The sequence below is a fragment of the Xenopus tropicalis genome, chromosome 2, assembly GCF_000004195.4.
Source record: "Xenopus tropicalis strain Nigerian chromosome 2, UCB_Xtro_10.0, whole genome shotgun sequence".
NCBI classification, from domain to species: Eukaryota; Metazoa; Chordata; class Amphibia; order Anura; family Pipidae; genus Xenopus; species Xenopus tropicalis.
In genome coordinates, this window is record NC_030678.2 from 70,659,242 (window position 1) to 70,730,809 (window position 71,568).

The window sequence follows — 71,568 nt, forward strand, 5'->3', positions numbered from 1 at the left end:
ATAGGAATTTTATAAGAAAAAGTTATTAAAATGTTTTTTAAAAATATCAGTATACTAAAAGTATACATGCACATAAAATAGGTATACCCAGACATTGACTTGATTGGGGTTTTTAAATAGCTGACAAATGGGAGAAAATGTACACAAATATGTTAAGGAGCTAATTTATGCACTTTGCTTAACTTGCTTACTTGAGTGAACCTTATAGTTATGTAGTCCCTGCAAATGTAGGGAATCCTCACCAAGTTAATAATAAAAAGCAAACGGTGATGCTAAGCTGAAATCAAGGCTTGTGCTAAACATATTTTTGTTAAATACCAGAATAAAGTAAGCAGAGCTAAACAGACTCAACTTTTTGTCTCTTACAGGCTGCAGCACATAAGGGCCTAGTGCCCTGTTTAACTTCTCTGCTCTCCTCCTTTGCGCAAGCCAAATGTCTTACCTTGAGCTCAAGTGCCAAGAAAATATGGCATGAAGCTTTTTTCAGAACACATCAGAAGCTCTCTGTATAAACAAACTTTTCCCCAGGTGCAGCAGCAGCTCATTATATAGAACAAGGATCCCCAACCTTTTTTACCTGTGAGCCACATTCAAATGTAAAAAGAGTTGAAAAGCAAAACTAGCACAAAAATTTTTTCCTGTGGTTACAAACAGGGGCTCTGGTTGGCGATTTGGTAGCCCCCATGTGGACTACGCAGAGGCAAAATTCTCCAAGTATGAAGTTTGCATGTGGCCCTTTGTAAATATTCCCATAGAAAGGGCACTTCTATAAATATGCCCACTCGGTGCGGAAAAAGACTGAGACACACAAAAATAGGCACCTAACATTGGTGCAAGGGCAGGGACATTTTGGGAAAGATGTAGATGGCTTTCCAATGGAAACGTGGTAATACTACCAGTTAATCCTCAACCAGTGGCTCAGGAGCAACATCTTCCTCACCATCTTGCTCCCCCCCCCCTTAGGACGCTGACTCATATGGGCTGATTTACTAATCCACGAACGGTCCGAAGGCGTTTTTTTCATAATGATCGGTATTTTGCGACTTTTTCGTAGCCATTACGACTGGTTCGCAAAATGTCGCGACTTTTTCGTAGCGTTACGACTTGCACGAATTGTCACGACTTTTTCGTAGCCTTCGCGCCGAGTACAAAAGTTTCGGATTCATTCAAGCTTCAGTATCATGACTTTTCTTGGGCCAGGTTGGAGCTGTAGAGTGCCATTGAGTCCTATGGGAGGCTTCCAAAATCATGCTAAGTCTTAAAGTTTTGCCCGCCGTTTACGAGCGCTCAATACGAAAAAGTCGTGACAACATACGAGCAAATCATAATGGCTACGAAAAAGTCGCGACAATTTGCGCAAGTCGTAATGGTTACGGAAAAGTCGCGACAATTTACGAAAAGTCGTAACGGAGACGAAAAATCGCAAAATGTTCGTTTTTCAATCGGAATTTTTCGGATTCGTGGGTTAGTAAATCAGCCCCATAGTGTGCTTAAAAGAAGAATGGTCAAAGGTGCCTTGACTGATCACCAGTCAGGACTGATGCACAAGTCAGGACAGACCAGCAAATCAGATCCACAATCTTTAGGAGTCGAACAACCTCAATGACACATGCCATGACCCCCCCCCCCCCCCCCCCCCCAGAAGTTTTACCACTAAGATCGGTCAGGGAGCACCAGAAGTGAGGTCTCTCAGGGTGGATCAACTCAACAATTATTTCAGACAAACACACAAGGGTCCTATGAATTTTTTGGCCACAAGATTGCCCACCAAACTCCCTCTGCAGGGTTCAAAAGACTGCTGGTATGGTTGGGCTTTTCCATACCGCTTTGTGGGTAATTTGCAGGTAAATCACCCAGGGCAGGATGGTATTATTAAGATTTGCTATAGGGCCCTGCAACTTACAACAATGGTTACAACAAGTTATATCATTCATAATACTTGTTATTATAACAAACATCTGTCACTGATCTGAATGAGAACCAAATTATGTACAGAAAAAAAACCCCCAAAACCCACATCTACATAGCACCCACTAGAAAAAAAAAGTATATCTGCTAGGTTTTTGCTTATTGGCAGATTAAAGCCTTAAATTACTTTCACTTAAAAATGCAGAAAAAAATTGCCACAGGCAAGGGCTCCTGCAAAATGGTTTTGTAGAAAACAAAATTCAAGCCTAACATTAAACATTAGTTTGTGATGAACTATATTTAAAAGAACACCTTTCGCTCATAATTCAATGCAAATTGGTGCTCGTTTATCTCTGGCTTTTCCCTTGCATGGTGTTAGCTCTGGTAATCATCATACAAGTTAAACAACTGTTGAAGTGGGGAAGACAGAGCTTCACTGTAAAACCCATTAACAACCGCGTTTGTGGGTATAACTAGGACTTTGTCATACTCACTGGTTTGATTGCTGCTAGAGGTGATCAAACCACTGCTATTTACTTCAGATTTCATCCCTTTCACTTGAATGTGAAGCAATGACAGTTATTTTATACCAGTTCAAAGTGCAAACACACTGGTGTTTTAATACATCGGTAGCAAGTCACCAGCAAACCACAGATTCAGATTTAAGCAAGACATAAGTTATCTGGGGAAGTAGCTGTGTTTTTAGCACCATGTGTGCCACAGCACTTAAAGTCTCCAACAACCAGATGTAATATACTATTTTGGAAGAACCCTATCTATACTTAACAAGTCATCCCCTCCCCATCATCTCTGTTTCTTGCCCTTTTAAATTTTTTGTGTTTTGACCAATTACTTCATTTTGAATTTACCCTCATACGCCCTGTCCTGTTCTATTTTTGAGTCCCTTGCTCAGCATCTTATTTTCTTTGGACAGCACTGACAGAAAAGTCAAGTAAACTGTAATGAGGAAATAAAAAGCATTTAGCAGTAAAGTATAATTTTTTTTTTTTAATTACAGTTTTGGCTTCATATGGTAAATTAAGAATTGTTTCAGAATTCTTAAAATATCATTTATGAATTGTTAAGATCTGGGTTTTTTTTGCTCTCTAAGCTCCCATTTGCTTGTGTTAATGTCAAATTTCTATTTTTCAAAATATAAGGAAAATTACTGAATATTATTCAAAATATAAGTAAACAATTTGGCCCCCCAAAAAATTGGCATAGGGTAGTATTTTAAAAAAAATGAAATTAGAGCTCAGGTGGGGGTGCCAAAATGTTAGGCACCCAACAATTATTGTAATAACTTACCTGATACACTGGGTCGGTGCTCCTGTTAGAATGTTATAGAATGGCCTATTCTTAGCAACTTTTCAATTGCTCCCAATTTAATTCGTTTTTGAATTTGCCTTCCCCTTCTGGTTCTATCCAACTTTCAAATGGGGGTCACTGACCCCAGCAATCAAAAAGCTATTGCTCTGCGAGGCAACTATTTTGTTACTTTTATTACTTATCTTTCTACGTAGGCCATTCTCAACAGATACCTGTTGAAATTCCAAACTGGAGAGCTGAATAAAATTTAGAAAAATAAATAAAAAATTAAGGCCAATTGCAAACTGTCTCAGCATGGTATCCTCTACACCATACTAAAAGTAAACAACCCCCATAATATTTGCATAACTACTTTAGGTTTCTTGGGGCAGGAAAAGTATTTTAAAATATAATTTCAAATGCGCTTTTCACTTGCACTCCCCTCATTGCACTTTCCTTGTTAAATGCTTAGTACTCACCAGGGTTTTAGTCTGTCAAATGTAATTAAAAGGCTAAATTTGCCTGCTAATACCTGCTGCCATCAAAAAGAGCCATAAACAACTAATGCAAAATAGTTTGCAAAACAACTTTGCTTCATTTAAAAATCTATATTAAAAAATGTGTTAACTACTGAAATGTAAATATAGAAAGGGCGTAGAAAGATGAAAGAGGGATGACAAAATGTATGTAATCCACACAGGAATAATTTCACCTGCATTACATATTTCTTACAGAATGTTTAACTTTTGCTAAATTGCAGTTCTCAATTACGTGATAATCTACAAATTTCATAAAGGGAAAGGTTAAACTTGATGGAGATGTACTATTTTTTTCAGCATGAACTACTATGAATCTATATTGCTATGTAACTATATATGAAAAGTGATATTGGTTGCAAAGGGTTACTTCATAAAACTTTTAATTCCTGCACAATAAACATCTACATTTGATGTTAAGTTCGGGCTTACAGATAAAAACACCTAGCCTTAACCTTAAATCAAGTCGTAGGATTGAGTGCCATGGTGTCAAGAGGCTCAATAAATGCAAAACAAACAAGCACTTGAAAATAGAGTTTTATGTAAAACGGTAAAAAATTGAGAATTGTCAATTTAAATCTCTCTCTCCTGATGCCATCACATTGTTTTCTTTGTATTAATAAATGGAGGAGATCCACAACACACCACAGGAACTTAAAACAATTAGGGTTTTTAAAAAAGAAAAAAAAACAAAACATAAAATACTACAATGAAGGCACAAATAATAATTTTTCACAACACATTCATGTGCCAGTGGATATGTTTAGAATGCATGAACAACATAGCAAACTAAAGAACTGAGTTATTTTAGAAAAAAAAATTATCTGCACAAAAAACATACTTTCAGTCCTAGAAATACACAGGCTTACCAGTATACACTTTACAGGAGAAAAATAGTGCAGAGTCATTTTGACCACTGAAGCACACAAAATCAGTGAGGGTCATTTATTAAATGGCCACAAAGGTCTAATGCACCAATGTCAATTGGGAGTAAAAGCAGACAGTCCTACAACTAGTTTCCTTAACTGATCTGGCTAATTAACATGGCAATTGTTACTCATAACAGTAGTAGGTGAGCAAAGGTCTGAAGTTTTGTTTACAAATGTAACATTTAAGGGGGCATTTTCTACAGCACGTTTTTGTTGCAGAAAAAAAACCCGCATATTTGTCACGATTTATTATGTGACAAAACAGTGACAATTCCAAATGCTTAAATATGCCAGCTAGAACTTGATCATCGAGATCATGTAGAAGTCAGTGGCAGATGTCCCTTTTACAATTGGAAGTGCTTTCTTTGCTTTGGGGTTTCAGAGGTTTTCAATTTTTTCCGACGCTGGCTTTTGTGAGGCAATATGAAAAAGTTACAGTTCATATATCCGAAAAAAAATTCAAATTTTAGTAAATCCCCACCCCCCCCTTATAGTTAATTGCATACACCAATATCTATGACTTTTAAATAAATGACCCCTTAATGAACAAAATGAAAGAAAGATCAACATAAATGCATCCACAGTTAACTCTAATCCAACCTAATTGAGTTGACAAGAGGTTGACATATTTTGAAGGAATTACTGGCACATTTTTATATTATAAAGGAATGGTTTGCTTTTAAAATACAGCCTGGAATTATGCGTATGTATGGTTTTTCCTTAAAGGGGATGCAAAGTCTCAAGATAAATAAAAGTAAAAATATGCATTTTGCTCTCATGAGCATCAGCTTATTTTGTAGGGAAGAGTTAAAAAGCTTTGTATCTCAAACCTCCTGCAATGATTCTCATTTTGAAGTACAAATTAAAAAAACATATACACATTGTTCTCCTAAATAGCATGATGGGGGGTAAATGTGACACTCTGTTACAGTACAGTACAGTACTCCAGTGCATTCTGCCTCAAATCAGCAGGGCAACTGTGAGGCTTTGCTGGAGTACTGTAACAGAGTGTCACTGTGAGGCTTTGCTTGGAGTACTGTAACAGAGTGTCACATTTACCCCCCATCATGCTATTTAGACTGGAGTCTGTTTTACGGGATAGTGCCACAATTCCTTTATAAACTAAAAGACACGCCAATATCAAATATTTAGAATGCCTTGAAAAAAGGAGCCTATGGAGAGATTGATAAGGCCCTGAGAAAATGCTGTCTCGTGCAGCTTAAAATGCTGGTTTAAAGACAACAAAGAAAAACTAAACAGATTAGCATTAAACATTTTACATCAACTGCTTTCAAATGAAGCAAATAATGCAGACACCTCAAAATGTCAGAAAGGAAGTTTCAAATCTTGTTCCCTCCAATCACCACAATTTAAGGTATTTCTCAAGATGAAGATATTCCAGTAACTATAAATCTAATGCCCACTCTGTGCACTTGGCATCAGTAATGTTTGAATAAATGACAACTAAAAAATATAATGTGTCTCCTTCCAATCCATCACAGAAGATATGGCTGAATAATTTGTATATGCAAATGAGCAAAATTTCCCCTCAAAATTCCAGCATTAAAAAACAGTAAAAAATTATTTATCCTTGGAAATGAGACCCTCACATTTTGATCAAAGCACCGATTTAACTATTAGAAGAAGTTAGAACTGTCTTGAACCACATCAGGTTATATGACTTTTGGCAAAACAGCACACCATAAAAGATAAGAGTTTCCAAACTAGATTGGTAACGTGGATTCCAGACCCAGGAAACTAGTGACTGAAGAACTAGCAAACTGCAAATTATATAGCAAATTTACGGGAAAAGGGAATTACTTTTATTTTTAAACATAATATGTGACGGAACCATAAGACGTCTATGTATAAGAAATGTACTTCTGACCTACTGGATATAAAGAATTTTATAAGGGTGAGTTGATCTGGTTCAATCTCTCCTGCACATTTTAAAAGCAATAAAACAAAGTTAAAACTACAGAACTTCCAAATCTTTAGCAGTGAGTAAAAAAAGGATAGTGCTAGCCTTTATCTTTAAATGGGCAGTATAAACAAAACACCTTTGATAAAAATAAGTGCAATAATTATAACACTTTTTTCACTGAATATACTTTCCACCCATATAAAACAGGTTAATTTGTTCAAAGGGAAATAATGTGATCAGAATAAACACACCCCTCCCATCCATAAACTGCAGCATTTTAGATAAACAGCCGATTATGCAAAGGGGATAATCTGTGGACTAGTAATTAGTTAACAGCTTCTCCTCTTCTCAGAACAGGAAATAAAGAATAGCTGTGTGAAGTGGCAACCTAAACTAGAAAGTAATTTACTTTCTTGTTTAGTGCAAGAAATAAAAAACAGATATTTCTCACTTAAAATAACAGGCAAAAGTATGTTCAGTACAAGACTTATTTATTGAGCTCATGTTGAAAGAGGGTGAGGGTGTATACTGCCCCTTTAAATTCCTCCAAACTACAATTTCCTGCTCTGACACACTGGGGGTCCAACCCTAGAACCCATATCATGAGGACTATCTAGTTGTACATTAATTCTTGTATTACTAATCTGGCATAATTAATAAAAACAGCAAATATTCAGTAGAAAAAGTGACTGGGGCATTAAGCGCCGGTGCTAACATCCCTGCTGCCAATTCAAGGGACTGTAATCCTTCGGCTGCGCTCATTGGGACTGGATGGAGCCTGAGGTGGAATGTTGAGTTCAGGGATCCCTGCATTGGTTTGTGTCTTGTTGCCATGAACACTGTTTTGTGTGTTACTCCTCTGTGTGTAAAACAAGATATAAGCCTGTGTCCTGCATACTTCCTCCACTGAACACATATTAAGTTTGGAATCGTTGCAGTGAACCCAGAAACCTGTACAAAGAGAAAATTTTATTAACCAGATATTCTAATAAAAGCATATGCATGTTAAAACACCTGCTTATGAGTACAATTTGACCCTGAATGTGCACCTTATAGGGTCATTCAGTCCAAATGTTGTGGTCAGTCATTGCTGATGCCAGAGTTTTGGAAGAGGACAGACATTTACAAAGTATGGTTAGAAATACAGGTATGGGACCTAGGATTTTACACATAAGTGGTCTTTCCTTATTTTGTATCTTTGTACTTTAATCTACATAAAAACATTTAACATTAAACATTAAACCCAATAGGATTGTTTTGCCTCCAATAAGGATTAATTATGTCCTAGTTAGGATTACATACAAGGAACTAATTATTTGTCTTCTTTTGTGTAAACATGTTCTTAGTTATTGGACTTCCTATCCCTTCAGGGCTCCTTCAGTGCACAGGCAGGAGTCTGCACATCTCTCCTCTCTCTCCCTTTTTTTGCCCCCCCTCCCATAAGGATTAATAAGAATTTACACCCCCTCCCATAAGAATGTGTAATGAGCTGCAGCACGGAATTTACTGAGACCAAGCAAAAAGGCAGCTACTATCTTAAACAAACAGAGGGAGTTTCTAGGGCTCTAGCTTTCTGCAAAATAAATATAGTTTTCTAGGTGGCACTAATGTGGCTAATCTATTGGCAGTAAAATGCCAAAATGCCTTTCCTTCTCCTTTAAATAGAGGCTATGGGAGAAGTTTAAAACTATTATGGGCGCTCTGGAAAAACCAAATTGCCAAGCAACGAGAGATTGACTAATATATATATCTTGTAAATGTAGAAGTCCCACATAAAAAAAAAAGAGTAAGATGAAATCGCAAGAAATCTTCCCACTAGAAGGTATCTCAGTCCAAATTAGTCATGGTAACCACAGGCACTGTTATGTTACTTCAGAGGTTAGTCAGACCAAATCCAATCTATATAGAAAACACAAAAAGGAAGTGCGCGGAAGTGAATCAAATTTTTTTAAAAGTTTTAAGCTTGTCAAGCTTGAAAATTTTGTCCCTGATGAAGTTCTTTTTGGATGAAACGCGTGGGGCTGAATACTGTATTGCTTTATGATCATGTGTAATACACTGTAAACTAATATTTTATCCTATTGAACTTTTTTTAAAACTTCCTTCACCAGAGAGCACGACCTTCCTTTTTGTGTTGGAGATGGCCTTCCCGTAATTCAGAACTTGAATGGCTTGCCAGTTTACAGATCCCATATAACTGCATACAAATTTCTTTGAAACATCAGAATATGGTCAGTTTAAGCTGGCTAAATTACCCATTTAACTAGGAGACAACAAAGTAAGTTGAATACTTGTGAACATGGAGATTTTTTTTTTTTTTGAGTAAAAAAAAAATCAAAACTATGAGGAGCATTCGTAATGCATTACCCATTTGCTAGATAGAAGACAGCAAAAAAAAAAAAGGTCTGAGCTTATTGTGCCTTCTTGTTTTTGGATAAGGATCCCCATACCTGTACTATTATTTCACTCACAAACTAAAAAGAGATGTATATCAAACTTTGTCACTCCACAATTTCTGAAATAAGCAAGCATCCTCCATTAAAAAAGCCAAAAGTGGTATGTAGAAAGGTGTGCATTTTGATTTACGGGTAGGAGACCTAATATCCAGAATGCTTTGGACCGCTGGTTTTTCTCTTCATAACTTAAAAGGGGATGTAAAGTCACTTTTTAAAAGTGAATGTATACATTCTTAGCACGGAATTAAACAACTTTGTAATATATGTGTGTTAAAACTTTTGTATCTGCTTTGAAATACATCTTAGCTACAAACATTTACAAGGAGCTGTTAGATTATTACAGAGATAAAGGAAACATAAAAAAACAAAAATACACTGTTATTTTATACAACCTCAGAGCTGAAATAATCATGCTTATCAGGTTTAAATTTGTTACACAGTTAAAGATTTTTAGGAAGAAATCTGCCTATCACCAGCTTTGAGCAGACAAAAGAAACTTACCCCCCTCGGTATTGTAACAGTAGGCTGTGTAGTGTCCGGAGCCAAAGCCTTTACCATGGTGCATCACTACTGCAGAGAGGTCATAAAGGTATGCCTCAGGGTTAGATGGTGGTAACACACTTCTACAGTATGGCTCCATGTTTAAAACTTGGTCAAAAAATACATGGACACCAATCTTTTCACGATGATTTCGTCCAGACCACCTGTATATTAAATACAAAGAATCAGTTCCTACACTTTCCAATAACCTTTTTTACCCAGAATTACTCATCAACCAGCTAATACAATTCACCTAAAACGTTTGAGATGCAGCCGCAATACTTGAGGTAGCCTGAAAATCATAAGTTGCTTCTTTGCCTCACTCAGCACCAATGGCTTTGGAGAGGACTTCCTCCTCTTGCCTGCAAGAGATATATAAAAGTTTACTCAACAACTGCAGAATCTAGTAGTATGGGTAAACGTGGGTATATATTCTGGGTTTAGTAAACCTAAGAATGCTCATCCTTGACATTTTCTAAAGACTTTGACATTACTTGTCAAAATATATTATACCCTTTTTGCAAAGTTTATTAGTTTTAATTCAAATTAATTGGGTTTGTTAAAGTATGTATCATCATGCCTACACAGAAAGAGTTAAACAAGGCATTTAGAACGAGGATTATAGATCCCTATAAGCCTGGGAAGGTATTTATAGAAAGTACTAAAACAATTAGACATCAATCATTTGAAGAACATCTACAATCAGAGATTTTTACACAACTGACGACTTGCCCTGGTCCAGCCGTCGTAAAAAGTTTACACCAAAAACAGAATGCAAGATGCTGAACCCCAGAATTTTTATCACAGAAACTACAGAAAGCTCTCTCCACTTCTAACGTCTAATATCTAACATTAGAAAGAGGTTGCATACCTACACGGGAGGTGGGCAACCTTTGCTCCATTGGGGCCTTGGGATAATATAACCTTAAAGCAGGGCTGTCAAACGCAATCACATAACGGGGCCAAAATTTAAAACACAGGCCAAGTCGCCAGCCAAATTTTTTATGAAGATACTGTACGGTCAGGCACAGTCAAAGTGCAGACAGGCGATAGGTGCTGCACGGTCAGGCAGTCACCAGGAGCCACATAAAACAGCCAGAAGGGCCAAATTCAGCCCGTGGGCCTTGTGTTTGACACAGTGTATAAATTAAACTGGGTAAAATGGATAGACTGTAATCTATAAAGGCTGGAGTGAGTGGATGCCTAACATAATAGCCAGAACACTACTTCCTGCTTTCCACTCTCTAACCTTTGTTATTCAGTGACTTTGGAGGGGGGGGGGGGCACAAAATGTTCTATTACTTGCGTCATAAGGGCACACTGCCCCTTACAAGTGCACAGTGATGCAATGGTAAAAAAAAAAATCTAACTGTAAAGGAATAAACCAAATAATAACATCAAGACTACACCATAAATGGTCTACTGAATTGACTTTAAATAAACCCAATCCGGTACCATAAAAGACTACAGAAGGTACTTAATATACTTCAATATTATAATCCCAACCGCTAGAGATAACATAGTTTCTTACCACTAGTTTCCCAAGGCACCTTTTAGCTGGAGCACAATTTCAGTCTGTGTACATTCTAACCCCATGGTTGAATTGCAGTGTAAACATATGGAGCAACACATGAATGATAGGTCTACCGCTTAAAAAACAAATAACATATTTGATCTTGAGGCCCTTCTGCATTCTGCAACCCTGGAATCACTTTCATTCCCACTTACTGTTACACTGGTCACAAGCATAAATTCTTCCTTCTAAAGCTTCAGTCTCTGTGAACTTGGCAAGCATTTCAGTAAGTGTACACTCAGTAGTGGTAACTGGAGCAATTCCCTTTTCCTGAGAGTGGTAGCGCTCAGGGAACTCCAGGGACAAATCCCAAAAAGGCTCCACTGTATCAGACTTATAGCTGCATTTCAAGCAGGTGACCTAGCAAAAAAAAAAAAAAAATCAAAAAACCCATTCTATCAAAAAGGTTTTGGAGCAGCATGTTTGTATGCAATTATATTACAATGTTATATATAATGTCTATATGCATACACTGGCTACATGCCATTGTGTCATTTTCAGGTAGGGGTTATGAGGCTATATGAAACTTTTGTAAGCAACAAATAGATAATATTGTTGAATAATATTATTGCGTAAGTTCAATACTAAACAAATAAGGGTTTAAATAGAAAAAAAGGACCATCCTAGAGTAAAATTACTTCATTAAAATCCCTTAGCATAACATGCTTTTAAACATTAGCAGAAACTGCTATACATTCTGCCCCCCTCAACACTATTCTTTATATACTGAAAGAATCTATGATCGTCAAAAAACGCTGCTGTTTACTATGTGTAAGGTAAGGTTTCGTGAGGCAACTACTATAGCAGAACTGATTATACAAAATGCATATATGGTGGTGAAAGCTTCTCACCTGGCTGAGCAGCTGCCCATGAAATATTGTATTCACCACTTTCAGCACCTGTTTGGTGAGCTTTCTCTGGGAAATGGGTATGAGGATCCTACGCTTGCTGCCCTCAGATTCCAGCTCCTGTTGCACTTTGTCCAAAAGCTCACACAGAAACTCCTGAGCATCCTGTTGATCATAGCCACGAAATGCTGGTATCAAGCTCCACACAGAGTGTAGCATAGCAAAGGGCGAAACCAGCGCCCACTTCCCTGACCACATAACTCGGAATAAAGTGTGCAGTTCATGACACAAGGAAAGATGTTTAGTGCTAGGTTCTTTGGGTTGGATCAGCTCCAGACTTTTAGTAATAGATGACCCCCCATTAAGTCCAATTCCACCAACTGGATGTCCTCCACCAGCATCTCCTACACGGCGCTTGCCATTTGTTCCTGTTCTAGCCAAAAGTTCTTCCTTTTCACTTGGGTCAAGTGTAAGAAAGCACTCTCTGAACTTCTGTAAGTGGCTTAAGACCTGCAAGATAGAGTTCATATAGCAGGTGTTACCAAGGTTGCGTAGACCTGTCACTCCTGGGGTCACAGTGGGCCTGATTGAATAAAGCTGGTTGAAGCGCCTCCGGGCTTCCCGTTGTGAAGCTGGGCTGCTAGCTGTTATATCCCTGAATTTCTGGGGAATTAGGCTGTCTGTGTGTGCATGTGATAAAAGACGAGCACTTTTTCTTGGAGGAGTGTTTGCAAGTTCTTCCAAAAGTCGCCGCTTTACTTCCTGACGCCTAAGCCTTGCCTCCTCTTTTCTTCTTTCAAGCTCAACCCGTTGCCTTTTTTCTTCAAGCTTTAACTGTCCTCTTGAACTTCTCTCGAACCACAGTCGCAAAGCCTTGGCTAGCAAAGCCTGGCGTCTGTGCCACAAGGCAGTGAGCATCAGCGGTTGCCCTTGTGATGTCCTGTGACATCCAGCACCCTCTCTGGAAGTCACTTGAGACCTCAAGCTCCTTCGACTGTATGCCTCCTGCTTCTGGGTCCATACAGCAGACAGGGCACTCCTTAGTAGTTTCAAATCACCTTCTGGATTATCATTTAACACGTAATCCTGGCACAAGTAGCAGAAAACATATAGTTCATGAACTTCCATCACAAGAGGGTGGCTGCTCTCCTGAAAGTGACGCAGAGAATGTTCTTCAATGTAACGACCACAGGCCACATGAGAGCATTTAAGGCATGCCCACACAGACTCTTTTGTGTCACAGTCTACACAACGCCACTTTTGTGGGTTTAGAATAGAATGATCCTGTGCAAGGCGCAGGCGTCCAACATGCTTACATCGATCCATGTTTTACAGAAGGGTCTCATAAAATAAACTGTGAATAAATGAACAGGAGATTGTTTGACAAAAGCATTTGCCGTTTGGGCAGAGAACATTTATACTTTTGTTCTTGAAGCGAATAGTGGGTTTACTTTATGGCCTATGGCAGTGATCCCCAACAAGTAGCTCGTGAGCAACATGGTTGCTCCCCAACCCCTTGGATGTTGCTCAGTGCCCCCAAACCAGGTAGTCATTTCTGATTTGGTGGCAAGTTTTGGTTGAATAAAACAAGATTTACATCCAAATAAAGCCTCTTGAAAGCTGATAGTGTGCATAGAGGCTACCTAATAGCCAACCTTAGCCCTTATTTGGTACCTTCATGAACTTTTATAATGCTTGTGTTGCTCTCCAAGCCTTTTTACATTTAACTTTGGCTCACAAGTAAGTAAGGTTGGGGACCCCTGGCCTATGGTATACCTGATACTTTGCTACTGGAAGAGCCATGGTAATGAAATGCCCTTCTTTGGCCAATATCCATTTTCATTCAAAAGAATGAAGCTGATGCTGGGAACATCAAACCTAGCATTTCCAAGCTATCACAACCTGTCATTGCCAGCGCCTGTTGTAGTTATAATAATTAGTATTTTTTGGTATGCCATAGCCTAATTGTGTACTTCTTTATAAAAAAAAAAAAAAAAAAAAAAAAGTATTATATAATCTAATTTTAGTGTTTACCTGTAGGTACTATGCTGATGAAATTCACTTAAAGATGAAGACAGAAGAGTCTTATATTGCCCCATGTCAGCCTCAGCAGATTTGAAAGGAAGGGATTTCCTGTTGTCAATATATATTGTGTATGCAAACAGGTTTTCTACTTCAGATAAGAAGACACAAGTCACTAAAAAACAAAAACAGACTTAAACTGAATGTAGTCAAGGTCAGACAAATCAGACATACAAGCAGAGAGAGAAGTTTATTTCCACAGCTCCTTCATCATTATACCCTCAAGATTTCCTGCAAAATTATACTTTGAATAGAGCCATACCTTTCCTGGCACAATATTATGCATGCTCTTCCTAAACAGGCTATGAGAAAACTAAAAAGTTTTTCTGCTATGTATAGGGATAGTTTATAGAAATTCTTACCTTCTGTCAAATAAGGTTGCAGACTCAATGACAGAGCCTAACAGCCAACCCTAGTAAAGAGGGGCTATGCGCACATGCGCATTTGAAACATATACGTGTGCTCGATGACGTCACCCTGGCAAAATGGTCGCTGGGTGACATGCGAAACGGAGGAGAAGAATGCGATGGTGCGGGCTGTAGGAGAAGATTGAGGGAACAGAACATATGCGGTTGAGGTGGGGGTGAGGCGTCCTATACCATTAGTACTAAAATTAAAATTAGCATTGACATCTCCTTTAAGTAAGGAGAAAGAGAAAGAAAAGAGGAAAAATAGCCATAAACTAGGCCGATTTCCCTTTTTGGATAAAAGTATAGAAGTCGAGCAGTCGAACCTTATGTTAAGGGTTCTAACACTAGTTACGAGTTAGTACACTGCATGATTCAAGTAGCATCTATTTGAGAGTAAATTTGCCAGCAATGCCATGTGTGTTTGTAATTCCCTAAGGATTGTGAATTTTGAAATATGACATGGGACTACTCATATTCTTAGTTTCCAAGGTGCCCTTAACCATATGACTTTGTGCTCTAATAAACTCTTTAGGGCTCTGGTACACGGGGAGATTAGTCGCCCGCGAGCAGGGAGTTTTGCCGCGGGCGACTAATCTCCCCGTGTACCAGAGCCCTTAAAGCTGCGCTGCAAGTTGGAGTAATTTCACCCCCCCCAGCAGCAAATCAGCAGAACAATAAGAAGCTAGCAAGATAACAGCATCCTGACACCTTTATTGCTAAACATGCTCCCATGCTCATACGATAAAAGCACTAAATAGTAAAAAGTCCAGCTCACCCAATACAGAACTCCTCCAGTTACATGGAGTAGGCGAAACAATTGCTTATCTGAAAGCAGTTCTAATGTGTGCTGGCTCTTTCTGAAAGCACAGGATCAGGCACAGTGGCTGCCTACAAAACAAGGTAAAATAAACATTTTTTGGTACAAGAATAACATTTTATATGCTAGAATAACTTATTTGTAATACACATGGGGGCAGATTCATCAAAGTACGAGTTCGAAACCTGAAATAGGTAAAATTTGGATTAGATACGATAATTTCTGATGATCAGAAATGTCGTGAAATTGCTTACGAAAAAATCGTATTAGTCACGATAATATTGTATTGGCGATCCGAAAGTCACAAAATGTTTGTATCCAAAAAATCGTAAACGGCGAGAAAACCTTTCTGACTTTGATCCTTCTGTGTTTTTGGAAGCCTACCATAGGACTCAATGCACTCTGCAGCTCCAATCTGGCCAAAGGAAAGTCACGATAACCAAGCTTTAATGAATCCGAAAATGTTATAATCGTTGCGACAAATCTGATCTTGTTGCACAGTACGAAAAAGTTGTGCAAATTAATAAAAGAAACGCAGAAAATATGCACAGTTCTAGAAATTAGAAATTTGCATTTGGAATCAATCGTACTTTGATAAATGTTCCCCATAGTGTCATTTAAAGAGAATCTGTCTTTTTTATGGTGTAGTTTTTATTACTAAAAGGAGCATTTTACCCAGTTTCATTTTTATACTGAACTGTTCCTTTAAAAGACAAGGAAAGGCTTCAACATGATCACTCAGTATGTTAAAGGAAAACTATACCCCCAGAAAGAATACTTAACCAACAGATGTTATGTGTGATATTTTACGTGACCTAATATATGTTAATTAACAGTTTATATTATGTTAAGTGACCTATTAAAGAATATTGGCAAACTGCTATATATATCCATTTATATTGCCAAGTTTTCTAATTTTGTAAAAATCGCTTTGCAAAGTGGCAGCATCCTGCACAATTTAGTGTCATCAGTAAAAATAGAAACAGTACTTTCAATGTCCACCTCCAGGTCATTAATTAACAAGTTAAAAAGCAAAGGACCAAGGACTGACCCCTGTGGTACTCCACTAACAACACTGGCCCAATTAGAAAATGTTCCATTTACCACCACTCTTTGTAATCTATCCTTCAGCCAGTTCTCTATCCAATTACAAATATTATGTTCTTGACCAATATTCCTCAATTTGATCATTAACCTTCTCTGAGGTACTGTATCAAACGCTTTAGCAAAGTCCAAGTAGATGACATCAATTTGTCTGGCAAGATCTGTTATGCATAAAACCATGCTGGCACAAACTTATAATATTGTGATTTGCAATATATTCAAATAATCTATCCCTTATTACCCCTTCCAAAAGCTTTCCTACTACTGATGTTAGACTATCAGGCCTATAGTTTTCAGGCTGAGCACGGGATCCCTTTTTACATAACGGCACCACATTAGCAATTCACCAGTCTCTGTGCACCATGCCAGACCTCAATGAATCCTAAAAAATTAAGTGAAGAGGTTTGGCAATCACAGTGCTAAGCTCGTTTAATACCATCCAGTCCTGGACCTTTGTTTACCTTTACATGTTCAAGCCTCTTTTGAATTTCCTCTGTCAGTAGTTTTATTACTAGAATTGGGTCTATAAAAGGGAAGCCTTGATTGGCTCCTCAGTTGTATAGACAGATGAAAAATAAAGCATAAAATTATCAAAAAAATAAATCAAAATTTCTGCTTTTTTCCTGTTCTCATCAACCAACCAACCCATTCTTGCTTCATTTTTTTTTTTTTACTATTTACATATTTAAAAAATATATTTGGATTCTTTTTACTCCTATCTGCAGTACCCCTTTCCATATCATTTTAGCTTGCCTGCTTTTTTACATCCTTTATTTACTTCTTTGTACCTAATATAAATATATAATTATTGGGGTGACAACCATGGAGAGCTTTGAACTTTTAAGCTAATGCCACACGAAGTGTATGTTGCATATTTTCAGCAAGCTGAAAAACCCTTTCCAAGTATACACATAAAAACGCAAGAAAATACAAAGTCTTGCCATTGTATACCAAACATAATTGCATTTTTTTGGCGCTTTTTTGGGGATTTTTGGTGTGATTTTCTTAAATGGTGGCAACATCATGATCTGAACTTAAGTACATTTCCCCTAAAGTGCAGTAGAACAAAATGGCACTTCATATAGCCACTTAGCATCTGGGGCCTTTTTTCTATTCTGCTGAGGAGAGCTTATGGCACTTATAGGAGTTTGCATGGCAGGAAGTCACCCAATGCCCATCTATATGTCAAGAGATAGCAAAAAATCATAGATTTTTCATGGTTAAAATAAAAGGCAAAAAGTATGGATAAGACGCATACATTGCCCACTGAACAAGGGGTATGCTGCCCCTTTAATGACACGGCACATGCCTAGGGCCCACCGTTTGGGGGGGGGGGGCACTAGGCACACAACTCTGGCCCCTGAGTGAGAGAGCAATGTCTTGCCTCTGGCCCTTTAAGCAATTTTCACAATGGTGATGAACAAGCTCGTCACACCCCTCTCTCATCACTCAAGTCCTCAATGCAAGCAATTTTAAAAGATGTTTTGAAAAACCTCTTTATTGCCAACAACTTCAATTTGCCATCTAGCCAACAACTACTTCAGGAAAATTTGACCATTCAACTGCTGCAATCAATCTCTTGTTTCATACTACATCTTCAGAAGTTTATTGATAACTATTTATCTTGTGTACTACAGCCATGAACTAAAGGGACACCAACAGGGCATTTTGGGCATAACCTGCTAAGTGCTGCCACCTGAGGAGAGATTTTCATCTCGCCTGATGACCCCATTAACTGTCCTGGCAGTAAAGTCCCAAACAAGCAGCCTTTCTATTCAGTGTGTGTATATGATCATCTAGGAACACTTGCATTCTACCTTCATTTTCTTCAGATACACTTAAGTGCCACACAAAAATGCACGCTAAACAAAGCAATTTGATGAAATATACTAACACACAAAAAAACAACATTTGCTTGGTGAACTTTCACAACTGCTATACAATATGCTTTGTTTATGCCGAACAGTCACGAATTTAGAAATATCAGGAATACATTAATTTATTTCTTTTTGAGTAATTCATTCTAAATCTTGGATTGAAACATGCTAATTGTCATCTAAATTCTTAATAGTATTACAGCCACCCAGCTCTAGGACAAGAACGCTTTGGATACTTTTCTACAATGGGAACCATCATAACTCATCAAAATAAACATTATATACTGTTTGCGTCCTCTGATGCTGCTATCTAAGCCTTAACAATTGGGCTGCTTACCTATGATCAATCAATAAATTCCATGAAATTATGTACTTACAAAGCCAGGAAGGCCGACATTTGAAAAACATCTTAGACATACCGCCCAGCAGTACCTCTTTTCGCGGGACAGTTCCGATTTTCTTAACACAGTCCGCATTCCGGGATCACTGCTTAAACGTCCCGCAACGCCGTTAATATCCAGCTCCTTGGCTCCTGCCGGACAGCTAATCCCGACGTCACGAGTCTCATCTCGCGAGACTGTAGCGTCACATTACATGTATAAAAGCGCAGTGACGCGACCTCATTTCAGAGTGACGGGTTAATAGAATGTTGCTGGGTCCGTCAGTAAGACGCTGTAGTGTGTAAACCTTCACTTATCCAATTAAAACTCTGACTTTTTCAAGGGACCAAAAATAAAAACGAAAACCAGGTACATATCGGTTTGGTTGCTAGCCCTTCCAGCTAGCACCAGAACCTAAAATCACGTTAGTGACAAGTATTTGTAATTTGACTAAAACGGACAGGTTTTGTGCAAACTAGAGTAAGGGGAAATTAAGCTATCGTTTAGGGTTTTTTTTATACCCATAAGGGTTGCGGAACAGATTTTTCGCACAGTGACTAATATAGAGTGACAGTGGGTGAAATTCTTTAGAAGTTATTTTGGATTATCAGGTTCTTTTTCAGGGTGGAATGAGAGGATAATTATATTTTTTGTACACTGCAGGGTTAGAACAAGGGATAATTTAGGGTAAACTTCACCAGAAAAAAAAAAATTCTCTGTGTTTTTTTCTGGTAACTGTTTTTTGATTGATACGTTTCACATTTTAGGGGGCAAAGAGGGGTTAATTTCTGAGAATACAATGACTGAAATTAACCAAAAGTAAACTTTATTTATTTTTATTCTGGCATAAGAGGATCTTTATGTTTTAGGTGAAAACAAAAGGGCTGACATATGAAAATGGGTGAAATACCCTGTAACTTTTCTGTATCAGAATATGCAGATATGTGTCCACTTTTGCCATTCAGTCTCCTTTACAGTGACTTTTGAGAAACTGATCTGTTTTTATTTTTAAAGGAACAGTAACACCAAAAAATGAAAGAGCTTTAAAGTAATAAAAATATAATGCACTGTTGCCCTGCACTGGTAAAACTGGTGTGTTTGCTACAGTAACACTACTATAATTTATATAATAAGCTGCTGTGTAGCCACGGGGGCAGCCATTCAAGCTGGAAAAAAGGAGAAAAGGCACAGGTTACATAGCAGATAACGGATAAGCTCTGTAGAATACAATAGTGTTTTATCTGTTATCTGCTATGTGCCTGTGCCTTTTCTCCTTTGAATGGCTGCCTCCATGGCTACATAGCAGCTTATTTATATAAATTATAGTAGACTTTCTGAAGTAAACACATAACTTTTACCAGTGCAGGGCAGCAGCACATTATATTTTAGTTACTTTTATACACTTTCATTTTTTGGTGTTACTGTTCCTTTAAATGGTCCAAGGTATTATGTATGAGTGAAACTGCTAATTGGTTAGTTAAGTATTTCGATTCCAACACCACTGACCACATGCAATGGCGCTGGTGCGTATCATTTCTGCAAAGGTTTGGTCTATGTGCTGTGCTTGAATCCCAGTTACTCTTCTGGCCGAAAATTGGTTGAAAGAGTTTGCTTTCCACACTAGTTACTTGAATATAGTGACATTGATGGGGCTGTGATGTCACAGCCAAGTGATCAAGATGTTGGGGGGCATGATGTTACCTAGGGGAGTGTCTAGCTCAGGAATGTAAAAATCAAAGGACTTGGACAGCAGAAATGGATAAAGCTCAATGAGGACCACAGCTAAAGAAAACGGGGCTGTATAGCTTACAGAGAAGAAATACGATAATATAAAGAAGATGAATCAAATTCTTTATCTGTTCTGTTTCCACTGGGTAAACCGTCACTTTTTCCATTATTTCCTAAACCTCCAATCTGGTTCTTCAAGTACTGAACAACTCACTCTGCTGTTTGTGATCTGTTATAACCCCACTTTCTGGCTGTACGCTCATCCAATGACCTCCATTGGGCTGCCAGACTAATTCTCCTATTGTGAAGCTAGTTGAGGCTCAACCCAAACTAGCTGTGTAACAATACCCCCTTATGCTATTATTGGTGATAGTTTACTGGGTTTTTAAAGGGGCAGTTCACTTTTAACTTAACTTTCAGTATGTTACAAAATATCCTATTCTTAGCAATTTTTTAATTGGCCATCAATTTTTAATAGCTGTCATATGGGGTTTCCTGACCCACAGCAGCTGAAAAGTCTTTTGTGGTTTTTGGAGCCAGCATCTGATCAGCTCCACTCTGTGTGCCGTAGTTTTTAATAAAGGCACACAGAGGAGCATAGGCAAGCGGATCCGCTTCTCTCAGCCTGACCGAAAAACGTAAGGCTGAGAGAAGAGGATATAAGAACTGTGTGCTCTTATCCTTATTGTTCCTTTTTATTACTTATCTTTGTATTCCGACCCGCTCCTAATTATCTTCCAGTCTTTCATTTATAGCACTGTCTAACTGGACCCTAGCAACCATAGAGCTTGCTTACAGCTGAACAACAAGCTAAATAATTTTTTTTTAAAAAAAGCATGAAAAATAATTGCAAATAGTCTTAAAATATAAATGTCTACTTCATACTAAAAGTTAATTAAAAAGTGAACTATCCATTTAAAAAAAATCTCTACTGTGTTCAAGACACAAAAGATAAGTTTGATTTTTTACAAATGCACAATTAGTTTTTCTAAATATATTTCTTAGTTCCCTGTGCTGCTAGGTTTCCAGAAAGTGTACTTGTTTGTCATCACTGTTGGGTTTGGTCAGCCTGTGATACCTTAGCAACTAGCTGTAAACACAACTGCTTGGAATATGGAGCATAACACAGGTAAGGCAGATACTTAATTCAGAAGTTTGATCATCATAATTTATAAAGTACACACAAAGCATTATATTGCATACATTTGGACATAATCCGAGTATGAGAGAGTTACTATGAAATAGTACTCTAATGTATGTTGTCAAATAAGCACGTAATTTTGCTGCCCCTTTTTCATGTCAGTATCATCCATTTTCCTAAGCCTAAAAGGTGCAGAAAAAAAAACACTTGCTTTAGTTGTGGTTTACAATAACACAGTCAGTGCACTAACTCCCTGTTTCTTTGACTACCAATTACTTCTAACTACAATTCCCAGCATGCTTTATCTCAATTATATGTTGAACAGAATAATGCCAAACTTGTACATAAAACATTTCTATTTGCGTATATTAGGGATATCTCTGTAATATTTGTAATATCTGTAATATTTCATTTGTGGTAGGACTACCCTTACATTAACTTTTTTTTTTTTGCAGTTGTGATATATCCTTTCTAGACTCTCAAACCATTTTATATTTTTAAATCATTACATAGTTAATTTGGGTTGAAAAAAAAAGACAATTGTTCATCAAGTTTAACCCCTACAAATGATCCCCAATAAGACATACAGTTATCAGTAAATGATCAGCATTGTCTATTTTAGTAGCCATGACAAGTAGCTGCTACTAGTTGCTCCTTGTGTCTTCACTCTTGGGAGATGGCACACGGGCAGATTGCACACAGAGTTGCCCGCAGTTTCCCTGTGAGGCAATTTCGGGCAACTTTGGAAAACCAAAGCGACACAAATGCCATCCCACTGGCAATTTATATTCTAGCCGATGGGATGGCATTTCAGGGAGATTAGTCACCCACAATGAGATTTATCACGGGCAACTAATCTTCCTGTGTGCCCTCACTGTGAAGGGATTTAAAGGAGCAGTTCAGTGTAAAAATGAAAATGGGCAAAATAGATAGACTGTGCAAAATAAAAAAAAATGCTGTCTATATATTTACAAAAATGTAATCTATAAAGGCTGGAGTGAGCAGATGTCTAACATACCATACCACTACTTCCTCCTTTACAGCTCTCTAAGCTGTTAGCAGTCAGTAGCCAATCAGTGACTTGAGGGAGGGGGGCATATGGGACATAACTGTTCAGTTGGTTTGCATTTAAATCTGACCTACATGCTTACAAACTAACTGAACAGTTCTGTTCCATGTGCTGTCCCGCCCCTAAAGTCACTGACTAACTAAGAGGTTAGAGAGCTGAAAGCAGGAAGTAGAATTCTGGATATTATATTAGACATCTGGTCACTCCAGCCTTTATAGATAACATTTTTGCCTAACTAACTATATTACAATTTTTTTCATTTTGCACAATCTATCCATTTTACCCAGTTTCATTTTTTACACTGTTCCTTTAATAGTGGGTGGTGGTGTAAGATAATGTGAAAGTATTGTAAAAGTTAGTTCATAGACACATGCTGTAGAATGCCCTGCTTCTAAGGTTTATGACACACATGACATTGTATCTGCTGTCCTTTTGTCTTTCAAAAATAGATCTTAAAGTGATACTGACACTAAAGAACGACTCCTCAAAATATGAATGTACATAAAAAGTTGCCTATAGGTCGTGTTGATTGATTTTCATTGAGAGATTTACTTTTGTAAGTAATTGTCACTTGAAGTTCCTAAACCTGACTGTTTTGCCAACCTGACTGTCCCTTCTCAGCCTGTCAGTTATAGCTTCTAATGCTAACGGCCTCCTGCTGGACAAATATGGCAGCCCCTTTATAGGGGAACATGGGGGATCAGACAGGTAATATAAAAGCATTGGACAAATACTTTTATGGCAAAAATGAAGGTCATGCAAAGACAATGTTATGATAGATGTAAAAAAAAGGTTTAATTTCTGGTGTCAGTATCTCTTTAAACTCCACAAGTTATCCCCAATGTACAATCTCAGCATTTCTGCTGAAAATAATTGTTTTTTCTTTCTTTTGCTTGCAGATACCTTAAAAAGAATCTGCTTTGGTAGTACCCAGGATAAGAAGCAGTTCCCACATTACTGTGCACCAGACCGTATGGGTAATAATTTGGCTCCAATAAGAGGTGCCCCAAACCTTGGTCCTGGGTGTTACAACATAGAGGAGGTGATTTTTCATCTATAAATTCTAAACCATTTATATTGCCTCTATGATCTTTTCTACAGTACACTGTTTGTTTTAGTTTTTAAAGGGCTTGTTTGAATTTAACTTAACTTTTAGTATGATGTAGACAGTGGTATTCTAAGACTGTTTGCAATTAGTCTTAATTTTTTTGGTTTTTCAGTTATTCACCTTTTTGTTCAGAAGCTCTCCAGTTTGATATTTTAGCAGGTATCTGGTTGCTAAGGTCTTATTTTCCCTTGCAACCAGGCAGTGGTTTGAATAAGAGCTTTGAAGTATAGAAGGGGGACTAAATAGGAAGGTGAATAATGAAGAGTAACAATACAATTGTAGCCTTATGGAGCAATAGCTGGAAAGAGGTAGAAAATATAAATAACTCAAATGAACAAGGGAAATTTGTGCTCAACAACATTTTTAACCATTAGGTGGGGTTGATGTGAGACTGTGACTACAAAATCCATATAGACAGCAACAACTGGTGTAATGTTTATTTCACATAACCAAACACTTGTTAGTCTAAGACAGTGATTGTCAGGCTTTCTCGGTTCATGCCCTCCTTAAAGGAGAAGGAAAGGCAAAGTCACTTGGGGGTGCCAAAATGTTAGGCACCCCCAAGTGACTTCAATAGCCTACCTTTTACCCCGGGCTGGTGCCCCTGTTCAGAGAAAACAGCACCAGCCCGGGGTAGTTGCCAGCGCTTCCTCCTTCCTGTAGTGCTGCGCGTGCATGCGCAGTAGAGTGAAAAGCCAAACTTTAACAGAGAAGTCGGCTTTTCACTCTTCTGCACATGTGCCTATGTGTAAGTCTTAGCAAAACGTAGGCGGAAGGAGGAATTGCATCGCTCCAGGTACCCCGGCTGGTGCTGTCTTCTCCTAACAGGGGCACCAGCACGGGGTACAAGGTAAGCGATTAAAGTCACTTGGGGGTGCTTAACATTTTAGCACCCCCAAGTGACTTAGCCTTTCCTTCCCCTTTAAATGTTTAAAGTCCCCCATCAATTTGCATCATGAAAACGTTACTGATATAAAAAAACACAATAGGAAAGCAATCGGAATTCAATAGGAATATCTAGGGTCGGAAATAAGTGTTCTTCTAGAGTGTGGGACAGCAATTAAACATTCTCCACAAGCTAGTGATCTAGGCCTAGTGACTGATTAGATAAAACAGAACAGTTAATCTAAACAGAAAGCATAAACATCTATTTTTACAAATTCTGAACGAATAACAATTATTTTTGCTTGAAAAAGAAAGGCTTCCCTTAGGTCTGTCTGTATGTAAACACAGCTGCTAGGTTGCCCTAATCTGAATTTCCTAATAATCTACAGTATATGATGTGCTTTATTTGCTTGTTACTTTCAGCGCAAGTCTTGGAGCAGTTTTTGAGAGACCATGTTTTCATCTATCATAATGACTGGTCTGCTCCCTTGGATGGAGTTTGCTGATAATAATGCCTGTCTTGCCTTCACAGCAAGGTCACTATGCTTTTGCATTTATGGGCAGAATTCCTTGTCCTTTCCCAAAATGTTCTCCTTTCCAATGTTTTCTGCCCATATCTAGCATTTGGAGCACAAAAAAAAAAATTTCCTAGGCTCAGAATCCTAAAGATCAACAACCCTATAAAGGAAGGTAGTCTGCATGGCTTCCCATTTAACTAAGCTCACATGAGGAGGTGCAACCCGAAAATAGAAGAACCTATAACATGCACACTCCATTATGTATCAAAAATCTTTATTAAAACATTATGAGCTGCAAAATATAACAGGACACCCAAGTTAAAACCATTTAAGACCACACAAATCAGATTGCTTCCCTGGAATAACAAGTATGCCCGTATCCTCCACTGGGGGTATAGAAAAAACGGGACCAGAATATATTGGTTTTCAGTAACCCAGATGCATCTGGATGCAGACTATAGAAGATATACCAAAGGATTAAAAATAATCTAGAAATAATAATATGTTGGTCATAACAACAGCGTAACACCATTTCAGAAGCACAGCCCACACATTCCAACCCCAGCTATATCTACCAGTTTGGCACTATCAGCCAATAGTGGGCAGGAGGGTAATATGGGTTCTGGAAGGCACCATCCTCTGCACATCACCTCTCACAGGCTTCATCAGGAGTTAAAAAAATCAACAACCCTTCTGCCATCAGACTACTGCTTTCCCCACAAAATTTGCATTGCCAGCGTTCTGACCAGTTTCCTTCTGATCAGCAACCTCCAGTTCCTGTGATTGTTGATGGGCTACAAAAATATGAGATAGAAAAGATCCTTTACTTTAGACTCTCGCTGTAGTACAGTACCTCAACCAATGAAAGGGACCTGACCTGAGCAATCCTGAATCAAGCATTCTGATGTTTATGTCCCTTTATTTGGTACAAAAAACAAAAAAAAAGCTGAAAGCCAGCAATGTTATCATGCTAGTGCCACATTATAACAACATTGAAGTGGTATCCGGCAACAAGGACGGAGGTTCAGATGCCTGACTGTAAGTCTTTCATGGAAAGTTCCTGGGTGTGCCCTGCATCTGCCTGCTAGTCCTGATCATTTTCTGTTTTCTGACTATGACTTCACTTCCAGATACTGAGTTCCACTCAAAAGGCTGTGTGGCCTTGACATATACATAATATACAATTTATGTTTTTTAACTAATGCAGTAAAGGCATATACTAAATTTCTAATGTTTATGTTCACTAAGATGTTTAATAAACATACTTTTTCTTCCTAGGTTACCAACATGCAGCATCTTTTAGACAGGAAGCCAGTCAGTGTCAAAGGATATGTTATGAGTGCCAGAACAGCACCACGCTTTCCCCCTGAAAAGAAGGTACTAGTATCATTACATTATTCAAATGATAAACAGAGATCATCTAACAATAGTAGCAATTGCTTTCAGTCACAATAAACCAGTATGCTATATATTCAGAACAAAATCACAAGACATGGCCAGATATAGAAAAATGTTTTGAGTAATTACTTTTATCAGTATGTGCTTTCAGATAACCTATTGTTTCTTCTACTCCATGTAACTGGAGGAGTCATGAGCCAGACTTGGATTTTTTACTATTGAGGGTTATTCTGATATCTACCACTTTTAACAATACAAGTGTCAGGGAGCTGTTATCTTGCTACCTTCCCATTGTTGATCAGCTGCTGGGAGGGAAAGGGAGGGGAGTGATATCACTCCAACTTGCAGTGCTGCAGTAAAGAGTGACTGAAGATTATCCATTCTTGGCTGTGGCACCCTGGGAAATGAAGAACATGACTATTTGTAGTTTTTTCATTGTTTCAATTTTTGTTCAGCAGCTCTGCAGTTTGGAATTTCTTCTCTTTTTTTTGGCAAAGACAGTGAATGGGGCTACCAGAGTAGAAAAACCTTTGATGAATTGTCTATAATAGTTACCAAACCTTAAAAATCTTTGAATAGCACGTAAAGAAAGGAGTTGGGCCCAATTTTGGATTGCCTCCACCTTGGCTGGATCCATCTCCAACCTTCATTGATGATGTACCCTAAAAAATGAACAGATGGAATCTTAAAGATACATTTCTCTTAGCATATAATTGATATTGCCCTAGTCTACATAATGCTTCTTGAATGTGGCAGTGATGTTCTGGCAAATTTGAGGAAAAAATTAATATATCATCCTTATATATTACTACATAGTGCCTCAGAAGATCACAAAAAATATCATTAACAATTTTAGAAGATGGCTGGGGCATTTCAAAGCCCAAAAGGCATCATGATATTCATAGTGCCCATTACGATGATTAAAAGCTATCTTTTTGCTCAACCCCTTCCCTGATTCAGATTAAATTATATGTACCCCTAAATCAAGTTTAGTGAAAATTTTGGTACGCTTACTCTATCAAGGAGTTCTGAAATCAAAGGAAGGGGTATCAATTTTTGATGGTGATCTTACTTTATAATAAATACGTGGCAGCAGACTACCATCATTCTTATTTACAAAAAAGAAGACTGCTTTGGCAGGAGAGGAAGAAAGTATTATGAACCCTACCTCTAGATTTTCCTTAATGTATTCTTCCATGGGTTGAGCTTCAGGAAGAGAGAGAGGATACATTCTTCACCTAGGGGGAGAAGAATCAGGAGTTAAATCAGTACCACAATCATACGGCCTGTATGGAGGAAGAGTCTTAGCTGCTTTTTTTAGAGAATACATCTTAGAAGGCCAAATAACAGGAGAGTAAACCTTCAAGAGTGGGAGCTAGAGTATGGGGTACACTAAGACACCGTTCCCTACAGCCCACCCCCCAATGAAGATCCTTACTGGTTACCCAGTCAGTGAGAGGATTATGCATTTATAACCATGGGAAGCCTAAGATCACAGGAGTATTGGGACAATTAATGATACAACAAGATATTTGTTCAGAGTGGGTAACACCAATTGACATAGTTATCAGATTTGGAAGTCACTAACCCACAACCTAATGGGCTCCCATCAATGGCCAAAATATGGAAATGCCTTGTCTGTGGGAAAATTAGCATCCTAAAAATTCCTCAGAATCCAAAAAGGCTGCAACTTTAACACTACCCACCTCCCATTTCAAGAGGATGCAAAGGAAAAGAAGTAGGTTGTTGGGGGGGTAAAAACTGTATGACCCAAACAGAACTCCCTAGACTTGCTTAGGCTGTGCAGTTTCCCGGACTTTTTGGACATTTATTATGAAAATGACCCTTACTTCCACAATATAGACATGACCCATTGGTACACCTACGGGGACAAATGGGTAGAACCTAACTGCATAGGTTCATCTGGTGGAATAGATGTACTTGCTTCTGGTATGGATTCAGACACCCAAGGAACAGAGTGCGATAGAAAGCAGCAGCTCTTTCCTAATGCCTCTCCTATGCTGGGACAACAACTCAAGAGAGCCTTAAAACTTAACCCTTAAATGAATATGTCTATAAATTCCATATTATATACTGAACTTATTAAACCAGCCTAAAGGTTCAGCATTTTTATAGTAGTAATGATCCAGGCCTTCAAATTTGTCACAGGGGGTCACCATACTGGAATCTGTCAGAAGGGTCTGCAACACTCACATGTTCATTGTGCTCTGGGCAGCTGTTGAGAACCCAAGCTTAGGGGTCATCACAAATTATCCAGTTGTTTTAGACTTAAAAGAACAGTAACACCAAAAAATGAAAGTGTATAAAACTAACTAAAATATAATGTGCTGCTGCCCTGCACTGGTAAAAGCTGTGTGTTTACTTCAGAAAGTCTACTATAATTTATATAAATAAGCTGCTATGTAGCCATGGAGGCAGCCATTCAAAGGAGAAAAGGCACAGGCACTATGCTGTATAACAGATAAAACACTATTGTATTCTACAGAGCTTATCCGTTATCTGCTATGTAACCTGTGCCTTTTCTCCTTTTTTCCGGCTTGAATGGCTGCCCCAATGGCTACACAGCAGCTTATTATATAAATTATAGTAGTGTTACTGTAGCAAACACACCAATTTTACCAGTGCAGGGCAACAGTGCATTATATTTTTATTACTTTAAAGCTCTTTTATTTTTTGGTGTTACTGTTCCTTTAATTCTACAAGATACTGTATATCATGACCTGGATGAATGAGAATCTTCATAGACATTTTTATATAAAGTCCATATTCAGTTATATTCATCCTCCCTCAAAATGTGAAGTGATGTTTTACCTCCTAAAACTGTCATTATATGAGAGCTGCATAGACAACCTCTCAAGTCAGAAGCCAGAGTGAAATGAAAGATGGGAGTGTCCTTCAGTCTCCCAGAGGAAGTGGTCACAGCACTGATTGACAGGCTTTACCCAACAGTAGCAACTGGGTAGTGATTATAGACTTTAAAAAGGCATGTTTTCCCATACATGTACTTTTTTCCCATACATATACTTTTATTTTTTTAGAATTTATTTAATTGCGCAATATTGGGCTATTTTTGGGCTACTTTCAAAGTGACTTTAGCTAGTTTGGAAAAATAAATCTGGCAACCCTGCCTCCCAGTTTCCTACTGTGTCTCTCTGCTTGTGCTGCTGTTGCCAGGGGGAAGGTGGAAAGAGGAACGATCATAGCAGGCAGGGGAAGGGAGGGACATGAGCAGAACAGGAAGGGACTGTCTTGTGACATCGCAAAGCCTCGCCCACCTATGCATATTCACTGCACTTTAAGTAGCTGCTGCTCTGTTACTGAAGCAGATCAGGGCCAGAGGCTCCCAGCCACATACTGAAGAGTCTAAACCGGAAGCTTGCAAAAGGGGTGGGTAGAGCACTGTTTTCAAGCTCTTATGGACATATTTGAACCCAAAGGTATTAAAATAAAAGCACTTACTCCTATTTTACATTCTTTTACATGGTTTAGTGCATTGTAAAAATGATGGTATATGTCCCCTTTAAGCAGCAATTCTGTACTACTTTATTTTAGTAATTTTAATAATGTACACATCCACCCACATATCCAACGTATTAATAAGTGCAATTAGAGCGTGCACCTGTGTCTCCAAATTACATTTATGAGCAGCCAATCATACTGGCAGTCAAATGTCCTGGAACCAAACCCAGTCATAGCCAGCATATCACTAATACTAATAATAGTTCATATAACTGCTTGATTTAGAGACCTAAACAGATTAGCAAAGTGATTTAGATAAGGAAGGGGGTGTATAAAAAAGCAAGTATACTTAAAATAGGTAAAAATGTATAAAGTAAGCAACAGTCACTAATAGCAAAAAGCTGTACCAGTGGAAAAGGTTGTGCAGGAATTTGTAAAGTGAAAATATCAAAACAAGAAAACAATGTATTAGACTACTAGGTAATAGTTAATCCAAAATAATTAATAAGTAAAGCATTTTTATGCATGCTTCCCAGTTACAGGCTCAAAAATTACACACGCTCTTTAAGCATCTAAAATACATGCCAATGATTAAATATTGAAAATATTATATATATATATATATATATATTTATATATATATTGCCTTTTATTTTGTACCCAGCAGCAAAATTAAACTAAGCAACAAAAAAGGGATTTAAACCTTGTGGTAAGCAAATTCTGAGCAGGGCCGTAACTAGTGGTAGGCAGGAGAGGCACCTGCCTAGGGCGCAACCATGAGGGGGCTCCAGGTAGGTCCTATACCTGTATATTTGAATAGAGAAAGTTAAATAAAATTTATTTTTTTTGTATGTATAAAAGCTCATTATGTTCCTTTTTCAGATGCAGACACCAGGCCCAGGAGAATATCAGTCTTTTTGGACAAAAGAAAGCAAAGTTTCTTCAGCATATGCCCCTTTTTTCATAAATGCAGCACGCTTCCCAAAAAAGATGTCAGAAGCTGCTCTTTACCCTAGGTAACAGAATACAAGGATTTTTTAAGTCCATCTTAATCCAGTATCATAGTTGGTAGCTACATGTGTGTCAGCTGTAAAGCTTGCAAATTCATAACCTGACATACATTCATGACAGATTCCATAGAACACTACATTTTAAATTAATTAATAAAGGAAAAAAAACTGTAATCTTGTAGGCAATTATGAATAATATATGGTGCTGGTTTCACCTTGGTCACGATTGGATAGCCAATCGTGGCCCTGCAGTCACACAAGCAAAGACAAGCTTCAGTTCCCTATCAGGTCAGCCTAGCTGCTGATTGGTTCCTATCCTACAGTGCAGTGTGCTGAGTGCTGCCGGCCCACCTGCACTGGTAAATGTTTTGTGTTTGTTACAGTAACACTAATATAGTTTATGTAAATAAGCTGCTGTGTAGCTTCAAGATAGAAAAAAGGAGAAAAAGCACAAGTTACATAGCAGATAACGGATGACCTCTCTAGAATACAATAGTGTTTGTCTGTTATCTGCTATATGCCTGTGCCTTTCCTCTTTTGAATGGCTGCTCCCGTGGCTACACAGTAGCTTTGTTTATATACATCTCAGAGGCAAACACACCAGTTGTATCAGTGCAGGGAAGCAGTACATTATATTCTTATTCTATATACTTTCATTTTTTGGTGTTACTGTATGTGGAGTAATTAATAAATAAAGAAGTCAGTAGGGGAAAAAAGGAAAGCATTTAAGCAATACAAATTAGGGGACAGAAGCTGCATTTAAGGAATACAAACACTATAACAAGTGTTGTAAAACTACAATCCGGAAGGCAAAGACAGAAAAAGAGTAGCGCACTGCAGCAAAGGCAAAGACTAACCCTAAAAAGTTTTTTAAGTATATTAATAGTGTTTACGATAGAGGAGGCAGAGTTTCAAGACCCACCCGATAGCTGCACTGTTGGCTCAGCTCAATCTAGTCAGTGGCTAACGCATGATATGGTACATAAAGGGTTGTAAACAAGGCACCAGGGTCAGATGGAATAAACCCTGAAAGAGCTAGGTTCAGTTTTACTTCCTGTCTCAATTTTTTCTTTAGAAAATTTTTGGACTGTGAATCCTGCTTTACAGGTTCTCAATTTTTTTATCTTCAGCCCTGGAACATATAACATTGTCTCACTACAGAGCCAGAAGGTGTCTTGGCCTGGCAGATTTGGTTCTCCTGACTGGTCACTGATTCCAGCTTTAGAGAAGAGAACAGTAAGATCAGAGGTAACAGCATTTGCTTAATTTTGTTTTTATATGTGTTCATCAATATTTCTACATAAAATAAAAATCTTACAACTGTTCCATGTAATTGCAATTACAAACATGCTTTACAATGTAGCTTATTTATCAGAGCTGTACACACTAGCAAACTCCTTGGCAAAGCTGGGCCAACCCGGTTGGCCACCTCCCCTGCACGTGCATAAAGAAGCAAGCGAATGTGCGGTGATGGTAGGGGGGAGATGATTTGCACACTGACAAGCTCCACTGACATACTGCACAGATAAGCAGTGGTGAGGTAAGCAGGGCCTGGTCTAGGGGCATTTTTGCGCCCTACGCATGTTCTTTTTCTGCTTGCCCCTAGTTTTGGCCCTGCTCCTTGGCACATGGGCCCTAAAATGCCCAGATTTTATACTGGTTATTGGTAGTGATGAGCGAATTTTTTTTCCAGGCATGGATTTGCAGCAAATTTCCGCATTTTGCCATTGGCGAATTGTTGATGTGGACGACAGAAAAATCACTCAACAATGTGTTTCGCAAGTTTTTCGCCGTTTTGCAAATTTTCTTGCTGTTTCACGATTTTTATGGCGAAGCGAACAGGACAGATTTGCTTAACACTAATTATTAGTTGCTTTGTTTATAATTCTGTATGTCCACTGTATAAACCCACTAATTGTACACTTATTCGCGCTTTATAAATACATGTTAATAATAATCATATATTTCTTATTTTCACTTTTTTAGCTTGAAACTGATAAAGAATTTCGGAAGAGAAGAAACCGCATTGCATATCTAAGCTTGTACTACAGCTAATCCAAAGTGTTTAGAAAATAAATGATTGTAAATCCATGTTCTGTGTATTACAAAACATTGTTTTAATATTGAGGTGTTTGTAAATAAATTGCCAGTGATCTTGAGATGGCTTAGCAACTGTATATGCTGTCTAAACTTGAGAGGGCTGCAGAACAAAATGGAGACATATAAATCAAAGCTTATTATTTTGTTAGTGTGTGTTTGAAGTAAAATATTACCCCTGGTCCTTATTTCTGTTCAAAAATGATGTGGACATCAAATCAAATTTATGACATCCCTCTAACCTCATATATTATATGAAAATTATATACATTTTCTGGGGTCAACAGCAAAAACCTAGTACAAAGAGAAATGCCCCATGACAAATACATGCAAACATTAATGTCCAGCTAGGAATCCAGGAGCATACATCTGCACTAAACAGATTTTTAGTAGTTTAGTCATGTGCTGGACCAAATGAGTGTGATCCCCTATCAAAACCAGTTCAAACAGGAATAAAGGGCCAACATGCCAAATAGTATAGGGCAGAGCTATCCAACTTCTGTGGTATCGAGGGCCAAAATTTTTCTGGCCTACATGGTGGAGGGCCAATAATGGAAGTCAGTTTTTACCACTCCCCTTTTTTAAACTGCACCCACTTCAACCCACATGTTATCACAAGAGCTTTTAAGACCATACCCACATTAATGGTGGTATGGCATACACAGGCAGCATAATGCAGGCAGAGTACTGCCTGTGTGTGCCATACTCAGCCTGCCCTACCCTGCCTATGTGTGCCATACTCTGCCTGCCCTACTTTGCCTGTGTGTGCCATACCCTGCCTGCCTTTAGCTGCTTGTGTGTGCCATACCACCATTAATGTGGGTATGGTCTTAAAAGCTCTTGTGATAACATGGGTGTGTTTTGAAGTGGGTTCGGTTTAAAAAAGGGGAGTGGTAAAAACTGACTTCCATTATTGGCCCTCCACCATATAGGCCAGCTCCCTTCCAGCCTTCGATACCACAGAGGTTGGATAGCTCACACAGGCAGCATAGGGCAGACAGACTACAGCACACACAGGCAGAATACAGTGACACAATGCTGGAGGTGTGTGCTGAGGTGTGAACAATGTGGATACTTACAGTCTGAGCCTGAAATGTGAACAATGCAGGAGGTGAACAATTCAGAGATTTAAAGGTGTGAACAGTACAGGGGATTACATGTTTACACAATAAAGGGGATTACAGCCTAAATCTAAAGTGTGAACCATGCAGGGGGCCAGTTAATCTAAGTACTGATACCATTTAAATCTTACACGAAGGTAAGCAGTCACAGCAGCCAGACAGGTGTGGGGCCACACAGAGGGGGGGTTACCCGTGGGCTGCCAGTTGGAATGCCATGGTATAGGGCAGTGCTGTCCAACTTCTGTTGTACCGAGGGCCGGAATTTTTCCGACCTACGTGGTGGAGGGCCGATAATGGAAGCCAGTTTTGACCACTCCACTTTTTGAAACCGCACCCACTTGAAACCACACCCATGTTATCACATTACCATACCCATATTAATTGTTGTAGTACAGCAAAACCCTGCCATACTCTGCCTGCCCTACCCTGCCTGTGTGTGCCATACTCTGCCTTCCCTACCCTGCCTGTGTGTGCCATACTCTGCCTTCCCTACCCTGTCTGTGTGTGCCATACTCTGCCTTCCCTACCCTGCCTGTGTGTGCCATACTCTGCCTTCCCTACCCTGCCTGTGTGCCATACTTTCACTGTGTTTGCCATTCTTGGCTGGTTTGTGCCATACTTGGCCTGTGTGCCATACTCTGCCTGTGTGTGCCATACTCTGCCTTCCCTACCCTGCCTGTGTGTGCCATACTCTGCTTGCCCTATGATGCCTGTGTGTATGGCACACACAGGCAGCATACAGTGACACAATGCTGGCACTGCTCCTACAGTCTGCACAATAACTATATATATTAAAAAAACTTTTTAATTGAAGTACCACCACAGTATATGTTCTTTTTGTAGTGTGCAGGGATTATTTGTGGGTTTCTACTGCTCCTGAGGTGTGAACAGGGGTACAATATGGGTGATTACAGCCTGAGCCTGAGGTGTGAACACTGCAGGGGGTGAACAATGCAGAGATTAAAAGGTGTGAACAACACAGGGGATTACATGTTTAAACAATACAGCCTGATTACAGCCTGAATCTGAGGTGAGAACCATGCAGGGGGCCAGTTAATCACAGTACTGATACCATTTAAATCTTACACAAGAGTAAGCCATCAAAGCAGCCAGACAGGTGGGGGGCCACACAGAGGGGGGTCGCGGGCCGCCAGTTGGACAGCACTGGTATAGGGAATCCTAGCTGATATAGTATTCTTGGTCAAAAGTATCCTGACAGTAAGAATTCTAGAAAATTTGTTACATTGTTCCTATAAGTTTGGATGAGGACAACTGTTCCACAAGTCACTAAGCCTGGACTAAGGAAATTTAAAGCACTTAGCAAGCAGTCTTCTAGTATTAACTAGGTAATTGGCCCACTACATGTCAAAAGGCAGATAGCACTTTCGTACAGTAATGCCTCTGTATCCCTAGTAAGTGTCAATAAATTGTTAATATTCAATCTTGGCCAGGCGAATGGAGAGCTACATAACTTAAAAGGGTTTGGGCACTTGGGGCTTTACTCTGGTTCTGTGCAGCAAGGAGACTGTACTGATATGTGTTATAAACAGGGCTGCCATCAGAAATCATGGGGCCCCTCACAACAGAATTTTCTGGGCCCCCCTCCTCCCACGCCCCACTCCCCAAAGGCCCCTCCAATCAGTACAGAGGACACACAGACATTGGCAGCCAGGGCCCCCTAAAACATTCATAGCCTGGGCCCCCCTAAAACATTGGTAGCCAGGGCCCCCCTAAAACATTGGTAGCCAGGGTTAAGTTTTGCATTGATGCCAGGGCAGAGACTCCCCTGAGCTCCCTGTAGTAAAGGGGTGGTTCACATTTAGGTTAACTTTTGGTATGTTATAGAATGACAATTCCAAGCAACTTTTCAATTGCTCTTTATTGCTTATTTGTTATCATTTGTTTTAATTATTTGCCTTCTTCTTCCAACTCTTTGCAGTTTTTAAACAGGCAGCCAAAAAACTATTCCTTTGTGAGGGTACAGTTTCATTGTTATTGTTCCTTTTTGTAAGTTTCTTTTCTATTTCGGCCATCTCCTATTCATATACTAGTCTCTCATTCAAACCACTGCCTGGTTGCTAAGATCATTTAGACCCTATTAGACCCTAGCAAGAGGGGGTAATTATTCTCCTTCAGAAGGCACTGGTTAGGGTCCACCTACAAAATATGCCGTACAGTTTTGGTCTCCAGTGCTCAACTGAGATATTACTGAATTAGTGAGTATCCAAAGATGGGCAACTAAAACTTCCCTAATATGGACTGTTGATGCTTCTGAGGAAGTGGCGGGATGCCACGAAACGCATAAAGCGTAGGTCCATTGGGTTATACATGTGCCTTTTACTGTTGATGGAATAAAGACTGATTTTTATTTTTATCCTTGTGGTGCTCCGCTATTCTTTTTCTGCAATTCTACTCTTGGGATCCATCTGGGAGCAGGTCCGTGTGTAGCCTATGACTAAGTACCCTCTAGGTACGAAACACGTAAGGCTATTGCTGTTGTTGTTCTATATGGATTGAAATAAACACATTAACTTTTATTAAGACTACAAGCTGCTGCTTTAGACTTCATTCACATTTTTTGGATACCAGATGTGCCTGCCTGCTATTTTTGTTCCTGTATGTTCCCGTGTGTAGCACACTTGGGCTGAGCGGTATGTGCTCCCGTGTTTTGTTTTTACTGTGCATATAAATATATAAAGGGACCATACAATAAACTCTGTGAAGCTTTATTCACCAGTAGGTCCTTCCAGCAAACACAAGTGCAGCCATGGAAATTAGAAGAAAGTAGGTTTCATCATAATATTCAAATACATTGATAGCTGTAAAGTTGTGACATTCTCACCCTAAAGTGGTTGTTCTGACAGATACATTAGATAACTTCAAGAAGAGGATGGATGGCTTTTTGGCAAGGTTTACTGAAATTTGCATTCAGCACAAAGGTAATCCAGGTACTCCCCCTTTCCACAAGGCAACCTGGGGCTTCAGATGTTTTTTTTCTCCTTCCTCTGGTTAAAAGGTTTAATTTAGACCAGTGATCCCCAACCAGGGATGTTGCTCCCAGTGGCCTCAAAGCAAAGGCTTATTTTTGAATTCCTGGCTTGGAGGCAAGCATTTGTTACATAAAAAACAGATATACTACCAAACAGAGCCTCTTGTAGGGTGCCATTCAACAAAGGGGCTACTGAATAGCCAATCACATCCCTTATTTGGCACCCCAGGAACATTTTTTATGCTTGTGTTGCTCCCCAACTCTTTACATGTGAATATGAATCATGGGTTAAAGTGGTTGGGGACCCCTGCTTTAGACCATAAGGTTAAACTTATTGGTCCTTAGATTACCATTACTTAGTTACATAGTTAATTTGGGTTGAAAAAAGACAGAAAGGCATCAAGTTCAACCCTTCCAAGTGAACCCAGCACACACATATCCCAAAACTGACCTATCTATACACTCACATTCATAAACTATACATACCAACACCAATACTAATTGTAAATGTTATTATTACAGAAGCCTTTGATATTATGCTTGTTCAAGAAATCTTTCTAGGCAATAACAGAATCTGTCACCACAAAATCACTTGGAAGGGCTTTCCACAACCTCACGGCCCTCACTATGAAAAACTGCCTACTCTGCTTCAAATGAAAATTCTGTTCCTCTAATCTAAAGGTAGTGGTCTCTGGTGCACAGATCCTTTTTATTGAAAAAAAGAACATCCCCTATCTGTCAATAATATATAATGTTTCCAGAGAAAATTGAAAGTCTAACCTCATAGTTTTAATCTTCCATCCCCTTTACCATTTTAGTTGCACGTCTCTGCACTCTCTCCAGCTCATTAATATCCTTCTTAAAGGAGACATTTTATATAAAGTTCATATTCAGTTATAATATTCATCCTCCCTCAAAATGTTAAATGATGCAGAAAGAATGTTTTGAAAGAGCTGCATACACAACCTCACTGATCAGAAGTCAAAGCCAAATTAGACATGGGAGTGTCGCTTTAGTCTCCCACAGGACGTGGTCACAGCACTGACTGACAGGCTTTACTCAGCAGCAGCAGGGAAAACCCCTCCCTCCTTCTGTGTCTCTCTGCTTGTGCTGCTGCCAGGGGAGGGGGGAAGAGAGGAGCGAGTAGAGCAAGAACCACTGCCTGTGACATTGCTAAGCCCCGCCCACTCTATGAATATTCACTCAAGTAGGTGAGGGTGTCATAGAAGTCTATGAGGGAAGGTGGCTCTGAGGGATAGACACTGAAGAGCCTAAACTGGAAGCTGGCATAAGGTCTGGGTAGAGCACATTTTTCAAGCAGTTATGGACATATTTGAACCCAAAGGTATTAAAATAAAAGCACTTCCTTCTATTTTACGTTATTTGACATGGTTTAGTGCATTGTAAAAATTTATGGTATATATCCCCTTTAAAGACTGGAGCCCAAAACTGCACTGCATACTCAAGGTGAGGCCTCACCAGAGACCAGAGAGAAATTATGTTCTCATCCCTTGAGTCAATGCCCTTTTTTATACAAGACAGCACTTTATTTGCTTTAGTAGCCACAGAATGACACTGCCTGGAATTAGACATCTTGTTATCTACAAAAATCCCCAGATCCTTCTCAATAAAGTATACCCCCAACACATTACCATTTAGTGTATAACTTGCATTTATATTATTTCTACCAAAGTGCATAACTTTGCACATTTTAACATTGGACCTCATTTTCCATTTTGCTGCCCAGTTTTCCAATTTAATCAAATCACTCTGCAAAGTGGCAGCGTCCTGCATTGAATGTATAGTTTTGCACAATTTAGCAACCGATTCAGTGTCCTAAGTGAAGCTAACCGAAGCTAAAAGGCTCAAGATTCAAGTAATGCTCTGTGTCCTGAGTAAGGACTGTATAAAGGGTACTTGGGTTAAATTATTGGGGTCTTGTATAGAGAAGAAAGGAGCCTGTGTGTATTTCTCAGATTAGTAGGTGTTTATTTTGTATTGCTAGTACCCATATACATTGTTGAAATGCACCATAACAAGTATGATGCCTCTTTTACTTTATTTTGTCCATGAGGGGTCTAGTGCCAGGGTGTGTTTTCTTAGGGGCTCTTTTAGGTCCCCATGTTAGGCAGGAGAGCCTTAAAGGGCACCTATTGGGGGGAAACTGTTCCTCCTCTGTAGTGCAGGTTAATAGTGCTGGTTTTGGCAATCCAGCATTTGAAACAATTCTGTAGTGAAAGTGCTCATATTACAGCACTACAACTGTCCAGTCAAATGTACTTCAGCTAAGTTTCAGTGTTGATGCACTAAAACCTAGCTTAAGCTTGTCTTAGAGTTTATCCCCAATAATTCTTAAAAACATTTCCATAAATTGATATTTTAACCCTTTGCTTTTATGCTCAGAGTTAAAAAAATGTTCTTGAAACATCCCTAGCACAGAAAGACTTATATGCAGTTTTATAGGAAGGTGTATGTTTATTAAACTGCCTTCACACTACTACAGATAGGTCTTTGGCCAGTTGCAGCATTTGCATGCTTCATCAAACACCAACCCATCTGCACACTTCATCGGGTATGTGCTTCCTCCAGCGCATATGTAAAAACGGTTAAAATTAATACGATTTTCATACAGTCCGTCACTTTTTCCTGCGCAAAAGTTAGGGTCAACCTCATCTCCAGAGGTTGTTGTAGATGTAGTTGTTTCTCCAGGAGTTGGCTTTGCTTGGGAAGTAGTTGTTTCTCCAGAAGTTGTTGGACTTGGAGGTTCTGTTGGAACAATGTCACAAGGATTTCCAGGACATTTTGTGACAGAGCCTAAAACAATGAAATACAATATTTTTGTTACACTGTAAATGTAGCACTGTAGATCTGTGCTTTAGTGGCAGCCTATGCAGCCAAACTTACATACTGTATGTGTGTGCAGTAGGTCACCCTGTGCCACCTTCTCGATATCAGTTTGCCATGTTGAGTGCTTACAAGTAACATGCAAACTATGCTCTACAAAATAACATTCATGTCTCAAGATTTTCTGGCTGGTCAGTTTACTAGGTATGATATAGAATGCAAAATGTAATTGTGTAATATGAAGTAAATGGATGATATAACATTTTATGATTCCAAATGTATATACATTGCTTTAAACAGAAGTGCATCCCTCAGTCGATAGTGCTACAAAATTGTTACTGGTTTGGAATTCTTGGCATCACATTTGGAACACATGGGTAACATACCAGTAAAGTGGTATTTAATTTCCACCTACATATTATGCCTATGTGCTGCCTAGATATTCCCCTATACTGGACCTTATCTAATCAAAGTATATAGTAACTGTAAATGAAATAAATTGTATACTTGGAGAATTGCTGCATTTCCAATGCAGATTTTTAATCCTTTTCTGACTCAAAGTATATTTCAGGCCACAAAACTGCAAATTAATTTTAACGCAGCTAAATAAAATAAGGAAATACGATAAAGTCATTTTGCAAATTATGCATTTGGAGATATATGTCAAAATTCATCTAAAATCCTGGAAAGTAATGCCACCTTCACAAATGGCTTACACAACCCACTTTTTCAATCTTGGCAATAGCAAGGCCAAAGTACTACTATCAGAAACCTATTAGACACAATTTTTCTATTCTTCCCCAAGGCACCCTTGGGGAAATTCCCATTTACCACACATCTATTCCCTCTTCTTAAACTTCTCCACATCACACATATTATCTCCACATCACAAAATTATCTCTCTAATACTGACAAAAATAGTACCCTTACATTTTTATGAAAAGACAGTACCACAATGAAAACCACTTCCCAACTATACCAAATACTCAGAACCACTATGTTTACGGAAAGCACAGAAAAGACTTTGGTCAGATGGACAGGCATGTCCCCACAAACAGCACATGATATACTTTATGCAACTTCTCACATCTAGTAAATACCAGGAAATGACAAAACACTTTTTACATAAATCTTACTCAACTCCTATTAACACAAAATGGGCACTTTGACTATCAATAAAGGTCATACTATTTGTGCAGTTTTGGAACACTGTCTCAGGATCTGCCCAATGATACAAACATTCTGGACACAGGCTAGTGCTTACTGGACCCATCTGATACCATTACAGATAATGGCAGAATGAGCACTTTGGTAAATTATCTCAACGCACTCCACTTACAAAAACATAAATAGACCTAGTGGAATGCCTAGCTGCAGCAGCTTGCAAGACTATCTTGAACCAATTGCAGGCAAAGACGAAAGCTGATTCCAGCTTAGAGGCTGATACAGGGCCTGCGTTTTTTCTGCAGGTCGAATATAAGAACAACCAAAACGTAAGTAATTTACAAAACTGGCCTAAATTGATTTCAGAGTTATAACCCAAAACAACCACAACAACAAGATTTTCTTTAACTGTTCAGAGTTTCAATTCTATGACAAATTAAATCAAACTTCTTTCTTTCATTAATAGTTAAAGTTACTGCTTATCTTGTACACCTACAGAACATGTCAAAGTTCACATTTACTTATTGGTTCTGACACTATGGACAGCCTAACTTACTGAGCTGCATTCGTTAATAAAAATCACAACATCCACTTTCATACTTGTGGGCCTAAAACAAGCTGTCATCACTCCTCCCTGTCTGCCCTTACTTTTTTCTGATCATAACTTACTTGTGCTGAGGTGTATATCAGTCATAATTATTGCTGGTGTAAATACAGTTCATACCAGATTTCAATTCTGTGCATATTCTTGGAGAAGTTAACTGTAGCATAACTTAAAGTGATACATGAAAAAAAATCCTTTTTAAAATATGAATGTACATGAAAAGTTACCTACAGGTCATGTTAATAATTTTTTGCTGATAGGGCTGCTTTTATAAGTAATTGTTACTTGAAGTCCCTAAACCTGACTGTTTTGCCAACCTCACTGACCCTAAACCTGTCAGTTATAGCTTCCAATGCTAACGGACTGCTGCTGCACCAGTATGGCAGCACCCTCATAGAGGAACAATGGGAATCAGAGAGGAAGTGGTAAAGCATCGGGCAAATACTTTTATGGCAAAATTCTAAAGCTCATGCAAAGACAATGTAATGATATATTTATAAACAGTTTCATTACAGGTGTCAGTATCTCTAAGCTAAGCCTTCCAACCATCCCAAGAAATAATTTGTCACCTGCACCCCCTATTGGTCTCCTGATCACCTGCCCCACCCCATGATTTGATTTGCCGCTTTTGTGGCTAGAGTTAACTTTTAGCAGTGTGCATTGTAGCTGCTAAATATTGCTGAATACATATTTCAGTGTTATAAGCAGCAGACTTGGTTTAGGAAGCATATGTTAATTACCTAGTTAGGAAAAGCATGCACAGAAAAGGGCATGATTCCTGCCTTTTGAGTGTGTGATGTAATGCCAGCGTTACTGGCTTAATGCTTACTCAAATGTGGCGGGGGGGGGGGGGTTGAAGGGAAAGTAATTAGGATTTGAGGATACAGTAACAATAAACTTTTATAGGTAAATATCTTGGATCCAGTGTTTTTTAGGTTTTTTTTAATGAGTGCATATTACTAATATGAATTGAAATGTTAAGTATCTTGCATGGGATCTACTTGTTTATAGGTGAACTACCCATTTAAAACCTAAATAAACATTTTAGTGCTGATTGGTTAATTAAAAACCTTTTACCTTCAAGGAGGGATTTTAAGTGACTGATAAGAGGATATTTTCCTTGGTTGCAGAAAGTTCCTGAGAAATCATCCAGATCAATTGCCCAGACCATAGCACCAGCAAAGCCACTTTCCTTCAAGAATTTAACCTAAAGAGTAAAATATGACAAATAATGCATCTAACACATGCCACCTGATAAATGATAGACATATTTCTGAAATTATTAGTGCTTGCAGGGTGACATCTTCATGGATCTGTCTATTCAGCCATTTGACACTCCCATATGATATTATAACAATCCAAACAGCTACATATGAATTAAGAAAATTATTATCTCCTTACTTTACATTCATAACTATCTTGGTTGTCGAATCCAACCCATTCATTTCCCTTGCAGGCGTATGGAACCTTCTGGTCTGCAATCCAGTTAATTGTAGTGCCACTGAGCCATGTGCAGATCTAGTGTTAAAAGAGGGAAGAAGACATTTAATGGTTAGAGCTGGAACTAGAAGATGCAAGGCACTAGGCACGTACATATTAGAAGTGTTATCATGAATGGTACAGTTTCTAATTGTATCTGTCCCAATTACATTTGTCCCTCAAAATATCTATATTTTATAAGGGAATGTATTGTGTAAAAAACAAGAATGTGCCAGTGCACAAATGCGCTGCAAAAATTTGTGTTTCAGGCAGATGTATTGAAAATTTCTCCAATCCCACCCATCTGTTCAACTTTCTGCTGCCTCCTTTCCCTGGCTGTGAAGGAAAACAGCCCTTGGCCTTGGTTCACTTCTCATTTAAAAGGAACATTAGCAGATCTATAAGGGGAACCAATAAATGGGCAATTTTACAGACAATGATCAGTTTTAGCTCAAAGTGAAACCAGCACCATGTAGTATTCAATATTGCCTAAAAGACTGGGGGATTTATACAATATGTCTAATTTATACGTACAAGCTGCGCAGAAGTATTTTAAAGAGTTGGCTCACCTTTGTGTTAACTTCTAGAATGTTATAACATACCCTATTCTTAGCAACAATCTCTTTCCAGGTTTTCAAAGGGGGTCAGACCAGCAGCCAAAAAAAGTCAGGCCCTTTCCTGTTCATTTTCTAGATTAAAACCCACTGCCTGGTTGCTATTAACTTTTAGTATGGTGCAGACATTTATATTCTAAATAAGTTTATTTACATAAGACCCTAGCAACTAGATAACTGCTGAAATACCAAACTAGAGAGTTGCTGATCAAAAAGGTAAATAAAAGAAAAAACATAAAAAATAAAGACCAATTGAAAACTGTCTTAGAATATTAATGTCTGCACAATACTAAAAGTTGATTTAAAGGTAAACTACCTCTTATATGTTTGAAAAATATTAAATCTAAAACATTTTATGACTGTCATTTTCTGCTGTTCTGTATGTATACTCTGTATTGGAAAACTTTCCTGTGGCATTTACAATATAACAATCATACAAAGCATATATTGTGCTTTAGCACATGCATAAAATTGCCTTACATTTAAAAAGTACAGAGATCAATGTTATAATTAAAATTAAATCACAAAAATATGTATCTTACATATCATTTGTTACCTCATAGTAGGCCCAGAAGCCAGCCTCGCGTGTGTATTGCCCAGCGGAGCCAGCTCCAGATACAGGGATCCCCACATCACAGTTGCTAGGATTTGGGTTTCTGAATGTCCTTCCATAAGTAGGGAACCCTATCAGAAGCTTCTGTGCAGGGACTCCATTATCTTTCCAGTAATTCATAGCATATCTCTAAAGCATAGTAGGGGAAAAGTCACATACAAACACCGACAAAAAAATAATGTTTATATTTTTCAACATGCTTATGTCCATGCATTGAATCTTTTGTTCTTATTAACATTTGATTTACTCCACTGTATACCAATGCAGAGTCTATTCTGTAAATCAGGAAGAGAAAATCCTTATGTTCTGAATGTTACAGAACATCTCTAAAAGCCTATTGTTTAACTTGTTTATCTTAGGGTGAAGACACATGGGGCTACTAGTAGCAGCTACTTGTTACAGCTACAGAAATAGACAATGGTGATCATGCACTGATAACTGTCTCTACGTGTGTTTTACCAGAGGCATTTCTCAGTATTGTCTATGCCAGGGTCATTTCTGTAATTTAATAGCTGTCAACTAGCTAATACTAAGTATGTATGTATGTATGTATAAGTCAAAGACACAAGAGGATGGAGGTCGCTGCCCCGTAGAGCTTAAGTAGCTCTGTGTGCCTTCACACTACTTCTACTCTACAGACAATGCAATAAGAATTCAGACATGTTTTCTGTTTTCTGTTTCTGTTTTATGGAAAGTTTGTGATCTAAGAGTTGATGCTAAATTTGTGTATTTTCCATACAAGCAGAGGACTGAGAAGTGATCTGAGCTGCACTCTGCATAAAGGATAGCAACACTAGTGAATACATGTCAGTGCTTTAGATGTGATGTTGTGTTTCATTCATTTGGGTAATGGTGTTAAAGTCTCTTACAATGTTAAAATACTGAAAGTCTCCAGTGTCCTTGGATCCCTTGCACAGAGGGCTGTTGTGTCCAGAGACAGGATCCCAGCCACCATGAAAATCATAAGTCATAACACTAATGAAGTCCAGGGTCCTGAGACAAAAATAGAGACAAGATGCATATTGGCCCAGGGGGCATATACCGTGTACACCAAGTAAGGTGTATTTTTTGAAGAAAAGGTCTATTCTACCTTTCTCAGATGCTTAACTTACTTTCCTATTTCAGCAATCTCATATCCTGCATCAATGGTTCCTTTTCCTGCAGACACAGCTGCAGTCATCAGGAGACGTGATTGATTAGTAGCTGCAGCTTCATCCTCAAACGCCTTTAGCATTTCCTGTCAGATACAAGTTGAAGATAAAACAATCTAAACTCAACTCCACCAAAAAATATCTGGTGATATCCAGGGTACATTATAATTATTTTTACAAGCAATTACAGCTATTAAAGGTGAAAGTCTTTATTAAGAAAATCAAAATAAGACTCCTAAATATTGACAATGATCTGCTGCCCCCACCTGAGTTAGGATGGTAAATCTGTGTTTGTCCTCAGGTGGACTGCCTCGAGATCCTGGATACTCAAAGTCTAGGTCAATGCCATTAAACCCATAGAGCCGCAGATACTCAATCACAGAGTCAATGAATATTTTACGATTGCCAGCACTGGAGACCATCTCTGTGAACCTATAATGAAAGGAAAAGTATATAGGATTATTCTGAAACTATTGTTAAAAAAGCAATAATATTGATGTTATTGATTCTATTATTATATTATCTATTCTATATAATGGACATATATAACCATTATAGAATGTTGCACTTACTTCTGTGTCCCAAAGTTCCAGCCACCAATGGCTAATAATGTCACCAAATTTGGATTCCTGGGACAAGAGTACAAGGACAGTTATATTTTGCATACATTGCAGTATCAGGAATGGCTTAAGTAGTTGTATAAGGTGCACCAGTTAGCAGTTTAGACATGGTAGAAATCCATGAATGATGACTAATACATTGATACCGATTGCATGCCAGAAGAAGCAAAAAATGTACTTAGTAAACAATCTGGTGGGCAAGTTAATGCTGGTAGAAATGGCTAACTATAACACTACACATTTTGCCAAAAATGTCTTAAAAATAAATTCATATTTTTAATGTAATGTAACATAAGGTATACTGTCATACATCATAGGTTAGTTGGCCCGGAAATTACTAAAACTTTAGTGTAATATTTTCTGGTTTTAACTTTTGTTACTTGAAAGTAATATGGTAACATGGAATACTGACTGTTGTTTCAGGGCATTGTACTGTTTGTAGAGAACATCATCATTCCATTCATAGGGTGCAATTTTGTTGCTGTTCATGGTGGCAAAGGCATAGATGAGGTGTGTGCAGAGCTTCGGGTCAATATTCCCTGGCATGTACTTAGCAGGCTCAGGCCGGTACTGTGACCAGTTTGTGAAGTAGCATACCAGCTTGTAGGCAAATCCTAAGGATGTTATAGAAGACCAGTGTTTAATCCAGTCACCAGGTTAATGTCACTCAGCATGTTTTCTTTGCTGGTAGAGAACAGACCAATGTGTCATTTATGCGTAGAGACAGTAATGGATTAGATCCAATGTCACTGTGCACATGATTTAAAATAATAATAATAAACAATAAGCTTAATTCACATTCACAAAATCTCTTTCTCTCTTTTCAGTGTTCATTATTTTTTTTTCAAATTGGAATTAAATTAAATGTATAGTAATTTAATTTATTTCAGTTTTCACTTTTTAAAATAAATTAATTGTATATAGAAAGCCTCCCTTACCATGATGGAAATGCAACAGCAGGAACAGACCTGTGGAAAAACAAACAGTAAGTGTGACACTTTGTTCAAAGTTCAGTTTTAGTCTTTATATACCTGGCTTGTATCTCCTCCAGTTGTGTAGTATAGACAGGCAAGAGGCAGTACAGAAGAAGTTCTGAGCAGAGTGGAGAGACACTTGGCAAAATGTTGTATAACTTGTGTATGCAGCAGCCCTGTTATTAATGGCCTGGGTCATGCAAAATAACCGTTACAGCTCTACATATTGTAAGCTCTATATATTCTATTGCATTAGAATGTATTACCAAAGTACTTTTCTTTAAAAGTAGCTTACAATGAAATGATATGTATTTTTAATTACAATAAAAATATCTGTCACATTTATCTAAAGAACTGGGAGAAATGTCAGTGGACTCACCCGCCCAAAGCAACATTTTCCCCATGTCTATGTTTGTCTCAGCACTGATCCAAATTCAGTATGCGCCTTTATAATGCAGAATTGACAGTTATCAGTGTGGAACCTGGGCAGCTGGAAGATAACATTCAGTGTTGTGAATTATCTTTGGCAAAAAGAGAAGAGCAGATATAGAATAGATATGCAGGGCTGGGAAAGAAAAGCTGGTACCTCAGTCCAACAGAATTTTGGCAGAGACAACATCCATTTAAAAGGGAAGTCAACCTTTAAATCAGGGTTCCCCAACCTTTTTCACCTGTGAGCCACATTCAAATTTAAGTATATATTTATATATTCAATATATAATTCCTGGTGTTACAAATTGGGGCTGTGATTAGCTATTGGTAGCCCCTGTATGGACTGGTAGCCTGCACGAGACTCTGTTTAAAAGTACACATGGTTTTTATGCAACTAAAGCTTGCCTTAAAGCCAAGAATTTAAAAATAAGTACCTGCTTTGAGGCCCCTGGGAGCAAACATCCAACATGTTGCTCATGAGCCACTGGTTCGGGATCACTGCTCTAAATGTATTCATTTAAACTTTCTTATTGATTTTGTACATTTTTTAAATATCTGTATCATTATTCTATTTCCTCCACCTAGAAAATGTTTCTGGTTTTAGGGATCACTGACCCAAACAATGAAAAAATACATGGATTCTGTGAGTAACTATATTGTCGTTTATATTTTTTTACTGTTTCTTATCTTTCTTTTCAGGCCCTATTCTATTAAAAAAGGATGTCTGAAAAAAAAATGCAGACAAATGCTACTACAAGTAAGGATAAGGAAAGTCCAATTCACTGGGAGGCGCCAATATGTTATGCTCACCCCCACCTGGGCTCTTTTTTGTCTAAGCACTACACTGCTATCTTAAAGGAGAAGGAAAGGTAAAAACTAAGTAAGCTCTATTAGAAAGGTCTATGTAAATAAGGTCTATGTAAATAAGGTATATGTAAAAGCCATAAGCACTTATAGAAATGCTGCACTGAGTTCCCTTTCAAAAGAAACAGGATTTCTTGTCTCTTTGTTTTCCTGTGCCAGCTTCTGTGTAGCTCTGTCCTCTCTCCTGCTCCCCCTCCCTCAAGAATGCTAAGAACTCCCTCCTCCCCCCCTTAGGAATTTGTGATCTGAGCCAATCAGCAGGAAGCTTCCTCATAGTCTATGAGCATGTACACGGGTCTTGGTCTCAGTGCAGGAGCGAGGCATTATGGGAATTTTCTTTACAGAGCTCAGCATTTTTTTTCTGATCATCTGATCATCTGAAAGGGAGAAATATGGGCACTTAAGGGCACTATTGAGAACTGAAGGTATGCCTGCAGCTTGAGATTAACTCTTTATTAGCCTTTCCTTCTCCTTTAACCTGCATTTTCCAAGAATGACTTGCACCTAATTAGAGTTACTAGATTTGTGCATGCTCAGTATAGTAAAACGTTCCTATTTTTCTCTATGGCACACGGCAAAACTAGTGGGGAGACATGTCGGATGGTGGTGTGGTGCTTAGATAGGAAAAACCCCAAAGCCAATGCACCTTTATCTAATAAGAAGAGCCAGCCTGGGGAAAACAGTTACTGATTTTATTCAATGGAGAGTCTAAAAAAATTGCATTACCAAGTGATTTAGAATTTAGACTTAGATTCATTCAAAATGAATGAAAGATTTATGTATTATAAACATTTTTATGCAAAAAAAAAAACAGTTTATGCATGGAATTTCCCATTGGTGTAGCAATTTAACATCCAAACTGCTGCTTGGTTATTAGACTACTAAAGCCCTGCCAACTACATAAAATTTCCAATACTAAATTTTAACTACTGTGTTAAAATTCCAAGCCTGAGGGGTGCAAACAAAATATTTCATAAACCGTATGATGCTATGCACATTATGATAAAAGTTGATTTTAGGGTGAACTATACCTTAACATAGTTAATACACTTTTGGTGAAAATCCACACATATCTCATACGGTTTCTAATAAACTTACTTTAAATTCAAACATAAAACCAACTACAGTATATGAATGCTTACAGCTGGGATTCTTGATAGACTTCTATTCTAAGTGGTAACATCTTACGCTATGCCATCCCCACTAAAACAGTGAGGATGCATTTAGCTATCCCATAACCAAAGCATTATCAGTACTTTAAACTCTTAACAATTACATATTTTATAGTAATAAAATAGTGTTCATCATCCATTTATATCCCCTTATGTATTCATTATAAGGGCAAAGGTTACTGTGAGCAAAGAACCCCCACCATCTCTGTAAATTTGCATATAAAAATAAGTGTGAGCAGCCAAATTTTTGCATGGACTTTTAGCTATATAATATTAAGCATAATAATAATATTGTCCCTGTATGTTGTGTTTCAACAACTCCCAAAATCAACATAAACATATAGTGCTGTTGAATATCAGTCTATGGGGAATGCTTTGCCTGAAGTAAACAATATTTTAACTATCAGTTATTCCAATTATAAAAATAAAAACAGCAGGCAGAACAGTTTTTGAAAGAAAATTAGTTTACAGCTTGCTGTCCATGCAAGGGAACTTAAATTAGAAATGAACTTTTATTATAACTAGCAAAATGCTTAAAAGTGGGGGGAGCTTTAGTGTGAGGCAGCAAAGGTGGACACCACCAAATGACCTTCCACTACTGCCAAGTGTAAATGTAGTGGTGATATTATGTTTCTAGTGGGAAATGTAGTATCTGCTCATGAATTGTAATGCTGCAAAATCTTTTAAATACTTTATTTTAAAAAAAAGTAATATATAAATTACCTGGTAGTGTTAAAAGCAAGTTAAATGAATATGCTAACAATTGCAAATAAAGATTCTTAAAATCTCATGTGTGTCCCTTTTTACCTCTGAAGATGCTCTGGTCATTAAGTCTCAGCAAGTGTCTTCCCCAGATTACCAGGAAACTCTATTTTATATTCTTAAAAATGGGACTTTCCAAAGTGTGCAAGAAGTGCTTGATCATGTGTTTCCCTGCAGGAGTTTTGCATAGTCATGCAACCCATGGATTGTTGTAATGTCAAGCATTTCTGGTTGTTATTAACTTCTGCTTACCAAGTAGGCGCTCTATGAAACTGCACAACTGCATTAACAGGTTCCACTTGTAGATGTATAAATGTAATATTTATTTATAAAGCGCTACAAGGATACGCAGCGCTGTACAGTCTTACAATTACACATAGGGAAAACAAGTGTTATAATAAATACAATAAATAAGTATAAATACACAGAGATTTTGTGCTATGTGGTATGAGACTCAGTGGGAATGAGGCCCCTGCCCTGTAGAGCTGTGGTTGGGTAACATACAGGCACAAATCGGAAAGTAAGAGTGCACTAGGTATGGGCATTTGCCCTTAAGTGCAAAACTAGACAAAATTATGTTTTACTGTTCCAGAAGGAAGTATCTCAGTTTTTTCTTAGAGAGGGCGAGTGAGTGTTCAGGAATTCAGAGATAGAGTTACGGAGGTAAGGTGCAGCGAGATAGAAAGGTTTAAGATGAGAGAGTGCAGTGGGTGTGGATGGTGTAAAAAGACAGAGGCTCTGAGATGAGCGGAGGAGACGACCAGGAACGTGCAGGGAGACCAGTGAAGAAACGTAGTGAAGAGCAGAAGAGTGAAGGGCTTTAAAAGTTAGCAGAAGGATTTTGTATTCTGTCCTTTGCTTAACAGGCAACCATGCAAGAGGGATTACGTGGGGCTGAACAGGTTCCCCCTTAGGAGAGAGCAGGAATACCCTGGCTGCAGAGTTTAGGATTGATTGCAGGGGAGAGAGGTGAGAGTCTGGGAGGCCGGTTAGTAGGAGATTGCAGTAATCTAAGAGGGAAAGAATAAGGGCATGTTTTAGCGTTTTAGCTGTTACTTGTGAAAGAAAGGGGCGTATCTTGGCATAATTGTGGAGAATAAAGCAGCAGGTTTTGGTAGTGTTATTAATATGGTTAGAGAAAGAGAGGGACTGGTCAAAGATAACCCCCAGGTAGCATGCTGAATTAACAGAGTTAATGGTCATGCCGTCAATAGTAATGATGAAAGGATGAGAAGGGATTGATCCATTAGGCAAAGGATGAAGTGAGTTAAATGAAGAAATGAGTTAAAGGACATGTAAAGCCTACATTTGCCTATAATGTATATCAGTTGGGCACGTTTCCCCCACCCATATGGCATTATTTGTACTGCATATATCCTCTCCGCTTGCCAGCACCATCACATTTTCCTAAAGCAAATAGCAGCTTTCACCCGGTGGCCATTTTTCCTCTGATACATAATCAGTTACATTTAAATCTGCAAACAGCATACACACACAGACCCTTATTCAGCATACATTTCAGGCTCAAACAGGCAGAACAATCTTAGATAAAAGTTCTGCTTTGTTTGAGCACTGAAATGGTAAAGCTGAGCTCAGGAGAAAAAAATTGAAGCAGACAGCTAGAGCTGAGTTTCTATGGGAACCAGCAATGCCATCTCTTTACTGGCTGCTAGACTGGAGGGTGTGTTTAGTAATCTGAGCTTAGAACAACTGAGCATGCCCACAAGCCAACAGACAAAGCAAATTCCTGAGGGAGGGGGCTGAGTGGGTTACAGGAGGAGAAGGAAATCTAAGTGATTTAGGGGACGTTGCAGCCTTACTATTAACCTCTGGACAACCAGTGTGGCAGGTACTGAAAGATTTCAAAGAGGCTGTTCACTAATTAAATTGTGTGTGGGGTTTACATGTCTTTTAAGCCAAGGACAGGGATTGTGGGCACAACTGCGTCATGGCTGCATGGGTGTTTATTGAGGATGATAAAATAGAGTTGTAGGTATTTACCAGTAACTCAGGATCACAGGAAGCACAGGAGTATAGGGTTAAACTGAGAGAGTTAGAGAGAGCAGTTTTATCCACCATTCGAGTGTTGCGAATCAGGGTTTTAAGCTGTGTGTTAGTAGATGGAGAAGGAGACGTGTGTGAGAAAAAGAGATAAGATAATGATCTGAAGGAAGAAAAGGCTCATTAGTCCACTGTATTAGTCCACTGCTAGAGGTCAAAGGAGGAGGGTAGATGGAGAAATCGAGATGGCCAGAACTGAGAAGGGTCATGTATATGGCAATTTAAATCACCCCAAATTATTCCAGGGGTGTCAGAACATAGAAAAAAAAGAGCCAGGATATAAAGTCAGAGAAGAATGTAGCCAATGGGGTTTTTGTAGAAGGGGGTCTGTAAACAACTGCCACCTGCACAGAGAGAGCAGAACACCAACCCCTCCCCCATGGCCAGTAATGCGGGGAGTATGAGAGAAGGAAAGACCGCCATAAGAGAGATCTGTCTCAATAGCATTATCATTCTGAGAAAGCCAGGTCTCTGTTAGGGCAAACAGGTAAAAAGACTTGGAGCAGGACAGATCATAAATTAAAGTAGCTTTGTTAGTAACAGAGTGGGTATTAAGAAGAGCACAAGAGAGTGGGAACAATAACAGAACTAAACATTCCCAGGCCCGGGTGCAGGGCATGCAGCCAGCCCCCCCACCCCCCCTCTGGACACATTTTTTAGTGGCAAATTTGCACCGGTGCAAGTGTAATTGCACTGGTGCAAGCATCCAGCGGGCCCCAAGGGGGTGTGGGCCCAGATTGCACTCTCTGCACCCCCGGGAATTTGAATAAGGTTAGACAGATTAGCAGTTGGGTGGGAGAATGATTTGAAATTGTAATTTGCTTTTCTGAAGTATTAGTTGCATAGGCTAGATTTTTGAAAAAGTTATAAAGATTATAAGAGCAGCAGTGTATTTAATGGAACAGAGAGGAAGAAATGACTATGGAGTAGGGACAGTCAGCTGGAGGGTTAAAGGAAGAAGCTACCTTTAGAAGCACAAACATGATAGAAAACACTAACAGGAGTATTAATGATATTATGTCAGTATATCCAGGAAATTAGGTCCCAGATCACATGGACAAAGGCTGCTGAGTCTTCTGTTGTTGCTCCCTAGTTACTCTTCTTGTTGAACTCCTTGTTAAACTCCGTTTCAGTTCACTGGTGAATGATTCACTTTGGAAGGATTCACCCTTGCGCTGCTTTCCCAAATGATGTCTTAATATATAGAGAGACCAAGCTGGGGCACTCTTGTACACAGGACTTCTTTTGGCATCTGTCTATTTTACAGTAACAATAGTAGCCCTCTTGAGACTTGCTATAGTAATCAAAATTTCAGTCCCAAAGAATGTAGTGCAGTTTAGTGTCTGCACCCAGGCAGGTAAAGGCCAGCTCTCATGGAGTGCATTTTAAGCAAAAATTCTAGTTTTTAAAAATGATTTATTTTTAATAACGAAACAGTACCTTGTACTTGATTCTTGGCAAAACAATCCTATTGGGTTTATTTTCTGTTTTAATGATTTTTTAGCAGACTTAAGGTATGGAAAACTCCAGGCGCCGAACATTCTATATTATAGTTCCTATACATGTATAATTTGTACAATACAGCCCCACACTCAACAGGCCCTTTTCTCTCCAGTCGTAAGGGGGACACAGGGACCGTGGGGTAAAGGGCCCCTCCCATCAGGAGGCAGGACACTGAAGACAGAGATGTGGACCCTCCTCCTCCTCTCCCCTTTATCCCCTGTCATACCGGAAGGGATTCAGTTTGTAACAAAGAATTAACTCATAACAGAATATAACTACAACTCTCAACAAGACTGAAGATATTTGAACAAGAGTTCAGGGAGGGAAGCCATGTGTCCCCCTTACAACTGGAGAGAAAAGGATTTAACCGTAAGCACATAAATCTCCTTTTCTCCCACGTCTAGGGGGACACAGGGACCGTGGGGACGTACCAAAGCCACCCCACAGTAGGGAGGGAGAAACTCTGACCATTTAGGAAACTAGTGCCTGGAGCACCTTCCTTCCGAAGGCTGCCTCCGCCGCCAGGTAAGTGTTGAATTGGTAGAACTTTGTGAAAATGTGGAGAGATGACCAAGTGGCCACTCTGCAAACTTGTTCAGCCGATGCGAAATTCCTTTGTGCCCATGAGGTTCCCAGGGCTCTGGTGGAGTGTGCTCTGAGCTTGATTGGTGGCACCTTCTTCCGCGCCCGGTAAGCACTTCTTACTGTTTCTTTTATCCAGTGTGCAATAGTGGTCTTCGTGGCTGGGAGACCCTTTTTCGCTCCTGATGGTATCACGAATAGAGAATCTGTCTTCCTGAAGGATCGAGTGCGAGAAATGTATGTCTTAAGCGCTCTGACCACATCCAGTCGATGGAGTCTGGTCTCCTTGTCATTCGTAGGTCTGTTACAAAATGAAGGTAACATGATCTCTGCGTTGATATGGAAGTTGGACACCACCTTGGGCAGAAAACCAGGAGTAGTCCTAAGTATCCTTATCCTCATGGAAAACTATGGGGAGAGGGAGCCTTGGGTGTCCCATCTGGGGTTGCCACAGTGCATGAGGCAGTGGTATCTGATGATAAGGGCTGGGCTGGGCCACAAGTTGTACAGAGCGGTTCAGCTTGACCCTCTCTAAATTTGGTGAGACATTTTGAACAGTCAAAAAAGGAGACCGCATGGTTAGCGTGTCTGCCCTCCCTGGAGATAAGATCCCCCCTACCGTCAGTCATGCTGAGGGTGCAGCCCTTGTATTGAGTGGCTGCCTGAAGTAACCCGCTGCTGACGAGAAGAGGGAGGGGTGCCCGCACTCGTGTCTCTATCAGATGCGTCTCTGGTGGTGCTGGATGCTGGCCGCGTGGTGTGGAGCGGAGGAGTGAGAGACGTGCAACGGCGTGAAAGGAAGGGCGCGAAGTGAGGACGCGCGTGAGTGATGTCATACTCAGCACGCCTCCGGCGGTGGAGCACCTCCGGCCAGTGCGCGGTCACGGGGAGCAGAGCCCACATGGGGGAGACTGGCCCGTGCAGGTAGTGCAGGTAGAGTGCGGGCGCCGGCGGGTGGACAGGGAGATCTCCCAGGGTGAAGCACTCACCTTATCTCGTGGAGGGGGAGTGCTGGTGCAGAGCATTTGTCTCCCTTACTTGTGCCCTAATTGGGCATACACTGATAATCCCGTGTGGGGGGCTAGCCCTTAGTGAACAGACAAAGCTGACAAGGCCTCACCCCAGATGTTAGTGCTAGTCACTAACCGAAGGATCCTTTGATGGGCCTACCTAAACCTCCTGAGGCAGGACACTGAAAAAAACTGAATCCCTTTCGGTATGACAGGGGATAAAGGGGAGAGGAGGAGGGTCCACATCTCTGTCTTCAGTGTCCTGCCTCCTGATGGGAGGGGCCCTTTACCCCACGGTCCCTGTGTCCCCCTAGAAGTGGGAGAAAAGTTTATTTTAAAACACAGTAGTCCTGCAATACTGGTAACGGAAACATTGAATCGCTTATGTTTATTAATAATAAACTTGTTTTGCTGTTTGCACCAGTTGAGTGTGTGGCTGTATTTGACTATACAAATTACTTAACCTGCACTCAACGTTTCGAGTACAAACAGCACTCTTCTTCAGGTACATATATTAGCCAACAGTCATATAACGAAGGGCATAATAAAGAAACAAATGAAGGGTGTGTTTCAAGCGCAATAATTCACACAACATTGATTTATTAAATTACTAATATGCACATGGAGATACAATCAGTAATTCCCCTCTACATCAGCATGTTACCCTCTACCCTTGCACTTATTCAGAACAAAACAAGGAACTACACCTATCTTAACACATATTGGGACTCATTAACTCTTTCAATACACCTGTATGGGAAAGTATTACTCACACCTATAAATTAAGGTTTTCAAACAACTATATGAAAATGTTCCTTAGATAGACCCCCTCCTGAAACGCTGTTTTATTTTTTAAAATATATCTACCTAATTATTGCACTGATGCATGCAAGATCAGCTCCTTTCCAAAGTTTGCAGCCACCATTTTATTTGCGACCATGTCACTTCCCTCTGCCTATGCTCCGTACTGCGCATGCGCCTCCTAGTGACCCTGCGGCGTCATTGCACCAATACAGTATTACATGAATACAGCAGACGACTGAATGCTGGCTACTGCGCATGCATGGGGCGCATTAAGAAAGGATTGCGCACGCATGCGCCCCAATTAAACTTCATTAAGAAAGAAAAGCTTTATGTGCGTTGGACTACAGGTAGAAACTTTTTTATGAAGGAGCACTGTGCAGAAACAACTGAACACTAGAAAGAATCATTAAGAGGAAGTATATGTTCACCTAATTGCCATTAATTGGAGATTTAATTTTTTTTAGTTGTACTTTAAAATAGACAATAGTAACATCAAGAATATTATTATTATTATTAACATGCATTTATAAAGCACCAACATATTCCACAGCACTGTACTATAAATGGGTGTATACATTAAACATACAAGACTGCATACAAAAACAACCAATAACTGATACAAGAAGGAAAGAGGGCCCTGCCCAAAAGTCTTTACAAACTAAAAGATGTTCCAAAATACATCTTTAAAGGGCCTGTTTATCTTACCTGTATACTAATAATTGCACAAACACATGTCCACTTTAATGTAGCACAACAATCAAAACCCTACTCTTATATGTTCACCCATTACAAGATGCTATAAAAAATTTATAGGAACATGCCTGACATATCTACAATCTAACACCAGCCTGTGTACCAAAATATTCTTTATAGTTTTACCTTTAGTAAAAGCTATATTTGGTTTTATAGGAAAATTAAAGCTGAAATAAGGATCATCTGATAAAAACACACCAGTGCTTACTGAACAATTTTAAGAAGGAATAGGCAGCAGTACTCAATCTTGTAATGAAAGAGGAAACATCCTCTATCAGTAGTTACAGTATGCATATCTACTTGTATAGAAGCATCATTCAGTGAACAATATGCTCCCGACAATATTCTCCACTCTATCCATTTACCCATTCTGTGCACAAGCAATGTATGGCTCTTGAACCTATGAAGCAGGCACCTTTATCACGGGATGCCACCATGCTTAGGTTACTAAAAAGCAGCAATGGCCAAGGTTAGCTCTAGCAGGCACGGCAAGACAAAAGTACAATAGAAATTTATATACATCTAATCACAATGAAGTACTGCTGGACTGCAGTTGTTGCTGCATGCTTCAACTTTGTTCCTCCACTATACAAGCAAGAACCCTTCTTTTCTAATATCTAATCTAATTTCTAATATCCTTCCAGTAGCTGCACATCTTTGATTTTAGCTGAGGCAGAGTGCATGTTCAATCAATCAACATAAAGTTAGGTTAAAGGAACAGTAACACCAAAAAATGAAAGTGTATAAAAGTAACTAAACTATAATGTGCTGCTGCCCTGCACTGGTAAAAGTTGTGTGTTTACTTCAGAAAGTCTACTATAATTTATATAAATAAGCTGCTGTGTAGCCATGGAGGCAGCCATTCAAAGGAGAAAACACACAGGCACATGGCAGATAACAGATAAAACACTATTGTATTCTACAGAGCTTATCTGTTATCTGCTATGTAACCTGTGCCTTTTCTCCTTTTTTCCAGCTTGAATGGCTGCCCCCGTGGCTACACAGCAGCTTATTATATAAATTATAGTAGTTTTACTATTATTTTTTATCAGTTTTACCAGTGCAGGGCAACAGTGCATTATATATTTATTACTTTAAAGCTCTTTAATTTTTTAGTGTTACTGTTCCTTTAAATTTACCACAAGTGCACTGCTGGGCTGCATCTTAGGGGTGCCCAAGGTAGAAAGCATGAATTAATGGATTGGCAAGCAGCGTTCTTTCATCTGGTCAGGGGGCTAAAATTATATAAGCCAAAACATCAGTGGATAGATGAGGTAAGTGACCAGTGCCCCCGCTTTGCAACCAGAGGACATGCCTCTCCTGTCTACCCCTAGTTCTGGCCTTGTACTAGTAACCTGGAAATTACAATTGTAGAATATGTCTATGAAGATTTTCATTCATCCAGGTCATGGTATATCTAGTATAAATAAATTTGAAGCAACTGGACTTGTTTAGTAATCATTGAAGACGTTTCACTACTCATCCGAGCAGCTTCTTCAGTTCAACTGACTGGTATGGGAAGTCCTCAGAGTATATATGCTGAGGACTTCCCATACCAGTCAGTTGAACTGAAGAAGCTGCTCGGATGAGTAGTGAAACGTCTTCAATGATTACTAAACAAGTCCAGTTGCTTCAAATTTATTTATACTAGATATACAATTGTAGAAATAAAAACAAAATGTAATTGTTTTCACTGAGCACATTTGGAATTTATATTAGTTTTCTGTTTTCATGGTCTCTAAAATATTAGCAGTTTTAGACAGTTTGGCACTTTCTATGTACTCCCTTTACTCAATTACCAATGGGGTGTAAAAATTTAAAAAACTGATAAAATAGAGAATTAATGTAAATTGCAAAATTGCTCAAATAAACATGGTAAGGTTTAATCAATTCATTTTCTGAAGTCCTTTAAAGATTAAATATGATGGAAAGGTTTCAAAACATCTAGATCTAGCTATTCTGTTGCTTTAAAATAAACATCTTTTATATGTTCATTAAAAGGCTGTTACATAATTCATCATTCCTATTATTGGTATTTTTTATTGCTAAACGGCTTTTACATATTTAATTACTTCTATTTTTATTGCTAAAAGGCAATTTCATAAGTAAATGATCAGCATTGTCTTTTTTAGTAGACACAAGTAGCAGCTACTAGTAGCTCCATCCTTAAGGTCTGCTGTTCCTCCAAGCTGATAATGTAAGCTCAATGCATAAGATAAACCATTTCTAGCTTGATTCTTTGTTGTGCTGTTTAACTTTTCCCAGGATGTCCCCTCAATCGATAATCAAGAAATCTAATGGCAGTGGCAGACGGGGAGATCAGTCACCCCACGGCAACGAAGACTAATCTCCCCGCAATGGCATCCCACCAGCTAAATGTAAATCGGCAGTGGGATGGCATAAGTGTCGCTGCAATGTCCCAAAGTTGGCTGAAGTTTCCTCTCAAGACAACTCCGGGGCGATTTCAGGACATCGCAGAGACACGTATGCCATCCCACCGGTGATTTACATTCTCCCCGTCTGCCACTGCCCTATCAAAAAAGCACACAATAAGAACAGTGTTTTATTACATATGAGGGAAAGTGTACATCATGATGAAAAGACACAGTTTCCCAGGAGCAGTAATCAATTGCAAACAATCTGATTGGTTGATATGGGATACTTCTCCTGGGCAAACTTAAGATGACCACACACGTTAAGATGGACATACACGTTAAGATCTTTTGGTGAGGTTGCCAAACATGCAGATCTTCTTCTGATATGTCCACCTAAGGTAGGCAACATCAGGCTTAGGTTCCAAATGATCAAATTAAAATGGCGGGTTTATATTAGCCATCGGACCAAGGACTGCATCAATAAGCCGATGTAGTCCAACAGGAATATCCAACCTGCCCGATCCCTGCCCACCTTTACCTAGCCACATGTGAGTGTGGTGCTCAATATGTGGGGAAAACCATTCGTAAGGTTGGAACTAGGATTCTGGAACACTTATCAGCCGTAGAGAGAAAGGACACGAGATCAGCGATAGCAAAACATGTAATAGAGAGACATGAAAGTAGTAATCATGTGACTTTTCAGATTATTGATAGACCTAGTATAAGTGTGAGGGGAGGTGATATTGATAAGAAACTTTCAGAGAGAGAGGTCTTTTGTATATATCGGTTGAAAACAACAGAGCAATATGGGGGCCTCAATAGAGAATGGGAATTATCCTGTTTCTTCTGATAATCATGTGATTACACCGCTATATAATTGATTAATATTTTTGGAAGCAATATATTTATATGTATACTTTCAGTTTAGTATTGTGGTCTGACCATTGGACATATAATCATATATATACAACTTAGAAACAATTTATAACAATATTTAACACATGTGACTTTTATGATCTATTGTTACTATTATTACTATCATTATTATTGTTACTAATACAACACCTAAGCTTACCTATATGATGTGTGGTTTGGAGGGGACAGTTTTTTACAATTGAAAGCACCCTGGGTGGGTGCTTTGTATATGTTTTTATATATACAAGATTTGCATCATGTCTATGGGCATATATGTGCTTGTTTTTCACACTTCAGGGTTAACAGTGAGTTGCCAATTAAGAATGGGTGTGTGTTCTATCTATTTAAACTCAAATGGAGGGTGTCACAATTTGGGCTTCTGAGGAAGTGGTGTTACCACGAAACGCGTTAAGCTAAAGAGGTGATTATGCTCTGACCTGTTTTTAAATGATGAAATAAATTTATGTTTTTATTTCTAAGTTTTTCTGTGCTCCGCTTCTTTATCAATTTTTGTTGGAATTTTTGGCCCAATCGGGGGCAGCTCAGCGTAGCAGCACGAATTAACTTACCTTAGTGGGCTATCCTGGTGTGTGCTCCCCTATTTTCCTTCTGCTTTCCTGCCCACCTTTACTGTATTTTATTACATAACCCCCTTAATTCTTATAGAGCACAAAAGTTGATTTTGGGAGCCCTCAGTGAGCTGTAAGACATCCTAAGGCAGGGATCCCCAACCTTTTCTACCTGTGAGCAACATTCAAATGTAAAAAGATTTAAGGAGCAACACAAGCATGAAAAATGTTCCTGGGGTTACAAATAAGGGCTCTGATTGATGATTTGGCAGCCCCTATGTGGACTGGCAGCCTACATGAGGCTCTGTTTGGCAGTACAACTGGTTTTTATGCAACTAAAACTTGCCCAAAAGCCAGGAATTCAAAAATAAGCTCCTGCTTTGAGGCCTCTGGGAGCAACATCCAAGGGACTGGGGAGCAACATGTTGCTCACGAGCCACTGGTTGGGGATCACTGTCCTAAGGCAAGGAGACTTACAATTAGAAGACAGTAGAACATTAAAGATCACCTTTTATTGTATACAGCATGGCCACAATGTATATTAAAGTTTGGCAAAGAGAACTGTCATGATATAGGCCTATAAAGGGTTAATCAAGCAGGCCAAGGTATCCCAAAATCTCCCAGAAATGTGCCAGAAACAGATGTATAACAGGCCTCTGGTCACTAGGGTCTGGAACCAGCCATGTGTAAAGGCCTCACATCCTGGAATGCCCAGCTCTAATCCCTGGCTGATAAGGGCCATGCCATGTGGGGGAGTGAAAGCCCACATGGGGGTGAATTAGAGTTCACATCAAAACCCATCATAGGTGATGTGGAGGTCACACCATAACCCAACCTCACAAACATTTATTGTCCCAGAACCCAGAGTATATGTGTAATTTACTACGGCCTTTCATACAAGTCCAAACATGACTAGATTTGGGTACTTGGTTTGTCAGATAGGAGTATCTGGGCAGGGGCAGGTCACACAGTAGTGATGTTTAGTCTGTATGCGACCGGTGGGATCATTTAGAATTGATGAATCTAATTTCATCTTTCTATTATGTTCCCACAAGGAGTTATGGACATTGGTATCATTGGACCAGTCCCATACACTCAGTCCATTCACAGGAGGCCATAAAACTCACACTGTGTCCTGCTAATGGTGACACCCCTTGCATTCCTGAGGGAGGGGGGAGTGTCCAGTTACCTGATCCCCTGCAAGCTGGGATAAATAGTCAGCTCTTCTGACTATACTCTGATATTCTGTGGAGGACCAATTTCTATTGGAAGTTTATCCTGTGGTTTCCCCTTGCCTCCAGGACTAGAAGGACTTTGCTTGGTATAGTATAGGACTTCTATATTTTTCCCTTTTATTTTAAAACTGTTTGTACTTGTTTTATCATATGTCCTTTTGTGTAACATCTTGTTTTAACTTGCACTGTTATACTTTTTATAATATTAAATATAAAATTTAATAAGTTTGTCCTTGATGCTCTAAAACGTACCTAACCTCCGAGTGTGTAACTGTGTTGTGTGCCTTAGCCCTCTGTATGCTGTGTGCTGATTAACCCTGTGACTGCTGGTAAGGAGAGTGTGTGTGTTGGTTCTTTACATTAACCCTTTCTCTACCAGTGTGCTTGGCATCTCTCATCGCCAGTGTAAGAAGTATGAGAGTGGTGGCAGCAAGTTGTGTATGAGTTTGTGAGTGTTGGTTAATAATAAAAAAACAACAAAACACAAATACAAGAGTATTGTAGAAATGATACCTATATTGGCTAACAATAAAAATACATTGCAAGCTTTCGGAGCTCTAAGGCCCCTTCATCAGGCAAAATACAAATGAGAACAGAAATGGCACAACATTTATACTGATAGATCAAAGAGAAGTGTTTACAAGCAATAAATTAGGAAGTTACAGATAGATAGAGATAACTTGTGAAGATAGTGAAAGTAATTAAGGTTTATTAGGGTGGGTTGTAAATAGTCCAGGGGTCTGGATTCAGTCAGATCAGATAGTGTGACATGAAACCTGACCCCAAATTAAGGCCCTGTCTTAATGTGTTAAATAACTCCATACATTTGAATTCATAGATCTTCCTTTCTCGTTCAGATCCAAAGTTCCCTTTTAGAATTAACACCTTCATGTCCTGAAGCCTGTGGTCCTGATTGCAGAAGTGTTGTCCCACTGGTGTATCACATGCTTTGGTTTTGATCTTATGTCTGTGATGGTTCATCCTTGTGCGCAGTTTTTGCCCTGTTTCTCCAATGTACATTCCTCCTGTAGGGCACTTAGTACATATGATCAAGTACACAACATTGGAGGAAGCACATGAATAGCAGTCCCGAATGGTGTAGACTTTTTGTGTATTCGGTATTGCAATTTGATCTTTGCACAGGATGTATTTGCAAGTCTCACATCTTTTGCTGTTGCAGGGAAATGTACCTGCTTTAGTTGTTTGGGGAAGAGCACTTCTAACAATCATTTTCCTCAGACTGGGTGGTTGTCTATAGGACAGAAGGGGTAGTTCAGGGAATATCTCCTTTAGTCTGGTATCTGTATGGAGCATGCCTGCAGGTCCCTGGCTATTTTTCTTATAATGTTCAGCTGTGGGTTGTAGGTGACTACAATTGGTACCCTGTTGATTTCTATTTTTTGTTTGTAATCCAAGAGTGTGTCTCTGGGTATTTGAGTTGCTCTGTGGATCTGATCATCAATAACCTGTGGATGGTAGCCCTGATTAACAAAAGTTTTCCGTAAGGAATGGAGATGTTTATTTCTTTCATCAGGATTTGAGCAAATCCGGTTGTATCTAAGAGCCTGGCTAAAAACAATTGATTTTTTGATGTGATGTGGATGGAAACTGTCCCACCTAAGATATGCTGGACGGCCTGTTGGTTTTTGGTATAGGGATGTCTGTATGATTCCATTCTTGATGTAGATAGTGGTATCCAGGAAATTGATGTGTGAAGAGGAGTGGTTGAGGGTAAGGTTAATCGTGGGATGAAATTGGTTGAATCTTTGGTGGAATGTCAATAGTTCCTTTTCTGATGCTGTCCATATTATAAGTATGTCATCTATATACCGTAAATAGGTCAACGGTCTGGTGTTGCAGGAAGCCAGGAAATTTTCTTCTAAATGGGCCATAAACAAGTTTGCATACTGAGGTGCCATTTTGCTTCCCATAGCACTTCCCATCAGTTGGAGGTATATGGCATTTCCAAATGAGAAGTAGTTGTGTGTTACAACCCACCCTAATAAACCTTAATTACTTTCACTATCTTCACAAGTTATCTCTATCTATCTGTAACTTCCTAATTTATTGCTTGTAAACACTTATCTTTGATCTATCAGTATAAATGTTGTGCCATTTCTGTTCTCATTTGTATTTTGCCTGATGAAGGGGCCTTAGAGCTCCGAAAGCTTGCAATGTATTTTTATTGTTAGCCAATATAGGTATCATTTCTACAATACTCTTGTATTTGTGTTTTGTTGTTTTTTTATTATTATTTTTGACACTGGCTAACACGGTACTACAGTTTTTGTTTTGTGAGTGTTGGTTGGTCTTTGGGGTGCTGTGATGCTAGTCTGACCTGGGTGTCAGGTGTGTGAGACTGAGCAGGGGACCCTCTAGACAGCCACGCCTAAAGTCACGTGCGTCTGAAGTGGCGTAATCGTGACAAGAACTATTCATTGGCTTTTTACAGATGCTGCCTTTGCTTGAGACATTCAGATTGAGTTCTAGGAAATGCCCACTTAAAGTCTTGTCAACGGTGAAGCAGATTTGAAAGACTTACTTTGCCAAGAAGTACGTCGGAAAGCTCCATTTTAAGTATATGGAATAAAACATGACAGAAAATGGAATGTTTCTCATGTTGCAGCTATTGCTTTTTTCCCCTTGTGTTAGATTTTTTGTGTGTAAAAGCTTGCCACCTAAACCTGGTGAGCTTTTTAGTTTTTTTAAGAAACAATTGAAGCAAGAAAACACACTCTTTTTTGTAAAAAAAACTTTACTCAACCTTGAGAAAAGGGGAGCCTGAAATGTTGCTGTATCCATGGTTAAGCCATGTGTTTCCAATAAAGGTTTTTAAAGGAGGAGGAAATACAAATATTTCAAAATCCGGAAATTTTTACAAACCCATACTTCAACCCCACTACTCCTACCCTCCCAAGTTACTAAACTTTTACTACCAGAAAAGACATTTTAAAAAGGACTATCCGTGTTCTATAAGACATTATTATAAGATAGAGTAGAACCTCCTAGGTGTCCGTTCACAAGATGGCAGGAATATTTACAGTTAGATTTAGACCAAGAGGAATGGGAGCTAGCAGTCAAATCGCTGAGAAATAGAGGTTTTTCTTGGGAAATTACCTGTGAATTTGATGTGTATTCCTCCTAGTATGGCCCTTCTCCACATAAAGACCATGGACTTGCCTCCCAAGGAGAGACTGATTTTTAATCACATTTTTGTGATTACCAGGTGTAAGATAGCAGAAAATTGGAAATCTAAAATAATTCCCAAAATTGAAGATATTCTTAAAACTGTAGAGCTTAATCTCAATGCAGAAAAAACCTGGGCAATCAGATCAGGAAATTTACAGTCCTTTCTGGTGAGATCAAGTTCATGGCATTCGATATATCCAGATACTAAATTGAATGATCTTAATTAGAGGTTATAAATCCTATAAATCTAATAAATCCAATACATCCTATAAACCCTCTCACAGAAATGGAGACTTTTCCAGTTGTGTACTCTGCATAACACAATAATTTTTGAGGGAAGCGTACTGTTCTTAACTCTTAGCAACTGAATACAACTTCATTAGTTGTAGTATTAGGTGTAGTTGTAGTTATAGTTTTTACTGTATGTATACTTCCTTATTGGGATATATCAATTTATTATAGTAAAAATATTGCTCTATATTTTTGGTGAAGCAAAATTTCTTAATGATACAGCTTGACTATGTTCAATCAATCCTTAGATGGATGCGACCCCTAGGAAAATACAGAAAATACACTCAGTACGTTAAAGTGATTCGGACATCAAAAAACTACTTTTTAAAATATTAATCTATATAAAAAGTTACCTATAGGTCATGTTGACCATTCTTTGCTGATAGGGCTCCTTCTGTAAGTGTTACTTGAAGTTCCTAAACCGGTTTTGCCAACCTGACTGTCCCATCTCAGCCTGTCAGTTATAACTTCTAATTCTAACGGCCTACTGCTGCACAAATATGGCAGCCCCCTCATAGAGGAACATGGGGGATCAGATAGGTAATGTCACAGCATCAGACAAATACGAATTATCACAAATTATGACAAAATTATAAATAGCATGCAAAGACATTGTTATAACAGATGTTAAAAAGGTTTAATTTTTGGTGTCAGTATCTCTTTAAAAAATGTGCCCCTTATGAGTCAGCTTCCTGATGATTGGCTCAGATCCACATTCCTAAGGGGAGGGGGGGAGTGAGTTCTTAGCATTCTAGAGGGAGAGGGGAGCAGGAGACAGCAGAGAGCTGCGTGTCTCTGGCACAGGAATTACAGACACAAGAAATCTTTTCACAGAGAAGTCAGTGCAGCATTTCTGTGAGTGCTTATGGCTGTAAGCTTTCTGATAAAGCTTATTTAGTTTATACCTTTCTTTCTCCTTTAATGCTGATATCAAGGTGCTGTATGCTGATCATCTTGTTAATCAATGGAATGGATTGTAGCCATTAAAGATACGTGCACCTGCTTCAGATAAAGAGGGAGACATAGGAGCTGACTATATGAAATCGACACACCTTACTGTATCCCACTACATAATACAATCTCTGTTCTTAGCTCATAAATGTATTGCCCTTAAATAGCTCTCACAGATCTCCCTATTATTGGTATGTGGAAACCTCTTCTGTGGGAACATATTACACTGACATTTTTGGTATATACTCAAAGGGGTTCACCTGATAAATTTGACCAGGTTTAGCAATGCTGGTTGGACTCTTTGGACTTTGGGGACATCATTATCTTATCACTGTATATTACAGCAATAATATTCTTCTTTATGTAACTCTACCTACAGCACCTGATCTGGGAACTAGCACTTCTATTTTAGTGTCACCCGCTGTGACCTACAGCACTTATATTTGCCTATTTGTGTCTGTAAGTTACCCTTCCATATAGATTGTAAGCTCTACGGGGCAGAGGCCTCCATCCTCTTGTGTCGTTGACTCTTAACTTATTGCAACTGTATCTTGTATTTATTGTTATACTTTGTATTTATCTATTATTATCCTAATAATCCCGTTGGTATTACTGTATTCTACTGTACAGCGATGCGTACATAAGTAGCGATTTATAAATAAAGATATACATACATACATACATGATTGCATCCATAAACAAAAAAAGGCTATGTATCATGCTGACCCACCTACTCTCTTTCCTTTCCACTTACCTAACACTCAATCTATTGTTTATTTTAGTAATTGAATTGCTTTTGGTACAGACATACTAATTTGTCTGCGCTCAGCAAATCAAAGACATTTTCAAAACTGTTTTAAGATCAATCTCTTGTATTAGGTGTATGCATAATATACTTACCAGCCAATCTTATTTTACTACCAAATTGCATACTTAATTAATACTGCAGAAACAAAAGCACATTTACTGCTTTTCATCTATACATTTGGCTTATATTCTAAAATAGCAATAAGTGTGTAAACATTACGTGTATTGTGCACAAAACTAAGCAAAACAAACAAAAAAATACCCTTCATATTTTCAAAAATCTTTTATTATGAAACACCTCATGAGGGACAGTATCTGTGTCCTCAAATCAGGGTATTAAATGAAAAGATATATATTATATCAGGGTATGAAATGAAAGATATATATCCCTATTCAAGGATCCTTATAAGGTTCAAACATTGCATGTCAAGACTCAAATTAAAGTTGCCCATATGGACTCTTAACTTTTCCTGTAATCAACAATACAGAGCAGCCAACTTTAATAAAATTTCAATATCAACATCCTTTTCAAGCTCTGGTAAATGGAGTCACTAATGTCCAGTTAAATATTCTGTAGTTTTTCATTCAGAATCTCAGGGTTGGCTACTCTATTTCTTACGCCTCAGCTTAGGTTTTTTCACAGGTCGTAGATAGGGATTATCTATAAGTGTTTCCTCTCCACCCTTCATTGAATTCTGCTGTAAAACAGATGAATTTTCTTTCTCCATGCCCACCTCGTCCTTGGGAGTTAAAAATAAAATAGGAAGTTAAGCAATAAAATATCAAAATATACCAGGGAAAGGGCACTGGGATGAATTAAGGTCAACAAAAGGGTGAAGCATTCTAAAGCATGTAGTGGATGGCTGAGCAGAAAACAGGTTGAGGAAAGAATGAATAAAGTAGTTAAAGGAGACATATAGCATAAGTGTAACCCCCCCTAAGCTTGGTGACAATAATGAATAATATATTTTTCACTCAGGGGAAAAAAATGCTCATTATCTTTTAAAAGATAATTTATCGGAGCTCTCTCTATATATATATATATATCTGCTCAATTAAGGGGTGGGCATGTTCTAATGGTTCCTGCCATAAGCAGGATGGGGGTGGGGTAGCAAATCACAGCCCTCTAGTCACAGTAGCAAAGACAGGCTTTAGTTCCCTATCAGGTCTACCTAGCTTCTAATTCTTATTATACAGTGCAGTGTGCTAAGTGCCAACAGTTCCTCTGTACAGCCTGGGAAAGGAGTCAGCAGGAAGTGAAAGAGATGAGTGGGACTAGTAGGGATCTGCATTACATTTTTAATAAATCAGCCAAAGCATATCTTTTTTAATGCAGATTCCTTCTATGTTTTTACACAATATGTCTCCTTTAAATAAGGACTACAACAGTATCCAAACATTGTATCCAAGGCTATTGTGATACTAAAATCTATAGTTAGTATTGATGTTGGTTTATGTATGTGAGTGTATATGGTCAGTATATGGTATGTGGTCAGTATAGATTTGTGTGTGCTGGGTTTACTTGGAAGGGTTGAAATTGATGGACTCTGGTCTTTTTTCAACCCTATGGAACTATGAGTAAATTAAGTTAGATAAACAAACATAGGAAACATAACAGTAAAATATAAAGGCAAAGCAGTAAGTTGCATGCGGAATGATAAATATAGGACATAACAAACTCAAGTTTCTCTCCATATACCCCTTGCAGATGCATAGACAGGTTCTCTGCGTCAGTCTGATCATCTTGCTCTGAGGAATCAGTCTCCTCTACTTGCTGCAATTCTAGTTCTGATGGGAGGAGGGCATTCAGATAAGGTATTGAGAGTGGACGTGCTGCAATCACTGGCAAACGAAAAAAAAAAAGCCTCAGTTTTAAATTTAACAAAAACAATATTCTGGATGAGGTACAATAAATCACAGAGGGAGAAAAGAAAAACATATCAGTAAGGAACAAAAGAATGTTCCTGACAAAGTAAGGTAAAATAATATATCTGACTGGGAAGCCAATTAAACATCATATGGAAAATAGGTCTTCCATAATATCTAATAGGAAAAATATTAGTAACAAGCTTAAGTGTATCTTTAAAGACAATATAATATAGCATTACAATATATGCTGGCTTTTTAAAAATAACAGATATACAGTCATATGAAAAGGTTTGGGAACCCCTCTTAATTATTTGGAGTTTTGTTTATCATTAGCTGAGCTTTCAAAGTATCAACATCCTTTTAATATTTAACATGTCTTCTGGAAACGGTAGTATTGGATTAACAGAAAATATGCATCATAACCTGCATATGAAGTTCAAGGCTTAACAAGCTGATTCAACCAATTTGGTGTTGCCAGTAATCAGTATTGAGCAGTTACATGCATTCAAATTATCAGAATTACAGGGGTACCCACATTTTTGCACAGCCAGTTTTTCACATTTGATTTAATTTCATACAACTAAATACTGCTTCACTAAAAATATTTGTTCAGAAAACACCCCATTTCCTGAGAAATTAAATACAAACCACTGTTATCTTTTCTGTTGAAAGTGGAGTAAATTATTATGCAGGCTAAGAGGGGGTTCCCAAACTTTTTTTATATGACTGTAATACAATTAACTCACACGGAAAGGTGCTTGTGTCATCTTTGAACAAACTCTGTGTCTCGCCTGTTTTAGCCATAAATCGGGTGAGGGCCCTTTCCACATCTCTACGCTGTGATGCTGCCTTCTCACGCAAGACTTGGTAATCACATACTGGTTCACGATAAGTCTAAGGAGAGGACTTTAATGCAGATAAACAAAATAATACATAGCATAGAACCCATTCAGAAGTCCTGAGGATCCCTTCATTAAAAGCAGTAGCAAACCATTTCCCTACAGGATTTACTGCTACCGTCATAGTAAAATCGCTGTGACCCTATAATAATTATTTTGCCTGCCTTTCCTTTTATCACAGCGATTAAGAGTTGTGCCTTCTTACAAGCAGTAGAAGGCTGCAACCAGCTGAAGTTACAAAAGCCACCTTGTTTCTCACTTCTCATTAAAAGGAAGTACACCTTCTAAGGGTAATATCACACCATGTGTTCTCTGCTTGCAGTATTACTATGATAATGTACATTCTATAGTAAGTCAATCAAGAAAGTAAGGCAATATATTTATTACTTTGTTCCTATGCAACATTCAGTACATAAACATACATTTATCTCAAAGAAAAACAACCTTACCGGTGTCTTAATGTATGTATGGGGATCTGGAAACTCGGGAAAATGGCTTGGAATATGAGCAGGGTGTTGCTTGTTCTGTCCTGCACTCAGAGCTTTAGGAACCACAGGATTGTTTGTCACAGGTGCTGCAAGAAAGAGAACTGTTAGAGAATAATTGGCTAAAATATGGACAAAACTGAAGCAGTCATGAGTAAACAGTGTGTATTTATGAATATTGTATTTATATAAATAATGTAAATGCAGTAAGGGCAGTTTCAGTGCCCTTACACAAGTGTTTCATGACACTTGTCACTTAATATGTTTTTTATGTAGTCCTGTGTTGTGCTAAACATTGTTTTTTTTTATACATTAGACAATGTATAGAGACAATAATTCAATATTCATATCAGGCACTTGCACAACCTACGTGCTGTTATCACCATCCTCTGGGACCGCTTGGCATAGGCAGGCAAACTTTCTACATTAAACCCTACAAAAAGAAACAGTGATGAATAACAATGCAAATAAATGTAATAACTGTAATGTAATAAATATAAATAACTTCTCCTTTCCTCTTTTCAACAATGTGCCTCTCTTACCCATTTCTATCAGAGTAACTACAATGTCTGGCAGCGTGGGCTGTGTCCGTGCAGTGTGTTCACAGTATGACTTGGCACTTCGTCCAATCTCTGACAGATCTAAGGTGGGGAGAAGCGAAATGAAAGGACAACTTATATGCAAATGAACAACATAAAAAATGCAAGTGATTAGAACATCATTAGAGAAGATCTTGGAGGA

At 38.7% G+C, this 71,568-nt stretch overlaps 4 protein-coding genes across 10 annotated transcripts in view; 1 reads left to right on the top strand and 3 right to left on the bottom strand.

Moving 5' to 3' along the window:
• Nucleotides 1-4,273: 4,273 nt before the first annotated feature.
• On the bottom strand, nt 4,274-18,926 carry usp49 (ubiquitin specific peptidase 49). 3 transcript variants are annotated; one of them, XM_002932976.5, is made up of 8 exons: nt 18,745-18,926; nt 15,290-15,402; nt 14,057-14,219; nt 12,026-13,376; nt 11,330-11,534; nt 9,855-9,963; nt 9,563-9,765; nt 4,274-7,556 (listed from the first exon to the last, which is right to left on the bottom strand). In XM_002932976.5, exons 4-8 carry the CDS (start codon nt 13,346-13,348, stop codon nt 7,336-7,338), a joined length of 2,061 nt encoding a protein of 686 aa, XP_002933022.1. In that variant the 5' UTR covers nt 13,349-13,376; nt 14,057-14,219; nt 15,290-15,402; nt 18,745-18,926; the 3' UTR covers nt 4,274-7,335. The 3 variants fall into 3 exon arrangements, with proteins under 3 accessions (XP_002933022.1, XP_004910733.1, XP_017947024.1); XM_004910676.4 differs by lacking the exon at nt 18,745-18,926 and adding an exon at nt 14,467-14,640 and having other exon boundaries at nt 15,290-15,330; XM_018091535.2 differs by lacking the exon at nt 15,290-15,402 and having other exon boundaries at nt 18,745-18,869.
• Nucleotides 18,927-18,958: 32 nt separating this feature from the next.
• Nucleotides 18,959-33,188, top strand: pifo (primary cilia formation). Of its 3 annotated transcripts, none has more exons than XM_018091536.2 (7): nt 18,961-19,061; nt 21,442-21,549; nt 23,530-23,672; nt 26,420-26,518; nt 30,902-31,035; nt 32,160-32,277; nt 33,016-33,188. In XM_018091536.2, exons 2-7 carry the CDS (start codon nt 21,534-21,536, stop codon nt 33,082-33,084), a joined length of 579 nt encoding a protein of 192 aa, XP_017947025.1. In that variant the 5' UTR covers nt 18,961-19,061; nt 21,442-21,533; the 3' UTR covers nt 33,085-33,188. The 3 variants fall into 3 exon arrangements, with proteins under 3 accessions (XP_012826076.1, XP_017947025.1, XP_002933023.1); XM_002932977.5 differs by having other exon boundaries at nt 18,964-19,061; nt 21,426-21,549; XM_012970622.3 differs by lacking the exon at nt 21,442-21,549 and having other exon boundaries at nt 18,959-19,061.
• Nucleotides 33,189-39,686: 6,498 nt separating this feature from the next.
• Nucleotides 39,687-50,596, bottom strand: chit1 (chitinase 1 (chitotriosidase)). Of its 2 annotated transcripts, none has more exons than XM_031895851.1 (12): nt 50,575-50,596; nt 47,679-47,744; nt 47,264-47,293; nt 46,738-46,939; nt 46,278-46,334; nt 45,972-46,137; nt 45,667-45,791; nt 45,424-45,547; nt 44,498-44,683; nt 43,250-43,366; nt 42,926-43,055; nt 39,687-40,050 (listed from the first exon to the last, which is right to left on the bottom strand). In XM_031895851.1, the coding sequence occupies exons 2-12, from the start codon at nt 47,701-47,703 to the stop codon at nt 39,734-39,736; spliced, it is 1,479 nt and encodes a 492-aa protein (XP_031751711.1). In that variant the 5' UTR covers nt 47,704-47,744; nt 50,575-50,596; the 3' UTR covers nt 39,687-39,733. The 2 variants fall into 2 exon arrangements, with proteins under 2 accessions (XP_031751711.1, NP_001005792.1); NM_001005792.1 differs by having other exon boundaries at nt 39,692-40,050; nt 47,679-47,789; nt 50,575-50,595.
• A 17,246-nt stretch (nt 50,597-67,842) lies between these two features.
• The window catches only part of taf8 (TATA-box binding protein associated factor 8), a 7,774-nt gene continuing 4,048 nt past the window's right edge, over nt 67,843-71,568 (bottom strand). For both annotated transcript variants that reach the window (XM_012962749.1, NM_001016717.2), the window contains exons 4-9: nt 71,370-71,468; nt 71,198-71,260; nt 70,792-70,916; nt 70,190-70,337; nt 69,274-69,416; nt 67,843-68,314 (exon numbers count right to left, since the gene is read on the bottom strand). In XM_012962749.1, the coding sequence (XP_012818203.1) occupies nt 68,183-68,314; nt 69,274-69,416; nt 70,190-70,337; nt 70,792-70,916; nt 71,198-71,260; nt 71,370-71,468 (710 nt within the window). In that variant the 3' untranslated portion in view covers nt 67,843-68,182. The remainder of the gene's footprint in view (nt 68,315-69,273; nt 69,417-70,189; nt 70,338-70,791; nt 70,917-71,197; nt 71,261-71,369; nt 71,469-71,568) is intronic.

Coding starts and splice junctions, on each gene's coding strand:
- usp49 (XM_002932976.5), bottom strand. CDS start 13,348: ATGGATCGATGTAAGCATGTTGGACGCCTGCGCCTTGCACAGGATCAT. Junction 9,964..11,329: donor TGCTTGTGACCAGTGTAACA/GTAAGTGGGAAT, acceptor TATCTCTTGCAG/GCAAGAGGAGGAAGTCCTCT. Junction 7,557..9,562: donor CTGTTACAATACCGAGGGGG/GTAAGTTTCTTT, acceptor CTCTTTGTACAG/GTTTCTGGGTTCACTGCAAC.
- chit1 (XM_031895851.1), bottom strand. CDS start 47,703: ATGGGGAAAATGTTGCTTTGGGCGG. Junction 46,335..46,737: donor TACAATGCCCTGAAACAACA/GTCAGTATTCCA, acceptor CTCTTGTCCCAG/GAATCCAAATTTGGTGACAT. Junction 43,056..43,249: donor AAGATAGTTATGAATGTAAA/GTAAGGAGATAA, acceptor TTTACTCTTTAG/GTTAAATTCTTGAAGGAAAG.
- pifo (XM_018091536.2), top strand. Junction 26,519..30,901: donor GCTTTCCCCCTGAAAAGAAG/GTACTAGTATCA, acceptor TTCCTTTTTCAG/ATGCAGACACCAGGCCCAGG. Junction 32,278..33,015: donor AGAGAACAGTAAGATCAGAG/GTAACAGCATTT, acceptor TCACTTTTTTAG/CTTGAAACTGATAAAGAATT.